Below are 72089 nucleotides of genomic sequence, written 5' to 3' on the forward strand. Positions count from 1 at the left end.
GGAGACCCAGTGAGGCTGCAGGGTACTGCAGGAGGCAGAAACCCAAGATAAGAGGCACTGGGGTCTGGGAGGGACACAGGGCCAGCAGCAAGGTGAGACACCAGACTGCAGAGGGCACTCCGGAGGCTGGAGAGCTAATTCACTGGATGACCAGCAGGAGGCACGGCACTGATGAGTCTTTGCGTCACTACATGAATAAAGTATATACACTGGAAAACATCACCCCAACTATAAATAGAAAATGATGGAGTCTAAATTGTAGCCAATGATTTTAGTTCATTATTCATTTTATCTGTGATGTTATTATTAACCAATAAATTATATCATATATTTTCGGTATATATTAATTAAGGTTAAATTGTGAGATTATAGAAGTATAAGGGTGATCCGTATTTAGAGGAACCAAATACGAGACTTGAGTAAGAGAATCTAGAATGCAGGACCCTGTAGGTTGAGGCCTTCAAGACTTTAGCTTAGCTACTGTAGGCCATGAAAACAAGAAATGAAGGCTTAAGTGACTGGAAAATAACCCGATGCCCTAAAATAATGCGAAAAGAGGAACTAAGTAATACTGTTGCATGAAATTACTCAGACGATTAATATTATGTCATAAATATGCCGTAAAAGTACGCCTGTCTCAGACATGTGTCTTAATCACAGGATACAGGTTGTGAGAATGGTAATGAAAATAAAGAGAACTTACCCAACCTATAGAAAATTGAGATCCGCTAAGTTTCCAAGGGACACAAACTAATAAGAGAAAATGTCCACTTTTATGGACACGCACAGAATGCAGGTATAGACAGACTCACATTATAAAGAGGGGATTCCCAGAGTGGGAAAATTGAGCTCCCTATGGAAGACTCCGGCAGGAATCACCTGCCTACTGACGATCAAGCTCTGAGAGACCCATCAGACCCTAAAACTATTGTTAAGGATGGGAATAGAACTAGAATTGCAACTGGTGCATAGATGTTGTGACAGACCCAGGCCATTGGGGTACAGGAGTCTGGTAGAGGGCAAATATACTGGTCACTGGCTGAGTAGTTTTCTCTTCCCTGAGTGACCAGAGCAGGGGCTGCACTAGAGTAATCAGGAACCTGCTAGAACCAACTAAGGCAGACAGGCTGATTAGAACACCTGCAGCCAATCAAGGCAGGCTAATCAGGGCACCTGGGTTTAAAAAGGAGCTCACTCCAGTCAGGGAGGAGGGAGCCAGAGGAGACGAAGTGCATGTGAGGAGCTGGGAGCAAGAGGCACAAGGAGCTGAAACTGAGAGTGTGTACTGCTGGAGGACTACGGAGTACAAGCGTTATCAGACACCAGGAGGAAGGTCCTGTGGTGAGGATAGAGAAGGTGTTTGGAGGAAGCCATGAGGAAGTAGCCCAGGGGAGTTGTAGCTATCATGCAGCTGTTACAAGAGGCACTATAGACAGCTGCAATCCACAGGGCCCTGGGCTGGAACCCGGAGTAGAGGGCGGGCCCGGGTTCCCCCCAAGCCTCCCAACTCCTGATCAGACACAGGAGGAGCTGACCCAGACAGTGGGGAAGATCACTGAGGTGAGCAAAACCTGCCAATAAGCACAGGACCCAAGAGAGTAGAGGAGGAACTTTGTTACAGTGTATATAGAATTTCTATAGGCTTGGGTAATTGTAACTTTAATAAAACTTATCAAATAGACTAGGCCTTGTACGGATGAATGTATGTGTGGTCACTACCTTTGGTCTTTACGTGCTCCTAGAGACTCTAAATTTGAAGCAAGCAGCAAAGTTGACTTTGACTCTGTTAAGATTGAAACTGTAGCCACCAGAGCCGAAGCCATGGTGGTGTAACACCACATTACAAAATTTACTTTAAATAAAATAAAAGGCTACAAAATCAATTTTTCCTTTTATTTTTTCCATTCACATGCACAATGAATTTTATTATGTACATCAATATCAAGGTAATTTGCAGATGTGTGCCACCAGTAGAAACAAAAGGCATAAATATAATATAGTTTAAAAAGTTACCATTGGACTAATTACTCCAGCCAGGACAGGTTTAAGTATTTTAGAACTCAGTCACTATTCAAAGAGGTCACTGGATTGGGGAGGTTTCCCGGGGGGCATGGTGGGTGTTCGGTAGAGCTGCATCCGGGGAGTGGCCTGAAGTTGCCACAGGTGCTTCGGCAGGCAGTGGCTTGAGGGAGTGGCCCAAGCAGCAGCCAAGAGCTCAGGGGGCAGCCCTGGGACGACTGCTGTTGCTGGGATGGAGGGTTGGCAGGGCTGTGGCAGGCTCCCTGCCTGGTACTTTAGAAGCAGGGACATGTCCTTCCCTGCGAAGAGTGACAAAGGGATCTTATGAAACAGGGTCACTGGACAACACAAATGCAGATGAAATGCAATGTCAATAGATGCAAAGTACAGTCCATGACAAAATATAATCCCAGCTATACATGCGAAATGATAGGGTCTAAATTAGCTGTCACCCATCAAGAAAGAGAGCTTGAAGTCATTGTGGCTAGTTCTCTGAAAACATCTGCACAATGTATTGTGGCAATCAAAAAAGCTAACAGAGTGCTAGTAACCTTTAGGAAAGGGATAGATAATTAGACAAAAAATATAATATTGTGTCTTTATAAATCCATGATACACCCACATATCGAATACTGCATGCAGATTTGGTCATCGTGTAACCCAAGATTTCAGAACGCTCAGCCGGGGTAACTTAACTATTGCACTCCTGGTGGTGTCAGGAATAAATCCATGGGACCCCAGCAATTCTGTCTAATAAAAGATTGAGGCAAGTAAGTGTGCTGTAGACTAACATTTCAGTTTATTAAATATAAGCGGACACAGGCATAATCAGTAGGTTTAGAACTTGTCAGATGTTTACCTAGACTCTGGAATGGTACTGAGTAATTAACAAAGGGTTTGAAGTGGCTAGTTGCTCACCCACTGGGGAGAAAATGTGTCAGGAAAAGAGACTCTCCAGATGGCTTTAGAGGACTGCTCCAAAACACGTTCTATCGCTAATCCTTTTTATAACTAACTTCTACAGAACACATAGGTTACAATGAACCCTACTGGAATATCACTTTTCCTCACTTCCAATAAACTTCTATATCAGAGGCGTCTAGATTCAAGGTTTCCATCCAACTTACCCTCTTTATTCTCAGTTATTTATTTTTTCTCCCATCCTCCCATTATGCGTAGCAGAATCTATCAGTTAGTTTTTGGCCTTCCATCTAAAAGTACGTTTTACAGTTAACGCTTAACTATATAGTGTTCTATTTCATTCATTCATGGTGACTGAATGCACATATGGCTGCAATTTACTTAATTACATTCTGGGGTATAGACACCCCTCAAATCCAGGGCAACAACACCATCTCAAAAATATACATATATTGGATTTGGAAAAGATATAGAGAAGGGCAACTGGGACCATTCGTTTGGAAAAGAGTTGACTGTGGGGGAATAAGAGAGAGAGGTCTATAAAATCACGATGGGTGTGGAAAAGTTTTTTTAATCCTTCACATAACATGTGAACTAGGCGTCAACCAAGTGAAATTAATAGGCACCAGATTTAAAGCAAATGAAATAAATTATCTCTTCACAGTCAACCCGTGGAGCTCTTTTCAAGGGGACATTGTGCAGGCCAAAACTATAACAGGGTTCCGAGAAGAACTAAAAAAGAACTAGATAAATTCATGGAGGACAGATTCATCAATGGCTATGCGACAAAGTTCCTCCTCTACCTTGGTGGGTCCTGCGCTTTTTGGCAGATTTGCTCACCTCAGTGATCTTCCCCACAGTCTGAATCAACTCCTCCTGTGTCTGATCAGGAGTTGGGAGGGTTGGGGGGGAACCCGGGCCCGCCCTCTACTTCGGGTTCCAGCCCAGGGCCCTGTGGTTCGCAGCTGTCTATGGTGCCTCCTGTAACAGCTGCATAACAGCTACAACTCCCTGGGCTGCTTCCCCATGGCCTCCTCCGAAGCACCTTCTTTATCCTCACCACAGGACCTTCCTCCTGGTATCTGATAACGCTTCTACTCCTCAGTCCTCCAGCAGCACAGCCTCTCACTCTCAGCTCCTTGTGCCCCTTGCTCCCAGCTCCTCACATGCACTTCCTCTCCTCTGGTTCCCACCCCAACCTGACTGAAGTGAGCTCCTTTTTTAAACCCAGGTGCCTTGATTATCCTGCCTTGACTGGCTGCAGATGTTCTAATCAGCCTGTCTGCCTTAATTGGTTCTAGCAGGTTCCTGATTACTCTAGTGCAGCCCCTGCTCTGGTCACTCAGGGAATAGAAAACTACTCAGCCAGTCATGCATCTGAGGAAGTGGGTATTCACCCACGAAAGCTCATGCTCCAAAACGTCTGTTAGTCTATAAGGTGCCACAGGATTCTTTCCTGACCTAGGAATGTAGTCTAGTTTTACTGGGACTGTGTGTATTGGGGATGGGAGAGCAGGGGATGATTTTACTCGAGAGTTCCCTGGGCTTGTAACCTGAGTGAGGAAGGAGGTGGTGCCAGGTGACACCTTTCCCTGAGAAACTGGACAAAGGGAGGGGAGGAGCTGTGGGGAAGAGGAAGAGAGACGGCTAGAGGGGTTTTTGCTTTCAGTTTTGGGCTGGGTGGTGAAACGCAGGGAACCCCAAGTCTAGAGTCTAAGCTCCTTCCCCCTAGAGGGACCTGGCTGAGGAGTCCTGGTTGTATCTACAAGCCCTGCTTGGGACTGTGTTCCTGTCATCTAATAAATCTTCTGTTTTACTGGCTGGCTGAGAGTCACAATGAATGGCAGGAAGAGGGGTGCAGGGCCCTGATTTCACCCACTCATAGACTCATAGACTCATAGACTCATAGGTCAGAAGGGACCAATCTGATCATCTAGTCTGACCTCCTGCACAAGGCAGGCCACAGAACCCCACCCATCCAATTTTATACAACCCCTATCCCAGGACTGAGTTATTGAAATCCTCAAAAGTGGTTTGAAGACCTCAAGCTGCAGAGACACCACCAGCAAGTGAGCCGTGCCCCACGCTGCAGGGGAAGGCGAAAAACCTCCAGGGCACCTGCCAATCCGCCCTGGAGGAAAATTCCTTCCCGACCCCAAATATGGCGATCAGCTAAACCCTGAGCATGTGGGCAAGAGTCACCAGCCAGCACCCAAGAAGGAGTTCTCCGCAGCAACTCAGTACCCATCGCATGCAACAGCTCCCCGCAGACCATTGAGCAGACCCGTCTGGTGGTAATTCAAGATCAATTGCCCAAATTAACGATCCTATCATAACATCCCCTCCATATACTTATCAAGCTTTGTCTTAAAGCCAGGAAAGTCTTTTGCCCCTACTACTTCCCTCAGAAGGCTATTCCAGAACTTCACTCCCCTAATGGTCAGAAACCTTCGTCTAATTTCAAGTCTAAACTTCCTAATATCCAGTTTATACCCATTTGTCCTCGTGGCTACATTAGTACTAAACTTAAATAATTTCTCTCCCTCCCTAACGTTAACCCCCTTGATATATTTATATAGGGCGAGCATATCCCCCCTCAGCCTTCTTTTGGCCAGGCTAAACAAGCCAAGCTCTTTGAGTCTCCTTTCATAAGGCAGTTTTTCCATTCCTCGGATCATCCTCGTAGCCCGTCTCTGAACCTGTTCCAGTTTGAATTCATCCTTCTTGAACATGGGACACCAGAACTGCACACAGTACTGCACACTGTGACAAATACACATGAAATTTGTAAAACTAACCAGTGGCTCTTAAGTGACTCGCTATACAATGTCAGAACATGTTAGTAATAGAGCTGAGTGGGTCTAATATTATTTTGTTGCTCTTTCTGTTATACAGGAATTAGATACAGTGCTCCTGTCAGCTAAATGCTAAATTATCTGGCAGAAAATCTTAAAGTTTTCAAGAGCCTAGCTAGCCCCTCTAATCACAGTTAAAGTTGCCCGCCGACCAAAATCTGAAATGCTGCTTCTGCAGCGGGCAGAGGTGGTGAAGAGGATCCAGAGAGTGATGGTTAATGCCTCTTTTACCTGTGAAGGGTTAAGAAGTTCACCTAGCCTAGCTGACACCTGACCAGAGGGACCAATGGGGGAACAAGATGTTTCAAAAGGAAGGAGGGAAGTTTCCTTTGTTTAGTCAGTCTCAGTTTCAGCCAGAGTGAAAAGATCAAGGAACCAGCCTCTTATCAGAGTAGTAAGTTTTAGAAAGGGATAAATAGGTTTACGGTTATTTTCTTTGTAACTTGTCTTGGCATTAGGGGACTAATCAAATGGAATATTCTTGTGTGTACTAAGGCTTTTGCCCAGGGAAACATGCTGTGTTTTAAATCTGTTGTCTGTGAGACCAGTTGGTTTGCTGTCTCCCAGAGGTTTGTTTTCTTTTGCCTTTCTTTTCTTTAATAAAAAGCCTTCTTTTTAAGAACCTGATTGATTTTTCCTTGTTTTAAGATCCAAGGGGATTGGATCTGGACTCACCAGGAATTGGTGGGGGAAAGGAGGGGGGATGATTAAATTCTTCTTGTTTTAAGATCTAAGGGATTTGGATCAGTGTTCACCAGGGACTTGGTGGAGGAGTCTCTCAAGGCTGTCCAGAGAGGGGAAGGTTTTTGGGGGGAAGATAGAGTTTTCCAGGTAACTCAGAAATCTCTATGGTGGCAGCGAGACCAGATCTAAGCTGGTAGTTAAGCTTAGAGGTGTTCATGCAGGTCTCCACATCTGTACCCTAAAGTTCAGAGTGGAGGTGAAACCTATGACAGATGGGGATGGGAGTAAAGGAGAGAACAACAGAAACACAGCCTTGGGGGAAGAGGCAGGCAGAGGGTGGGGCCTCAGAGTTCCAGTTACCAGCAATTAAAAGGTGATATTCCTATGAGTTAATGAGTAGAACACAGACCGATTTCCCAGTTTATCACACTGACACAGCACAGTAAGCCAGGAAAGGATTTAATGTCTCTTTGACTGTCCAGACAGTGATGCAGCAAAGAGGGCCCAGCACCATCTCACCAGTCAGCTCTGCATGGAGCTCGGTATGAGAGCTAGAGCAGCAGGGGAAAATTTTAGGTCCCTTTATGAATAACTAAGCCGGAGAAGCCATTTCCGGATCTGTTTGGTCATTATCCCATAGATGATGGGGTTTAACATGGGAGGCACCAGGAGGTACACATTGGCAATGGCAACATGAAACCATAGGGCCACATCGTGGCCAAAACGGTACATGAGAGAGGAGAAGATAACTGGGATGTAAAAGGTTAAGATGGCACAGAGGTGGGAGACACAGGTCCCAAAAGTCTTGAGCTGGGCGTCCTTTGTGGGAGGGCTGAAGATGGCCCTGAGGATCAGAATATAGGACACGGCAATAAAAAACACATCCAGACTAGGCACAAAGAATGCCACAAAGAGACCATAGTAACTATTAACACGTGTTTCGGTGCAGGCCAGCTTCACCATGGCCATGTGCTCACAGTACGTATGCAGGATGATGTTGGTTCTGCAATATGGCCACCGCCTTGTCAGGAAAGGATAAGGCAGTACCAGAATGGCACCAAGCAGCACCACGGTCAGGCCAATCTTGAACACCATGTGATTTGTCATGGTGGTGGAATGTCTCAGGGGATGGCAGATGGCCACATAGCGATCCAAAGCCATGGCAAAAAATGATCCCTGACTCCATCACAGAGAAGCAGTGAATGAAGTACATCTGGGTGAGGCAGGCAATGAAATTGATCTCCCTGGAATTGAACCAGAAAATGCTTAACATTTTGGGCAGGGTGGACGTGGATAGGACCAGATCGGTGACGGCCAGCATGCAGAGGCAATAGTACATGGGAACATGGAGGCTCGGTTCCGTCTTCATGATGAACAGGATGGTGAAGTTCCCCAAGATGGCTATGGCGTACATGGTGCAGAAGGGGATGGAGATCCAGATATGGGCTTCCTCCAGGCCAGGAATTCCCAGTAGAATGAAGGTGGAGGGGTTGCTGAACCTGGTTGTGTTGGAATCTGACATGAGAGCCCAAAGTCTAGGTTGATGGTCGCAAAACGAATGCCTGGATGGAGAGACAATGTTAATGTGGGCAGTCACCTTTTGTCTTCATTGAGTTGGTCTGGTAATGTGCCAACAGAGAAATGCAAGGAAGCCCTGAAACCACAGCCTTGCAGGTGTTAAACAGCTGAATGCTCGAGTCTGTCTGATAAAGGCTGACAGACACAAACACGGAAAGTCCCGTGACACAAGCACACAGAAACCTGCCAAATCTACCAGACTCAAATACTCAGTACAGCTCCTTGTATGGCAACAAAAAGTCATGACAGAGGTAAATATAAATAGAGGTGAAGAATTTAGCAGGACAATTAAGGACTAGCTACTGGGCCAGGACCAAGACCAGAACTGCCCTCTAGGTGTAGAGGAGGGCTATTGCTGACAGTAAAGGGGAAATGCAAACATGCCTACGGGCTAACTGCTCAGGGTTCGAGAGGAAAGGGACGGCGGGTACGGCTTACAAGCTTTCAGGCACCTCTAATGCAATAAACAGTGACTGTAGACTAAACGGTCCTGTCTCTGGAATGGATCCTTCCCCTTCTATCAAATTCTTCCCCTAACAGTTAATATGAGATGCTGAATTTGCAGCTGGAGGCTGTTCTCATGGGTGATGAGATTGGACCTTTTTACACACTGAGCAATGACTTTTTCATTGTTCAGAGAGATGAGTTATGAACAACTGACCCTGCTAATGCAAATTGCATATTTGATGATGCTTCATGCATCGATAATCCCTTTACGTTCTGGTGTGGAAAAGCTTAACTGGCACCAGCAGGAGACACAGGTGTGATACTGGTTCTCTCTCACTTCTCAGTAGTAGGCAAAGCAAAGACAATGATTGGTTTCCTAAAGAATGGGATGGAGAATAACCTGCTTTGAAACAGGATCAGTTTGGTCACTCGTTCTCTATAAATGATATAGAAGATAGAAAGGAGTTTCTAACACAGGCTATAAGAATGAGGAATAGTGTCATATGCAGAGAGACTGAAACGTCTGGGACTGTTTAGTTAAGAAAAGGAGGAGGAGAACAGCAGAAAAGCATGGAACTGGTTACATTCAGAAGGACAAACAGCGAAGAGTTCTCAAGACCTGCTCTGGAGATGTGCTCTGTATTAGTCACCTGATCTCTATCAAGAATATAGCAAACATAAAGGGGGGTTCCGAGACAGGCAATAGCAATGGGGAAGCTGCCATATGTGGACAGACTGAAAAGTCTGAGACTGTTTAGTTTGGAGAAGTGATCAACAAGGGGGCATATGTTAGAGGAGAGGGAAATAAAAAATGAAACTGATTACATTCAAATGAACAAAGAAAGAAGAGTTCCCAACCAATACTATCTATAGACATTTAGACCTTCAAAATCTCTAGTTCCCCAAAGTTGAGGAAAACTATCAGCAAAACTGATTAGGAGGAAAAATTTAGACAAAAAAATGGAATGAAAACTGAGAGTTCTTTAAGAAGAGATTATTAGATAGCGAAAAAGTCACAATTCCATAGTCAAGAAAGTGGACAACTTTTGCTTAAAAGCTAAAAACTCAGTTCAGTTGCAAAGTGGGTAGAAATTATGAGTGAAGGGACAATATATATAACAAATGGGAGAGAGGGAACATAGATAGCCAGCAATATAATTTGGAAGATATGAAAATTGATATGGGACATTGAAGACATCAGGGAAAAATCCATGGTTGGCAGAACTAAGGATCACATCAAGGAGATTATTAATAATATTAAAACCAAAGATATCCTAGAAAAGTTTTAGAGTAATTCCTGTGTTAAATGTAAACCCTTAAAAAAAAAGGTAAAGATTAAAAAAATATATTTGAAAAGATTAGGAAAAAATGGAAAAGCTGGTATGGGATTAGTTCAAGAAAAATGTTCTTGGAATATAAGTAATGCCAGTCAATAACAAGGTTTATGCAAAACCGGTTTTGTCAGATAAACCTGATTTCATACTTTTTTAGAGTAAATGTTTGGCTGATCAAGGGAACTGTGCAAATGCAATAAACTTCATTTTTTCCGTAAACATTGACAAATAGTCCTGTGGCATCTTATAGACTAACAGATGTGTTGGAGCATGAGCTTTCGTCATGCCAAGCGTCTGACAAAGTGAGTATTCAAGCACAAAAGATTATACTCCAATACGTCTGTTAGTCTATAAGGTACCACAGGACTCTTAGTCCCTTTTTACAGATCCAGACTAACACGGCTACCCCTCTGATACTTTAATTTTTCTAAGGCATTTATTTTATTAAGGGAAAACATTGAGATAAAATAATTAACACTCTATAATATCAGTAGAGCACATTTAAAATGGACTGCAAACTAGCTAACTCGCAGATCTCAGAAAGCAGTTATCATTGGGTCACATTCAGTAAATGGGGCTTTTTCTACTGGGGGTCTGCAGGGATCAGTTCTAGGCCTGATGCTATTCAATATTTTCATCAATGTCCTCAAAGGAAATAGAAAATCAGTGCAGATAAAGTTTCTGGATAACCCTAAGATTGGAGGTGGTGAAAATGAGGACAGGTCAGGCATACCGATTGATCTGGGGAATTGGTGTGGGCGTCCGATTCAAACATAATGTTTTAATACAGTCAAATGCAAACTTATCCTCTCAGAACAAGGCAGGCAGGCTGAACCCAAAGTCTGGGGCACTGTATTATGTAATGCAAGGACCTGAAAAGGATTTAGAAATCATTGTGTAAAAACAATTCCTTGTCCAATGCTGTGGCCGTAAGGACTGATATCATCCTGGGATACATAAAAATGGGAGTGATGAGTTGGAGCAGGAGAATTTACCTCTGCTCATGGGATTGCTGAAACAGAATGCATCCAGTTCTGGGATCCACATTATAAAAGACTGTTGAAAAATTGGAGAGAGTGAAGAAAAAAGCCACAAAACTGATTGAGGCTGGAGAAACATGAAGGATTTCATCTACTTAACATCTCAAAAAAATGACAAAGTGGATACTTTCCTAAGGAGGAAACCATGTGTTGTAATGGGCTCTGTAATCTAGCGGAAAAAGGCAGAGCAATACCCAATGGTTGGAAGCTGAAGACAAATTCCAGCTGGAAAAAATGACCAAATATTTAGCACAGATGGTGATTAACTGTTGGGACACACTGGGAAGGGAAATGATGGATTCTCCAACTCCCCATGTCTGCAGATCCAGTCTTAATGCATCTCTGGAAAATCTGCTTGAAAGCTTGTCTACACTTAGAACAGTAAAGGAGCACTGCCAGAGTACTTCAGTGTAGACACTTACAATGAAGGCAGGGTTTCTTCAATCAGCATAGGTAATCCACCTCCCCAAGAGGTGGTAGCTAGGTGGATGTAGGAATTATTCCATCTAACTCCTCATGCCCACATTGGAATTGTTAACATAGCGACATCTCTCAGTAGGGTGGATTTTTTTGATGTTTCAAGAAAAGCAAATGCAAGGTTAAGATGTATTAGCAGAGGCACAGCATTCAAGTCATGGTAACTGGTAGTATTTCTTTAGTCTGCATTGGTTTGGCTTCAGCTGGAGTGTCCAATTATGGTCATCAATGTGTAGAAAGGATGTAGAGAAACTGGAAAGAATCCAAAGGCGAGTGACAAAGATGATCAAAGGGATGGAATACAAGCCATATGGGCAGCCATCAGTCTTCGATGACTAAGACACAACGAATCCTGCATCTTGGCAGAGGGATAGAGTAGCTGACCCTTGTGGTCCCTTCTAACCCCATGACTCTATGATTCTGTAATGTAAAATCCTAATGTATACCTGGCATTAGTCACACACAAGTCTTTGGCTGAGGTGCCTGGGTGAAATTTAGTGGGCTAGTGTTACAGAGAAGGTCTGATTGGATGATCTAATGATCCCTTCCTACCTATCCCTATACATAAAGAAAGTAGAACAGGCATTTATATTACTCTGTCTCATAACGCATGAACAAGGGAACATCCAGTTGCACTGAAAATCTGAAAATATAACATAATTATAGTTCCATTGGCCTGTGGAACTCCTTGCCAATGATATTATTGGAGTGAAGAGCTTAGCTGCATGGGATTCACAAATGGAATGACCATTTTAGGTGGCGTTGGTGGCACCACCTTTTGTTAAGACTGTCTGACACATTCAATAAGAAGACTTCACTTTCAGCTGCTCATAAGTTTGGCAAATTTTAGGCATTTGGACTGAAATTTCCTAAGCTGGGTGTCTGCTTCCGGCAGAATTGTTTTTTGAAAGTTTTCAGAATAACAGTCCTGCTGACTTCTCACATGACACTAGGAGAACAGATGTCTTGCCCACGTTGAAAAATTCTTATGATAGTTCCAGTGAGGAGCCTTAACACCTCCATGCATATCAGAAGATAAAATTCTGGGAATAGTTCCCCAATTAACAGCCAGAGCCCAGACATGCAAAAGAAGGAGGTGACGCGCTCTATGCATTAACACACAGCTATCTCCTGAGGTCTTTACTCAGTTCTTACTGACCAAAGAACAGTCATAGCCTCAGAATTTGACCTTCTATTATACATCTGCTAACGCCTTTCACTATGAAGGATCCACTGTGCCACTGAGATGCAGCCACCTTGCAGCTTCAGGACACTAGCTGAGATGGGCACGGGTGCACAGAAAAGAGGAACATTTTGCCCAGTGATACTGGAGTAAACTCATCACCTGTGGCAAGGGCCCTGGGATGTTTAATGGTTGTAAAGAGCGGAAAGGACACAGACTTACTCTCTATCCCATCACACACATGTTGCACTCGGTTTTTTGAGCAGGTGAGCTCCCCCGCAAGTCACAGGTACCTATGAATCCTGAGATGGAAGTGTCTTCCCTGGGAATCTCCCTTAGGTAGCTGTATCCCACATCTCTCTCACCCAACATCTATAGTAACATCTGTGATGCAGTAGGGACTGTCTGTGTGGGGAGTGGGAGAGCAGAGGAGGACTTTAGGGGATGGACGATGCCAGGGCCTGTAACCTGAGCTAGGTAAGGGAGGGGAAAGGTCAAACACCTTTGCCCGGGAAGGGGACAAAGGAAGGGAGCGGCAGGAGGGAAGCAGTTTGAGTTTGGGCTTGGGGCTGTGTGGGCGGAATTCAGGGTATCCTAGCTAGGATCCAAGCACCCTGAAAGCCCAGAAGGACTCGGTGGAGGGGTCCTGACTGTGCCTGCAAGCTCTGCTGTAACCTGTGTTCCTGTTGTCCAATAAACCTTCTGTTTTACTGGCTGGCGGAGAGTCACTGTGGGTCCCAGGAAGAGGGGTGCAGGGCCGGACTCCCCCACACTCCGTGACAACTGGTGGCAGCGGCGGGAGATACTGCACCCCGTGGACGGCGCTTCCTGCAGTAAGTGACTGGGGAGCAGTAAAACGAAGGGGTGGTTAACCCCTGGGAGTGTGTACCCAGTGAGAAGGACTTTGCAGTAACAGGGTCCCCTGGGCGATTGCAGCGAGCGCTCCCAGGGGCAGAGGAGTCTGCAGCTCGACCCTGGCAGAGAGGTGGTGACCTCACGAAGGGCTGGTGCACTAGGGGTCTCCCTGGAAATCGTGGGGAGCGGCGAGCACCCCGGCCTGTGAGTGGCCAGCAGGAAGATGTATGCCAAGCGGCGCAAGTGTGACCTGCTGGAGCTGTGCAAGCAGAGGGGGCTGCGCCCAGGGAGACGCACCAAGGACCAGCTGATTGCCCAGCTGGAGCAGGGAGACCGCATGAATGAACGGAGCCCTGTCTCTGAGGGAAGCAGCCGAGAAGATGCAGCGCAGGCACCAGTGTCTCTCCCTGCTGGGAGTGGTCAGCCGGCAGACGAGGGCTTCCCGAGACCCCCCCTTCCTAGGCGTAGAGGAAGGGCGGGGAGGAGCCCAGTGTATACCGAGGGCACCGTGACACCCCCGGCCAGCAGGGGAGCCTCCCGGCGAAGCCCACCCCCCAGCAGGGGATCCTCCCGGCAACGCTCGGCATCCGTGGAGCGGACGCGGCTGGAATATGAAAGGGAGCTGAGACGGGAAGAGCTCGAGTTAGAGAGGCGAGAGCTGGAGGAGAAGGCGAAACAGCATGAACATGAGGAGAACCAGCGCCAGCGTGAGTGGGAGGAGAAGGAGAAACAGCGTAAACATGAGCTGGACCTGGCCCGGCTGAGGAGCAGTGAGGCTCCAGGCTGCGGTGAGTGAGGGGGGACCCAAGCCTACAAAGAGCTTTGATAAGCACTTGCTGCCCCGGCGTAAGGAGGGGGAGGACATAGACACCTTGCTGACGGCCTTTGAGAATGCCTGCGAGCTGCACAGGGTTGACCCTGCAGACAGGATCGCAGTTCTCACCCCCTTACTGGACTCCACAGCCGTGGAGGTGTACAGCCGACTGAAAGGGACGGAGGCAGGGGACTACGAACTGTTCAAACAGGCCCTGCTCCGCGAGTTTGGGCTGACTCCTGAGATGTACCGGAAAAAGTTCCGGAGCCAGCGTAAAACCCGTGAGGTCACATACCTACAACTGGTCAACCGGGCGCAGGGGTATGCCCGCAAGTGGACAGCTGGGGCCCAAACTAAAGAGGACCTGCTTGACCTATTCATACTGGAGCACCTGTACGAGCAGTGCCCGTCTGACCTGAGGCTGTGGTTGATGGACCAGAAGCCGGAGAACCCGCAGCACGCAGGCCAGCTGGCCGACCAATTTGTGGACAGTCGGGCAGGGGATGGCAGGGAGGAGTCTCGAAGGAGCAGGCCTGCCTCAACGCAGAGAGAGAGTCATCATGGGACCTCCCAAAGGGGGCCTATGGAGAACCCCCCCAAAAGGGGAACATCCAGCGGCAGGTCCCTTCAACCCACTCAAGGGGACCCACGAGATATGGGCTGCTATCGCTGTGGCCAACGAGGTCACATACGGGCCCAGTGCCCCAAGCTCAGGGACAGACCAAGCAGACCCAACCCGCAGAGGGTGGACTGGGTAAAAACCCAATCGGAGGAGGGGCTACATTCCCAGGAAAGGGGGGTTGGCAACATACCACCTGTGGATGCTCCCGGTTCCGGGTTTTTGGTTTACCGGGTGGGCGCGGGGCTGCCCCTCCGGAAAGAGTGCATTGTTTCCCTGGAAGTGGATAGGAGCAAGGTCACTGGGTACTGGGACACGGGCGCAGAGGTGACGCTGGCCCGGCCCGAGGTGGTGGCCTCAGATCAGATGGTGCCCGACACCTACCTGACCCTGATGGGCGTGGGCGGGACCTCATTCAAGGTACCCGTGGCAAGGGTACACCTGAAATGGGGGGCCAAGGAGGGCCCCAAGGATGTGGGGGTACACCAATATTTGCCCACTGACGTGTTAATGGGAGGGGACCTTGAGGACTGGCCTAGTAACACCCAGAGTGCCCTGGTCGTGACTCGTAGTCAGAGTCGGCAAATGGCACTGCTCCCCGACAACGGGGAAGGTACTCGACCTGAGGTGCAGGACCCTAACTCAGGGAGCGGGGAACGCCCAGGGGCACGGTGCAGAGAGGCTGCGGCCTCAGACCCAGCCAGCAAGAGAGAGCCGGTCCCCATCCCTGTCCCAGCTGCTGAGTTCCAGGCCGAGTTGCAGAAAGATCCCTCCTTGCGGAAGCACAGGGACCGGGCTGACCTTAGTGCGGTACAGACCATGAGGAGAGGTTGCAAGGAGAGGTTCCTGTGGGAGAAGGGGTTCCTGTACCGAGAATGGGCTCCCCCAGGGGAAGTAGAGTCATGGGGGATCAGGAGGCAGCTGGTGGTTCCCCAGAAGTTCCGTCACAAGCTGCTGTACCTGGCCCATGACATCCCTCTCACAGGGCACCAGGGAATCCGGCGCACCAGGCAGAGGCTGCTACAGAACTTTTACTGGCCTGGGGTCTTTACCCAGGTCCGACAGTACTGCCAATCCTGTGACCCCTGCCAGAGGGTGGGGAAGGCCCGGGACAAGGGGAAAGCGGCTTTGAGGCCTTTACCCATCATAGAAGAACCTTTCCAGAAGGTGGCCATGGACATAGTGGGACCTCTCAGCAAGACGACCCGGTCAGGGAAGAAATACATCCTGGTGGTGGTGGATTTTGCCACTCGCTACCCCGAGGCGGTGGCCTTGTCCTCTATCGAAGCAGACACAGTGGCAGATGCGCTGCTGACAATTTTCAGCCGGGTGGGGTTCCTCAAGGAGGTCTTAACGGACCAGGGGTCCAACTTTATGTCAGCCCTGCTCCGGTCCTTATGGCAGAAATGTGGGGTCCAGCACAACTGGGCCTCAGCATATCACCCCCAGTCCAACGGGCTGGTAGAAAGGTTCAACGGGACGCTGAAGATGATGCTAAAAACATTTATGAACTGCATTCGCAAGATTGGGACAAGTACTTACCTCACCTGCTGTTTGCGTACAGGGAGGTACCCCAGGAATCTACTGGGTTTTCACCTTTCGAACTGTTGTATGGAAGGCGGGTGAGGGGGCCCCTAGACCTGATGAGGGACGAATGGGAGGGGAAGGCTGCTCCCGAGGGAGAGTCAGTGGTGGAGTATGTCCTGACCTTCCGGGAAAGACTGGCCGAGCTCATGGGCCTGGCCAGGGAGAATCTGGCCCGAGCCCAGAGGAGGCAGAAGGTCTGGTATGACCGCACAGCACGAGCCCGTACCTTCGCCACCGGGGATCAGGTGATGGTTCTTATCCCCGTGAGGAGAAACAAGCTCCAGGCCGCCTGGGAAGGGCCCTTCAAGGTTATCAAGCAACTGAATGAGGTAAACTATGTGGTGGAGCTGTCAAACCGGGCACATCACCGTCGGGTGTACCATGTGAACATGATGAAACCATACTATGACAGGGGGAATGTGGTGTTGACCATGTGTGGACATTGGGAGGGGCAGGGAGATGACCCCTTAGTGGATCTATTCCCTGGGACAAAAGCTGGTTCCCCCTGGAGGCGATTCCCCTCTCTGAGCAACTGACCCCGGGCCAGCACGCTGAGATCAGAGGGGTGCTGCATCTGTACCGACAGCTGTTTTCCAACCAGCCTGGACGCACTAATTTGACTGTCCACCGGGTGGAGACCGGGTCACATCCCCCTATAAGATGCTCCCCTTTCCGGGTCACTGGGAAAACTGCCCAGGATCTTGAAAGAGAGGTCAGGGACATGCTGGCTTTGGGGGTGATCCAGCCGTCTTCCAGCCCTTGGGCCTCGCCAGTGGTGCTAGTCCCCAAGAAGGATGGGTCAATCCGGTTCTGTGTGGACTATCGAAAGCTCAATGCCATCACCGTATCTGATGCCTACCCTATGCCCAGGCCTGACGAGCTCCTAGACAAGCTAGGAGGTGCTCGGTACCTCACCACTATGGATCTTACCAAAGGCTACTGGCAAGTGCCGCTGGACGCAGATGCCAGGCTGAAATCGGCCTTTATCACCCCTCTGGGGCTCTGCGAGTTTCTGACCCTGCCCTTCGGCCTCAAGGGAGCACCGGCCACCTTCCAGCGCCTGGTGGATCAGCTACTGAGGGGGATGGAGAGTTTTGCCGTGGCGTATATTGACGACATCTGCGTCTTCAGCCAGACCTGGGAGGACCACATGTCCCAGGTTAAACAAGTCCTAGACCGACTCCGAAAGGCTGGGTTAACAGTAAAGGCTGAGAAGTGCAAGGTGGGGATGGCTGAAGTATCCTACCTGGGCCATCGGGTGGGGAGCGGCTGCCTGAAGCCGGAACCAGCCAAGGTGGAGGTGATCAGAGACTGGCCTGCTCCCCAAACCAAAAAGCAGGTCCAGGCCTTTATTGGGATGGCGGGGTACTATCGAAGGTTTGTGCCCCACTTCAGTGCCATAGCCGGCCCCATCACTGAACTATGCAAAAAGGGGAAGCCAGACAAGGTGATCTGGACTGAGCAGTGCCAGGAGGCTTTCCGGGCGCTGAAGGAGGCTCTGGTTAGTGGCCCAGTTCTGGCAAACCCAGATTTTGACAAGCCCTTTATGGTGTTCACTGACGCCTCAGACACGGGACTGGGGGCGGTGTTAATGCAGGAGGATGAAAAGGGGGAGAGACACCCCATCGTGTACCTGAGTAAGAAGCTGCTACCCCGGGAACAAAGCTACGCGGCCATCGAGAAGGAATGCCTGGCCATGGTGTGGGCCCTTAAGAAACTAGAGCCATATCTCTTTGGGCGACACTTCACCGTGTACACCGACCACTCTCCCCTGACCTGGCTGCACCAGATGAAAGGAGCCAACGCCAAGCTCCTGAGGTGGAGCCTGCTCCTGCAGGACTATGACATGGACGTGGTCCATGTGAAGGGAAGTGCCAACCTGACAGCGGATGCGTTGTCCCGGAGAGGGGGCCCTGAACTTCCCCAGGTCACTGGGCAGAGTGACCCCGCTCAGTTCAGTCTCGAAGGGGGGAGAGATGTGATGCAGTAGGGACTGTCTGTGTGGGGAGTGGGAGAGCAGGGGAGGACTTTAGGGGATGGACGATGCCAGGGCCTGTAACCTGAGCTAGGTAAGGGAGGGGAAAGGTCAAACACCTTTGCCCGGGAAGGGGAACAAAGGAAGGGAGCGGCAGGAGGGAAGCAGTTGGAGTTTGGGCTTGGGGCTGTGTGGGTGGAATTCAGGGTATCCTAGCTAGGATCCAAGCACCCTGAAACCCCAGAAGGACTCGGTGGAGGGGTCCTGACTGTGCCTGCAAGCCCTGCTGTAACCTGTGTTCCTGTTGTCCAATAAACCTTCTGTTTTACTGGCTGGCTGAGAGTCACTGTGGGTCCCAGGAAGAGGGGTGCAGGGCCGGACTCCCCCACACTCCGTGACAACATCCCACACCGAGAGCCAACACAGTGGTGTGCACAATTTATAATATAGCTCTGTGCAGTCCCAGTGGGGTTTGCTCAGCCTCTGGGGAGGAGCAGCATATGAATGCAGGAGACAAGCTTCTGTGCTAATTATCCAGCTTTCGGAGTAAACAGCAACTAAGATACCATCCCCAAGGGAGGTGAGAACTCTTGGGCTCTGTGCTGAGTCAGTGAGGAATTACCTGCTTGTGCATTTGTGCATATTTTAAGATTGTAGTTGATTAGGAAGAAAACTAGGGATAATGTCTAGAGCTCCTTAGGGTCTGATACCCTGAAAATGCTCAGGATGGCTGGGTAGATAGTAGTCAGACAGATCTGGAGAGAGATGGCTGAGAGGAACACAAACACTTTCTGGAGGCACACAGGGTTTTTACTAAGGGATCAGAGATCAGTAATTCTCATCCGTAACTATTATCACCCTGTGCAGGATTTTTAATTGAAGAATCTTCAATTCACCTAGCAAAGTAGAATCACTATGACCATTTCCCCATTATACAGATAGGTAAACTGAGATACAGGGAGATGTGACTTAGTGAAAGTCACACAGAGAATCACAGACAGAATCCACCATCCCTGACTTCTCGGCTGTAACCACAGTCTAACCCTCTCAGGTCTTGCTCTTACACACTCATACGCAGGCAGGTACACACCCAGCTGTAGTTATATGGATGCTGCCACTAGCCACTCATGAACTAATAAACAGAGGCTCCAGCCAGTTCCACCCAGCTCCCCAGCTTAAGACCCCAGAGCTATATCATCTTGCCTTGGTCAAAAGTCTGACTAGTGTAAGATTATTACCCAGTCCGCCTCTCCCTGAATGTGGAGAGGACACTGCACCAGCCCCAGTTCCTAAGCAGGATTCCCTTATAGATGTCACACTCTCTTAGGTAACATATAGAGATAGACCCAGGCCAGTGGGGTACAGCAGAGTAATAGAAGGCAGATATACTGGACACTGGATAAGCAGTTTTCTGTACCCTGACTGACCAGAGCAGGGGCTGCCCCAGGCTTGGGTGGACACATGACTCTAATTAGCCTGCAAAGAGCAAGGTGAGACTGGTAAGCTAATGTGACCACCTGACTCTCATTAAGGTCCCTCTGATACTATAAAAGGGCTCACTCCTGTCAGGCTGAGGAGAGCCAGGGAGCCAGAGGGGAGGAAGTGCGGCTGAAGAGCTGGGTAATGGAGACACCCTCAAGATGCTGCAAAGGGGGCCCGAAGGTAAGGGTAAAGAAGGCATTGAGAGAGACAGAGAGAAGCAGGAGAGCTGTAGGGAAGTGGCCCAGGGAAATGTAGGGTCCCTGGGATGGAACCCGGAGTAGAGGGCGGGCCCCAGCCCACCACTACAGGAACATCTCTTGGGAGGGGATGACAGGCCCCTGTCAGGACAGGAGGCTAAACTGCTCAGGAATAAACCTGTAAGAACAACAGAGACTGTGGGAGCTCTCTCACCAACCTCCTTGCTGGCTTATGATGAAAAGGGCTCAGTAACCTGCTACCCTTGCCTCTAGAGGGAGAAGGGCTATGTGGAGGGTCGCAGTGAGCCACTGAGGCTATCATAATCCACCAGGAAGCGTGGGATCCAATGAGACAAGGTTGGACCTCTGTCACACTATTTAATAAAAACGATTAAGTACAGAAAGATAGATTTTAAGTGATTATTAGTAATAGCAAACAGATCACAGTTGGTTATAGAAATAACAAACAAAACTGCAATCTAAATTCTATATGCTCGATAGTATTTGAATTAAGCAGTGTTGCACCCTGATAATACAAACAGCCCACTAATCTTCCATACACAGGCTAAAAGTCCACCCAGATTGGGAGCAATCCCCAGTTCAGTCCTTGTTCCTAAGGTGTTTCCAGGTGTTGAGTTGTGGGGGGAGGCAAGCCAAGTGATGATGTCACTTCCCCCTTTTATCGCACAGTTAATGAGAGAGAACAGGCACAAGAAGACAAGATAAAGTCCAGTGTCACATGAGCTGGTCACATGCCCTTGCCTGCTTCGATGAGTCATAGTTGGTGCCACTACCCATTTCCTGGCTAGAACATTCACAGGAAAGTCCATGAGGTGGAGTTAAGCTTTTTCTAAGGCCTATTGTGTTTCTTAATGGTCTATTACCTTGAATGATTCATCCAACTGGATGTAAATGACTTTGTATGTGTTACCCAGGAGCAAACACATTTGAAGTACTGGTATAGTCAATATTCATAACTTTAGGTGGAAACATGATACATGCATAGAATGCACACTGATATATTACATGTTATAGTTGATATAAAACACATTATAAACATATCATGAAAAATATCCTAGAATACTCAAGGAGCTGACTGAGGAGATATCTGAGCCATTAGCTATTATTTTTGAAAAGTCATGGAAGACAGAAGAGATTCCAGAAGACTGGAAAAGATAATGTCAATCCATAAAAAGGGCAATAAGGAAAACCTGAGGAATTATAGACCAGTCATCTTAACTAATATCTAGAAGCTAATAAGATAATAAGTAACAGTTAGCAACAAATTATGTCAACCCAGACAGATACCTTTCTTTGACAGGGTAACTAGCCTTGTGGATGGGTGGGAAGCAGCAGATGTATATCCTGACTTCAGTAAAGCTTTTGATTCTGTCTTGTAACAAGGGGTGCTCTTGGGGGACACTATTGAGAGTATCAATTCAGGACAAATTGCTTAGAGCAGGGCAGTCACAGCCCCAGGATGTGGGTCCTTCAGTATTAAGGCACCAAACCAGCCAAACAGAGAGGACTTCAGTTTTACCCCACTGGATAACCAGAAGTCACACAAGCAATTCCCTTAGACACTCTAGTTTCCCCTTATCACCACCAGTGCCACTTGTTATGGGGACTAATGGTTATGAAAACCAATTCTCATAAACAAGCTGATGGAGCTACTGTAAGGTGGATGCATAACTGATTGGAAAATTGTTCCCAAAGAGTATTCGTGCTGGAAGGGCATAATGAGTGGGGTCCCTCAGGGATCAGTTCTGGGTCCAGTTCTGTTCAATATCTTAATCAATCATTTAGATTGTGACATAGAGGGTACATCCATAAAGTTTGAGGATGACAAGAAGTTGCAAGTGCTTTGGAGGATAAGATTATAATTCAAAATGATCTGGACAAAATGGAGAAAGGGTCTGAAGTAAATGGGATGAAATTCAGTAAGGACAAATTCAAAGTGCTCCACTTAGGAAGGAACAATGAGTTTCACACACACAAAATGGGAAATGACTGCCTAGGAAGGAGCACTGCGGGAAGGGATCTAGGGGTCATAGTGGACCATAAGGTAAATATGTGTCAACAGTGTAACTCTGTTGCAAAAAATGCAAACATCATTCTGGGATGTATTAGTAGCAGTGTTGCATAGAAGACATGAGAAGTAATTATTCCACTCTATTCCACACTGATTAGGCCTCAACTGAAGTTTTGCATCCAGTTCCACGAGCCACATTTCAGGAAGGATGTGGACAAACTGGAGAAAGTCCAGAGAAGAACAACAAAAATGACCAAAGGTCTAGAAATCATGAGTTATGAGGGAAGATTGAAAGAACTGGGTTTGTGTAGTCTGGAAAAGAGAAGACTTAGAGAGGGCATGATGACAGTTGTCCTCGTAAATTGTAGCCATCAAATGCCTAATGCACCAGTGAGGGCCCTCACCTGGTACGGCTATATCAGTAATACAAGTTATTACTTCATATTTCTAACTTCAGATCTAAGAATGATACATGCATACAAATAGCAAAACCAAATTCAATACACAGCAACTGTTTCAATTATATATTACAAGAGGTATTTCACATAAAGCATATTCATAAGCATTCTTTCATAAAGCATATGGAGAGTAATATCATGGCACAGTTTAGTTGCTAAGTTAACTGGTAAATAACTGCATATCATCAATAAAACACCTGTTGAGGATACTTTTGATCACTATAAATTCAAAGAAATAGTTTTCAAACAATTTCAGATTACCCTGAAATTTAAAACATGAAAGAGTGAATTCCAGGAGGAAGATGGGTGGGATCCGGCCCACATCTAAAGGCCTTTCCCCAAGCCTTGCAGGAGGAGTAACTGGATTAGGGATCCAACTAAATATGGGGAATAACTAAAGAATAACAGGGTCAGAAGTGGAGGTCAAAGGTTATTTGGATAAGGGGAAAGCAGTGGACGTGTTATTCCTTGATTTTAGCAAAGATTTTGATGCGGTCTCCCACAGTGTTCTTGCCTGCAAGTTAAAGAAGTATGGGCTGGATGAATGGACTATAAGGTCAATAGAAAGTGGGCTAGATTGTTGGGCTCAGTGGATAGTGATAAATGGTTGAAAGTCTAGTTGGCAGCCAGTATCAAGCGGAGTGCCCCAAGGGTCAGTCCTGGGGCCAGTTTTGTTCAATATTTTCATTAATGGTCTGGAGGATGGCATGGATTGCACGCTCAGCAAGTTTGCAGATGACACTAAAGTGGGAGGAGTGGTAGATACACTGGAGGGTAGGGATAGGATACAGAGGAACCTAGACAAATCGGAGGATTGGGCCAGAAGAAATGTGATGAGATTCAACAAGGGTGAGTGCAGAGTCAATCAGGACAAGTGAAGAATCCCATGCACTGCTAAAGACTAGAGACCGAATGACGAGGCGGCAGCTTTGCAGAAAAAGGATCTAGGGGTTACAGTGGATGAGAATCTGGATATGAGTCAATAGTGTGCCCTTGTTGCCATGAAGGCTAATGGTATTTTGGGCTGTATAAGCAGGGGCATTGCCAGTAGTTAGAAGGACATGATCATTCACCTTTATTTGACATTGGTGAGGCCTCATCTGGAGTAGTGTGTCCAGTTTTGGGCCCCACACTAACAAAAGGATGTGGAAAAATTGGAAGAGAAGAATGGAAATAGGCCCCACAGTTGCAGAGCACCTCCCTATCCAACATCCTATTCCTTGTATTGTATAGATCTACTTTGGCCAGGGCAGGGAGAAGGTTGATGAAGAGATCTCATGAATGCATGAGGCTATGGACAAGTGTTCATATACAGAGACTTGCTAGGATTATTGGACCTAGAATCTCAACATGCTCATAGTTCAATGAAGGAGCTGCCAACAGATATTCCGCCGAGACATGATACCACAGTGGAATATTGTCTGGCCCATGAGTGTTCCTCACCCTCTACCAGTAGTATAAGGTCCCATCACTTGATATCAGGATGGGACATGAGGGTGAGGAAGAGAAACATGTAGAGCATGAGCAAGTAGAGTTTGTTCCCTTGGTTCAATGTGAAAGTGAACTGGCTGCAGGTCAGGCAGGCAGCTTGAGTTGTAGAATCAGAATATTAGGGTTGGAAAAGATCTCATTAGGTCATCTAGTACAATCTCCTGCTCAAAGCAAGACCAACACCAACTAAATCAGGTTTTGGAAGGGAATGGGCTGTGGGGGGTTTGTGGGCCAGGAGCCCAATAACAAAGTCTGGAGAGCCAGGGTGAGGGGAAGATGTGGAGCACTCTCTTACAGGACCCCACTCAAGGAAAACCAGAGAATTGGGCAGTTACGTTGCCCTGACCTCCTGGAGTACACAGACCGAGCTCTGAAGGGTGGAGAGCCCGGTGTGCAAACCGAGCGCTTGCGAATCCACCCAGTCCCCTGTAGCCAATGATTTTAGTTTAGTATTCCTTTATTGTGTGAGGCTATGATCAATCAATATGTTATATTCTGTATGCTAATTATATGTTAATCAGGTTTGATTTATTGGATTATAAAAGTATAAGACTGATTAATATTTAAAGGAATTAGGTGTTAGACACAAATCAGAGAAGCTGAAAAGTAAGAAGCCTGTAGATTGAGGCCTGCAAGTATTTAGCTTAGCCGCTGGGAGAAGGAAGATCTCAACCCTCCAGGAAAGGGGTGGTGAAAGTTTCAGTGCTGGGAGTGGGAGAAAGCCCAGTCTGGGGAGGTTGATTTTTCGCATGGGCATAACCCTGCCCTGGAGTTGGGAAGCAGCTCCACTGAGGGTAGCCAACATGCAAAGTCCCCTTACATCCTTACCTCAGCAGATCCTGGCACACCAAGACCCCAAAGATGACCTTAAACAGAGATCCCCACTGAACGGGACAATGGGGGGAAAGGAAAACCAGTAACTAAACACACAGGAAGGTTCAGGGAAGAGCTGAAAGACACTTTGGGTATTGAACAAACCAAACTGTTCAAGCATAGAAGTGGTATAATAAAAATACTTAGAAACACCCACCTGTGAGAAAAGATTTTGTGTTATTGTTCAATCTCATGATGCAAAGTTTGTTGCTAGTGGTAAACCTTTTCAGAAAGAGTTTGGTACTGATGGTAAATCCTAAGCAAAGGGGTAACATGCATGAGTTTGGGAGAAAGCTTTTGGACAAGCTGGGAATAGTAAACAAGAAGCCCTGTGGGGCTACTGCTTCCAAGCTCACAGGCTCAAAGCTTGTCATAGCAAGGAAACCATAATACACCTGGTCAGCTGCGCGGAGGGGGAAACTGAGGCACAGCACCTCATGGTATTGATGACTATCTGTATTGAGTCATCAGCAGCTGGGAAAGCACAATGGTTAACAGCTCTACACAGATACAAAGGGATGTTTTCTATTGACACGGAGAAGATGCTTGCTGACTTTTTAGGTCACTAGACTGATCTACAAAGTGTTAAAAGGTACCCAGAGACTTACAAGAACACCTGTGAGTAACACTACAATGTTTGGGACACTTTTGAGTTGTTCAGACAAAATCTGAAAACTGCTCGGGCACACTGCCTCTGTGTTAGTCAGTGACCAATAATCTGGCAGTAAACTAAGGTGTGAGGTTTGAAATTCTATGCCCCAAAGCTACACCCTGGCATCACTATATTTACCATGGTGATATCATTATGATGTATTTTATTCCAAGTGTGTCATGTAAGGTACAAATGGAAAAGCTGTGATTTCTGAATATGATTAGCCAGTTTATGTGCATGTATCACTGCTATACCTAAAGTTATGAAAACATGTACAGGCGTGTGATCAACTCATTGGACTCTGGACTCCAGCTTGTGTCTTTACTTTTCCAGTAACTGTGCTGGGGGGGTTTGTTCGGAAACAATGAAGTTCCCACCACATGGCAGAAGCTATAATAGGGGAAACTGACATCAACACTTGGCCTCACTCCCCCTCACAACCCAACTCCTGGAAACACCTTAGGAAGAAGGACTGAACTGGGGCTTTGGTCCCAGGCTGAAGGGGTTACTAACCTGTGTATGGATGAGACATAGCTTGATTCACATCCTCTCTATTTTATAGAACTTAGTTTGTAGTTTTCTTTATTTCTTTGGTAACCAGTTTTGATTTATTAATATAATCCCTTAAAATCTGCTCAGGAATAGGGGCTGGTGCACTGTCGTCTCCACACTGAGGGAGCGGCAGACTGGGTAATAAAGAACATCAGAACCGCTGTACCGGGTCAGACCAAAAGGTCCATCTAGCTCAGTATCTGTCTACCGACAGTGGCCAATGCCAGGTGCCCCAGAGGGAGTGAAGCTAACAGGCAATGATCAAGTGATTTCTCTCCTGCCATCCATCTCCATCCTCTGATGAACAGAGGCTAGGGACACCATTCTTTACCCATCCTGGCTAATAGCCATTTCTGGACTTAGCCACTATGAATTTATCCAGTTGCCTTTTAAATATTGTTATAGTCCCTGTGACATTATTGATATAAACTGGGACCATATAGAACATGGGTTGCAACCATGGTCCTGTAGTGGCACCAAATCGTATGTAAAGGGGGTCATATAAGGTGTCTAAGACCAAGTTATGAGTTACTGGTTATGATTATGCTGTCTGTATGTCTGTATCATTTTGTAGTTGAAGTTATAAGTATTGGCTGTATACTGTCTGTATTTCAAATTGGTGCTGCAGTTCTGGGAAACACCCTAGAAAAGTTGGTGTTAGCTCTGCTTAGCCTGCATGATGGCCCATTAAGGACCATCAGCTACACAATTGACCCACTGAGAGGAGGCAGATACGCCTTGTAACTCAGCAGAGTGTGCAGGGACTTGCCCATGTAACTCCAGACTCCATTTTGCTGTTGTTTTCCACAGTAAGAACAAAGAGATTCTTATACCTGGAAAAGCCTATATAAGGCTGATGCCTCATCTCTATCTTGTCTTCAATCCTGCTTCCTACCTCTGGGAGGGACTTTGCTACAAACTGAAGCTCTACATAAAGGACTGAATGACCCATCCCAGCAGGGGATGTTCTCCTGAGACTTGATTTGAACCTGCAGTTTACTCCATCACTGCTACAAGCCTGAACTAAGAACTTTGCCATCACTGTATGGAATTGATTCCATTTAACCAATTCTAGCTCTCATCTCTATCTTTTTCCCTTTATGAATAAACCTTTAGATTTTAGATTCTAAAGGATTGGCAACAGCATGATTTGTGGTTCTGGCGGGACCCAAATGAGAGTGCCAATTCGGGATCAATTGCTGAAACAGGGCAGTTACAACCCTAGGCTGGGGTTCTTCCACCTCTAAGGCAAACCAAACCAGTCAGACAAAAAGGACTTTGCCAATCCTTTAGAATCTAAAATCTAAAGGTTTATTCATGTTCACCAAATACCTCAGAGATACTGAAGTTTATTGCACCTGTGTACTTTCATTAAACAAACGAACATGCTCCCATTAAAGGATGAAATCAGGTTGATTTGACAAGACCAGTTTTCCATGAAGCACATTGTTACTAATTCCGTACAAGTTTTCCACTCTTTTTTTTCTTCTTCAAATTTCCCTTTTATCTTTTAATAGTTTAGATTTAACACATAAATGTCCTGTATCCTCTCCCCGCCCCCAACACCCCCATTGTGTTCTTCTGGTTTAGAAGGAGATATGTGGTTCATTGGTCACTTGGTAATTGTGGTGTTCATAATGCTAAGGTTCTACTGGAAATGCTGTTTAACACCCTTCTTGACTGCTAATGGACTGGAAAGTATTTCATCCTCTGTGATATGAGTACCTCATGCTGCTTTTTCCCAAATGCAAAACAAAATTATTTCTTCAAGACATTTCTCTTTTCTGCAACATTAATAAGTTTCCTTTTCCTTTTTGTGATCCTTAGCTCTGCCAAGCATTGATTTTTCCCTAATGCCTTTAGTGTCCCTTATGAATTTTAAAAACTTTCAATGTGTATTGTCTGCTCTCTGTTTTCCCTTTTTTTTCATGTGTTATATATTGCTTCTCCCCTCTCCTATTATTGCTGCCTTCCCTTCGCCTTTGAACTGTGTGGTTAGCCAAAGATGTACACTTTCTTGACTAAGGAATTGTGGATTTTTAGCTATCCAATAAACTCTTCTTCAAGAATTCCCAATTGTCATTCCCAATTTGCTGTATAAATTTTTACTCCCAATTAGTTTTCCTGATAATTTGTTTCAGCTTTAGGGAAATAGCCCTCTTGAAGCACTACATGTCTATAGATGTTACGGGTTGGGAACAGTTCTCTTTTTATTCCATGCATTCTTTATTTTCCTCCCTTTTTCATATTCCCCCTGATTTGTCTCTTCTCTAAATTAAACAGTCCAAGACTTTTCAGTCTGTCTGCATATGGCAGCTTCCCCCATCCTCAGAGCCTGTCTTGGAAACCCACTTTCTGTCTGCTGTATCCTTGATAGAGACTGGGTGACCAAACTGAGTGCATCTCCAAAGCAGGTTATTGTCCATCCTTTCCAAACATTTGTCATTGTTTTGGCCACAGCTGAGAAAAAGCAGGTGTTTCTCTTGAACTCCTATCAATAACACCCAGATCCTTTCCCTGAAGTATGTTCTAGCTGGCATGTTTCCCCCAGGCACATGCCTTGGCAAAGATTGTTTTTTTTTTCCACTCTCAGATTTTGAGCACACCACTGAATGGAGAATTCCCTACAGCATGGACTCTGTAGCCTGGCTTTCATTACATTACGGAACAATCATAGAATATCAGGGTTGGAAGGGACATCAAGAGGTATCTAGTCCAACCCCCTGCTCAAAGCAAGACCAAGACCCAGACAGATTTTTAGCCCACTGCCCTAAATAGCCCACTCAAGGACTGAACTCATCACCCTGGCTTTAGTAGGCAAATGCTCAAACCACTGAGCTATCCTTCCTCCTTTGTTTATAGCACCTAGGATTCCCAGGTGGTCACCCATCCAAGTACTAGCCAGGCCCGGGATGGTTTACCTTCTGAAATCAGACCGGATCAGGGGTATTCAGTCCGGTTTGGCCATAGGTCACTGCTGCCTAGGTTGCCACCCACTTCTAATTCCCCTACCAATTTTTCCCTGTCTGTAAGCAGCAAGTGAAGTGGAGCACACCCCCTAGTCAGTTCCTCCAGCACTTGGACCATGACGTTGTCCCCAACACTCTCCAAATACTCTCCATGATTGTCTGTGCACTGCTGCATTGCTCTCCCAACAGATATCAGAGTGATTGAAGTCTCCCGTGAGAACCAGGGCCTGTGATCTGGAGATTTCAGTTAGTGGTCTGAAGAAAGCCTTATCTACTTCATCCTTCTGATCTGGTGGTCCATAGTACATGCCCACCACAACATCACCCTTGTTGCTCTCACCTCTAAATTTAACACAAAGACTCACAGCAGGATTTTCTCCAGTTTCATACTGGAGCTCCAAGTAAGCATACCACTATCTTACATACAATGCAATTCCTCCACCTTTCCTCCTCCACTTGTCCTTCCTGAACAGTTATACCTACCCATGACAGTACTCCAGTCATATGAACTGCCCCACGTAACTTCTGTTATTCCAATTACATCATAGTTCCTTGACTGTGCCAGGACTTCCAACTCTTCCTGCTTTTTTCCCAGGCTTCTTGCATTCGAGTACGTGCACCTAAAGTAACTAGCTGATTCCCCTACTTTCTCAGCATGAATAGGAGGCTTCCTGTCTTGTACACTCCTCCTTGTATTTCCTCTCTGTATCCCACTTCCTCACTTACTTCTGGGCTTAGGTCACCGTCCCCTGGCAAAATCCTCTCTCCGACATCACCTGGGAAACCATGCACTCATATCTATAGTTCGATATATAGGCCCCTACGTGGGCCTTTTCCCAGCACAGGGAGGATGGACGAGAACACAATTTGTGCCTCAAACTCCTTTTTCCTTCTTCCCAGAGCCATGCAGTCTGCAGTGACCCACTAAAGGACGTTCTTGGCAGTATCATTGGTGCCCACGTGGAGAAGTAGAAAGGGGTAGCAGTCCAAGGTCTTGATCAGTCTCGGCAGATACTCCACCGCATCCTGGATTCTAGCTCTAGGCAAGCAGCATACTTAGCGAATCTCCCTGTCTGGTCAGCAGCTGGATGACTCCGTCCCCCTTAGGATGGAGTCCACGACCACCATCACCTCTTTCCTCTCTTTGGGAATCCTGGTCATGGAACTCCCATCCCTAGGAAAATGTAGCCCATGCCTTTCAGCCAATGGGGTCTCCTTCGGATCCCTTCCCTCACAGGGCTCTTCCAAGTCCTTCCCCAGAGTAGTATCTGTGCAGAGAGCCTGAAAACAGTTTGCATCTCTATCTGCATTGTGGGTACATAGGTTTTCCTCTTTCTTCTTCTGGAAATCACATGCTGCCAATATTCTTCCCCATTCAGCACTGTACTCTCTGATTCTTCTGCATGTTTTTCTTCCAGAATGAAACACTGACTTCTATTCAGAAAATCTTCATGTTCTCTGATGCAATGCAGGTTTCACTAGTCCTTTAACCTTCTCTTCCTATATGGAGACCAGCTTGCACTTCATACAGACGAAGCAAGTATCCACACTTCTATTTACTGCTGCTGTCTATTAAGGTTTCCCCCACCACAATGTGTGGGAATTATTGATGTATGGAGCACCATAAAGTAGAAAGTTACTATTAGTACGGTAAGTTCATAGTTTATTTCACAGAATAACAAAAATATCATTTTTATTTGTGTGAAGAGCAACCAATCTGCTTCACTCATGAGAACAGCTCCCCACGGTGCATGTAGCGTGCAATATAATATTGTCTCTCCATCCAGGCATTTCTACTGCAAATGCCACCCTAGACCCTGGGCGCATAAAAGAAGTGAGGGAAACATACGGTACATCCAGGAGACACCGTTCCGCCTCAGAGTTGGACACGTTCTCCCCTACTCCATGTCAGATTCCAACACAACTGACTTCACCAACTCCTCTAATTTCATCCTGCTGGGCATTCCTGGCCTGGAGACAGCCCATATCTGGATCTCCATCCCCTTCTGCTCCATGTATATGATAGCCATCTTGGGGAACTTCACCATCTTGTTCATTATTAAGAGAGAGCCAAGCCTCCATGCGTCCATGTACTATTTCCTCTGCATGCTGGCTGTCACCGACCTGGTCCTGTCCACATCCATCCTGCCTAAAACACTGAGCATCTTCTGGTTCAATTCCAGGGAGATCGATTTCGGTGCCTGTCTCACCCAGTTGTACTTCCTTCACTGCTTCTTAGTAACAGAGTCTGGGATCTTCATGGCCATGGCTTTTGATCGCTATATGGCCATCTGTGATCCCCTGAGACATTCAATCATCCTGACAAACTCCATGGTGGCCAAGATCGGCCTAGCCGGGGTGCTGCGTAGCAGCATTCTCATGCTCCCCTATATTCTAGTTGCAAGGCAGTGGCCATATTGCAGAACCAACATCATACCCCACTTTTACTGCCAACACATGGCCGTGGTGAAGCTGGCCTGTGCCGAAATCCATGTCAGTAATTACTACAGCCTCTCTGTGGTATTCTGTGTATTTGGTCTGGATCCATTTGTTATTGCTATGTCCTATACCCAGATCTTAAGGGCCATCTTCAGCCTGCCCACAAAGGACACTCGGCTCAAAACTTTTGGGACTTGTGGTTCCCACCTCTGTGCCATCTTAGCCTTCTACATCTCATGTCTCTTCTCCGCCCTCACGCACCAGTTTGGTAAGAATATGGCCTCTCATTTCCACGTTCTCATTGCCAGTATTTACCTTCTGATGCCCCCCATGCTAAACCCCATTATCTATGGGGTGAGGACCAAACAGATTCGGGACTGGCTGCTGCGGCTGTTTAGTCATAAAGGGACTAATATCTAATATCTAAAGGTTTAATCATAAAAAGAAAGAAATATAGATTAGAATTAAAACAGGTTAAATGGTAACAAATACACACAACAATTGTGAAGTTCTTAGTTCAGGCTTGTTTCAGGCTTGATGGGATTACTGCTGATTTAAACCAATCAAGTCTCTGGAGTACAAACATCCCAGCTTGGATGGGTTGTTCAGTCCTTTGTTTAGAGCATCACTTTGTAGTAAAGTTCCTCCAGAGGTCAGAAGCGGGAGAGAAGACAAAATTGAGGTGTTTTAAGAGCCTTTTATATCCTCTGTCAGATGGAAGGACACCTTTATTCTTACTGTGGAAAATCACAACAGCAGTATGGCGTTTGGAGTCACATGGGAAGGCCACATGTCCATGTACGACTCAGCTTGCAGGCAGAGCAGCCATTGCTCACATGCTACCTTGAATGTTCCCAGGAAGTCTCCTCAGATGTGGATGGGAGTCTCCCAAGGACCAATGTCAGTTAAGTGTTTCTTGACTGAGCACTTATCCAGAATAGTCCTTTCTCGAGAAGCTGACCAAATGCTTCACTCATGTTACTCAGAATGAAACACATTGGGATACAAGTACATAGCCAATATTCATAACTTCAAATACAAACAGGGTACACAGTTACAGACAGTACAATCCTAACCAGCAAATTACAACCTTTCCACAGATACCTCATTTGTACAAGCTTTGGGTAACTATAGGACCCTGGTTGCAACAATGGTCTATAGAGTCACAGTTCCTGTCAATGATGTCACACAGGGGCTGTTTCTCCTGTGTGCACGAAGGCCCAGCACAACAGGCCCTGAACTGCAGCGGAGCCTCTGGAGGCTTCCACAACACAAATAATTATCATAAATAATAAACACAATAATCCACATAGGTAGGGGCCTAGGTCCCACCACCCGTCATTGCCTTTAGCTACAGATTAGGTCAATCCATGTTTGCCAGCTACAGAGCGTTAGTCACTTGAATACAGGAGGAAATGTCCCCCTGTTCAACTCAGAGAGGAGAATGTGTTCAGTCTCATAACAGTGCTTAAAACCCAGGTGCTCCCCACAAGCATCTTTCTCCAGATCTATCTGTCTATTATCTATGCCTCCATCCTGGGTATTGACAGGGTATCAGACTCTATGGAGATCGAGGACTAAGCCCTAGTTTTTCTTTCTAATCAACCATAATTTTTACATATATACAAATACACAGAGCAGCCTATTGCTCTCTGACTCAGCACAGAGCCCAAGAGTTCTCATCTCCCTTTGGGAAGGTCCCTTTATTACTATTTACTCCTAAAGCTGGATAAATAGCACAAAAGCAGAGACCGGCTGGTCTCCAGGTTGTTTGCATCCAGATGCTGCATCTCCCCTAGTGGCTGAGTGAATCCCACTGGGATTGCACCAGGCTATTATAAATGGGGCACACGACCCTGTCGGCTCTCGATGTAGGACTCTGCTGCAGATGCTGGATTCAGAGAGCTGTAGGTCATGGCTGCCTGAGGGGGATTTCCAAGGAGGACACTTACATCTCAGAATTCACAGGTACCATCTCTTGCTGAGGAGCTCACCTCCTTGACAAACTTAGTGCAACGTGGGCATGATGGGATAGACAGTAAGTCTGTGGTACTTTCTGCACTGCACAGCCATTAAACATCCCAGGGCCCTTGCCACAGTGGATGAGTTTGCTCCAGTATTTTCTGTGCACACCTGTCCACCCCAGCTGATGGCTTCCAGCCCAAGGTAAATGCATGTTTTCCAGTGGCCCAGTGGATCCTCCAGGAGAAAGGTATTAGTAGATGTATAATACAAAGGCTGAATTCTGGGGCCCTGGCTCATAGTTTGCTCAGGCTCCACTGAGGCAAAACTCCCCTAGGAATAAGAAGTGAGTAAAGACTTTAAGAGCCAGCTGTGTGTTAATGTACGGAGACTGTTGTCATAACATATTCCCAGTTTTGGACCTTAGCGTCCAAAATATGGGTGTTAGCATGAAAACCTCCAAGCTTAGTTACCAGCTTGGACCTGGTAAAGCTGCCACCACCCAAAAAATTAGAGTGTTTTGGGGCACTCTGGTCCCCCCAGAAACCTTCCCTGGGGACCCCAAGACCCAAATTCCTTGAGTCTCACAACAAAGGGGAATAAACCATTTCCCTTCCCCCCTCCAGGTGTTCCCTCGCTGGGTTCCTGGAGAGATACACAGAAGCAAGCTCCGTGAATCTAAACAGAGGGATTCCACCCTCCCTATTTCCAGTCCTGGAAACAGAAGTACTTCCCTCTTCACCCAGAGGGAATGCAAAGTCAGGCTAGTAAATCTAACACACACAGATTTCCCCCTGACTTCTTCCTCCCACCAATTCCCTGGTGAGCTGCAGACTCAATTCCCTGGAGTTCCCCACTAAAGAAAAACTCCAACAGGTCTAAGAAAGAAAGCTTTATGTAAAAAGAAAGAAAAATACATAAAAATGGTCTCTCTGTATTAAGGTGACAAATACAGGGTCAATTGCTTAAAAGAAATATGAATAAACAGCCTTATTCAAAAGAATACAATTTAACACATTCCAGCAACTACACACATGTAAATACAAAAAAAACCAAACCTATCTTTGTACTTACAACTTGGAAACAGAAGATTAGAAAGCAGGAGACAGAAAAATCCTCTCATAGCCGAGACAGGCACAAGACAAGACACAAAGAACTCAGACACAAACTTCCCTCCACCTAGATTTGAAAAAGTCTTGTTTCCTGATTGGTCCTCTGGTCAGGTGTTTTAGGTTACTCCTTTCCAGGTGAAAGAGACATTAACCCTTAACTATCTGTTTATGACAACTGTCACCTCCTCCTCTTGCATTTCAGGGCTATGGCTGATAATGTCCAATAATGTCTGTGGCAAGGAGTCACACAGGCCAATTGTGGATTATGTAAACAATTACCTTTTATCAGTGTCACTTGTTCAGACTTTAAATAGAAATGCCTGGTCTGCTTTCTTTATCAATAGATTCATAGGTGAGAAGGGACCATTAGATCATCCAGTCTGACCTCCTATATAATACAGGCCATTGAATTTCACCCAGTTACCCCTATATTAAGCCTCTTGACTTGTTTGTCACTAAGGCCTGGTCCACAGTAGGATTTTACAATGTAGAATCATAGAGCCCCAGGGTCAGAAGGGACCAAATGATTAGCTAGTCTAACTCTGTGCCAAGAAACAGGATGTGTTAGGTCTAAACCTTCCCCAGACAGATGACTGTCCTGCCTCATTCTGGAAACTTCCAGCAAAGGCGCTTCCACAACCTTCTGAGTTCTTCTGTTCCATTGTCCTACAGTTCATACAGTTGGGAAGTTTTTCCTGAGATTTCATCTAAATCTACTCTGCTGTAATTTAAACCCATTGCCTCTCGTCCTGCCCCTTCTGGCAAGAGAGAACAACTCTATACCAAAGTCTTTGAAGTCTTTGAGGACCATTATCATGACTCTCAATCTCCACTTTTCCAAACTAAATGTGTCTTTCAGCTTTCGCCTATGGGTTGTATACCATCCCTTGGAACAACTTTGTCACTTGCCGCTGGATTCAGTTTCCCTACATCTTTTCTATACATTGACCTAGCTATTAGTACACTGAAGCACTATAGCAGTGTTGCTGTGGCTTGTTATGTGTTGAGAAGCCCTCAAGAAGATCTTCCAGGAAAGCATCCTGTCCTGATCTGTAGACATGTGGAATTGGAGAGTCCACCAATTCTCTTGGTAGTTTGTTCCAATGCTTAATCATCCTGAATGCTAAATATTGGTCCTTATTTCCAGCTGAAATATGTCTGGTGTTTAGCTTCTACCCACGAGGCCTTGTTCTGCCTTTCTCCTCCTGATTTAAGAGCCCATTGTTACTATTTAAGACAAATACATGCATTTCTTTCAGTCTCTCTCTCACTGTCCAGCATTTTCTCCAGCCTCCAAAAATTTTTGTGGCTCTTTCCTACACCCTCTCCAATTTTTCTGCATCCCTTTTGAAATCTAGCCCCCAGGGCTACCCATCATTGGTTTCACCAATGCCAGGTGCAGAGGTAAAATCTTGCCCCGGCTCCAACTCACCACTCACCTCTTTTTGCATCCAAGGACTGCATGAGCCCTTTTGGCCACAGCATTGCACTAGGAGCTCACAATGAGCTAGTCATCCACAGTGACCCCTAAATCCTTTTCAGGACCTCTGAATTCCATAATACAGTGGTCTAGTCTATGGGTCAGGCCTGCATTCCCTCTTCTGAGATGGTAAGTTTGCATCTCTGATTGTATTAAAACATTTTGTTTGCATGGGCCCTACTCACCAAACACACCAGATCAATCAGTGTGCCTGCCCTCACCTCCTCATTGTAACCACTCTGCCCATCTTTGGGTTGGCCACCAATTTTATCTGCAGTAATTTTCTATTTGCTCCCATATCATTAATGAAAATATTGAATAGCCTCAGGACTAGAACTGATCCCTGCAGAGCCCCAGCAAAAACAACCCCATTGACTGACAATGGCCCATTGACAACTGCTTTCTGAGATCTGTCTGCTAGCCAGTTTTTAGTCAATTTTATGTCCACTCCACTGATATTGTACAGTCTTCATTTTTTTTATCTGAATATTTTCCCTTACTAATTGGAATGCCTCAGAGAAATCTCAGTCTATTGCATCTGCGCAGTTCTATTGATCAACCAAATGTGTACTGTTATTTAAGGAAGAAATAAGGTTTATTTTACAAGACCTGTTGTTGACTGGCATTAATTAAATCCCTAAAGGGTTTTTAAACTAATCCCATACCAGCTTTTCCATTGTTTCTTATCCTTCTTAAGTCTTTTTTTAACTTTCTCTTAATTTTTCATACTTTACGTTTAACATAGAATTTTTCTGTATTTGCCTTTTTTTACAATTGTGACTGAGAGGTTTTGCTGATCGGTCAGTTTGTAACTCTGGTGTTTGCAGCTCTAAGGTTCTATTGGAAATGCTGTTTAACACCCTTCTTGACTGCTCTTGGGCAGGAAAGTGTTTCATCCTCTCGTGATATGAGCACCTCATTCTGCTTCTTTTCAAATGCAGAACAAAATTATGCCATGAACACTTCTACCTTTTCTGAAAGATGAACAAGTTTCCTTTCTCTCTCTAGTAATTGTCCTAAACCTTTTCCAGGATTTCTTTTGTTCTTTAATAACCTCCTTTTGATGATCCTTAGCATGGATTTTCCCCTGATGTTTTTAACATCACATATCAATTTGTATTTGCTGTCTATTTTACCTTTTCACAATTTGTTTGATATTGTTTTCTCCATAATTGCTACCTTGGCTTTGTCATTGAACCAGGTTTTTGGCCAAAGTTGTCCACTTTCTTGATTGTGGAATCTTGGATTTTTAACTATCTAATAAACTCTTTTTAAAGAACTCTTAGTTTTCATTCCCATGTTTGTCTCTCAAGTCTTTTCTCCCAATCAGCTTTGCTGATAATTTATCTCAGCTTTGGGGAATTAGTTGAAGCACTAAGTGTCTATAGACGTTACTGGTTGAGACCTGTTCTCTGTTTGTCCATCTGAATATAATCAGTTCCATTCTTTATTTTTCTCTCCTCTCTCATATGCCCCCTTCTTTGTCTCTACTCCAAACTAAACAGGCTCAGACTTTCAGTCTGTCCTCATATGGAAGCCGCCTTCATTTTCACAGCCTGTCTCAGAAATCCCCTTTTTATCTGCTACATCCTTTATGGAAACGGAGTGATAAAAACTGTGTGCGTGTCCAGAGCAGGTTATTCCCCATCCCTTTCATTAGGGAGCTGAACATTGTCTTTGTTTTAGCCACTAATGTGAACGAGCAGGTGTCAAGGCTGATTCCCCACACTGGCACCTTGAGAGCGGAAGGTGGGAGTCTGCAAAAGACCTTAAAAATACCTGGATACTCCAGGCTTGTATTAAACTCCCAAGGTTACAGATCCCCCTTGGCCTTGGTAGTAGTGCTGCCACCAACCAAGTGAAAAAAAATGCCTCTTAAAATCCAGGAAAACTCACTTGGGAACATTTCCCTGAAGTCCTTTGGCTTTTCCAGCCCTCTCTCAGGGAAGCGAAGAAAGTAAACAAACAAAAGAAAACACAGCTGTTGTACCAGCTGATCTTGGAACCCTTGTTCCACGGAACTATTTCAGTAGCGTGTGCACAGACCTCTTGCTTTTAAAACTCAAAAATCAAATCATGTTCCTAAAAGATGATTATATTAAAAAAATAAAGAAAACACATCTGGAAAATCAGGATGTTGCTCGATATGAAAACAGCAACTGAAATCATTAACATCCAAGAATGCCTTCCTTTGAGTCCAGTTTAAAGGTTACAAAGCAAACAAAAGCCACTGTGTTTAGCACAGAAGACTCTGCAAGCCCAAAATAAAGCGATAATCCTGATCACGCCTAACTAAACATTTCCTGTTCTACTTGCTTTTCTGTAGTTCCAAATGAGTAATTTTTAGGTTTAAATGCTGATGATTTTTCATATCCAGCCCAATCTTTACAGCACGCCTGCTGCTCTCTGTTTCTCCAGCCGAGAGAAAACAACAACTCGGACAAAGACGGGAAGTTGTTTCTCAATTTTAAAAGTTTCTAGTCTTCCCATTGGCTCATTTGGCCAGGTGCCAACTCACTTCCTCTCATCTAAGCATTTCAGTGAGACGTCTTAATGCTGTACATGTAAGGCAAGTAGAGAACAGCTACTAAGAAAGATTTTTATAGATAACTGACTGGCTGGGTGTTCATAAAAGGGGTTCTACCCTCATCATTTACCACAGCAGGTGTTTCCACTGAGTTGCTATCAATGATGCCCAGTTCTTTTCCCTGGGGTGCATCTAGCTGGGATGTTCCCCCCAGAGCATGAATTGGCAAAAGTTTGTGGATTTTTTTCCCCACTCTCAGGCTACGTCTACACTTCAGGATAAATTCGAATTAGCTTAAACCGATTTTATAAAACAGATATTTTAAAGTCCATTGTGCGCGTCCACACTAGGCACATTAATTCGGTGGTGTGCGTCCATGGTCCGAGGCTAGTGTCAGCTTCTGGAGCAGTGCACTGTGGGTAGCTACTGTAAAATAATGAGGCCAATAACGTCGATTTGCGTCCACACTAACCCTAATCTGATATAGTAATATCGATTTTAGCGTTACTCCTCTCATTTTGTAGGAGTACAGAAATTGATTTAAAGAGCCCTTTAAATTGATATAAAGAGCAGTGTAGTGTGGACGGGTGCAGCGTTAAATCGATTTAATGCTGTTAAAATCGGTTTAACAGCGTAATGTAGACCAGGCCTCAGGTTTTGAGCAATAAGGTGAATGGGGAACTCTCTACAGCATAGACTTCCTAGCCTGGGTTTCATTGCATTAAGGAACAATGATGGATAGCCAGTACCATGTTTCTGCTTTTGCCTATTAAGCTTTACCACACCACGACATGTAGGAATTGTTGACACATGGCATAAAATATGGAATTGGCATTATTAGGGTCAGTTGTTCATAATTCATTTCTGTGAATAAAGAAAATGTCTTTTTTTCAGTGTGTGAAGAATCATAGAATCATAGTATGTCTGGGTTGGAAGGGACCTCAGGAGGTCATCTAGTCCAGCCCCCTGCTCAAAGCAGGACCAATCCTCAACTAAATCATCCCAGCCAGGATTTTGTCAAGCCTGACCTTAAAAACCTCTAAGGAAGATGTCAGGGTTCCTTCCCCACTCTGAACTTTAGGGTACAGTTGTGGGGACCCATGTGAAAGCCCCCTAAGCTTCTACTAGTTTAGGTTAAAACATGGTACACTGCCACCACCAAGTGATTTAACAAGAAACAGAGAAAGGACCACTTGGAGTTCCTCTTCCCCAAAATATTCCCCCAAGCCCTTACCTCCCTCTTTCCTGGGGAGGATTGAGAATAATATCCTAACCAATTGGTTACAAAGTGATCAAAGACCCAAACCCCTGGGTCTTTGGACAATGGAAAAATCAGTCTGGTTTTTTATTAAAATCAGGATGGAAAATAACTTTACAGGGTAATCAGAGTCAAAGAGCACAAAGGAACCTCTTCTAGCCTTAGTTTCAAAGTTACAACAAAACAAGGATAAACCTCCCTCTGGGATAGTGTGATAAACTCAGGAGAGACAGCTGCAAGGGACGGGTAGGAATCAGTCCCAGAGGGTTAAAAGGACCTTCTTATCAACTGGGAGGCAACTACAGGTCAATCAGGTTCAACTGAGAAAGGGTTACCAAGGTAACAATTAGAATCAGCCGAGGGGGAGCTACCTGAGGCTAATTAGGATCAGCTGATTCCAACTTAGGCCTGCCTGAGACCTTTTTAAGCCCTTCCCTGGGAGGAGGGAGGGGAGCAGAGAGAGGAACCCTGCTGCCAGGAGTGTAGGAACAACAAGACAGCGAGCCTCACCAGGAGGGGAGGAAGTACTCTCTCTCACAAAGGAGTAATCTAAACAGGACGGGTGGAGATATGAGGAGCAGACTTCCCCTGTGTCCCAAAGGGGACCGCATTATCCAAGCCTGTCTCACCAGGGTTAAAAGCAGCAGATGCCGAGGAGACTGAGAAGGTGCCTTGCCACTCATGGTGTCAGAGGTGGGATGTGAGTGAGACTTCGTGGCAAACTGTCTCAGGGCAGGATAAAACGCCCCCCCCCCCAAAAAAAAACACCAAACAAAGAAACAAACAAACAAAGAAAGAAACAAACAAACAAAAGAAAACAAAATGGAGGCTGTAGTGAAGGCACTGGTGCAGGCCACTGCGGCCCAACAAGAAGCTACCATTGTACATATAGCTGCCCAGCAGGAGGCAGTGCAAATACAGCAGGAGACAAATCCACTACTGATGAGCCTGGTGGCTCAGGATCGAGCCACCCTGCATGAGGTTGTGAACCAGCTAAAGTCCCTGACCACTCTAGCACACAGCCCCCACGGGACTTGGCCCCTGCAGGCGAGCCACTACCTACAGAAGATGACAGTGGATGATGACGTGGAGGCATACCTCCTTGAGTTTGAGAGAACGGCCCTGCCGGAGGCCTGGCCCCAAGACCAATGGGCCAGTATCCTGGCTCCTTTTCTGTGTGGGGAGGCACAGAAAGCATATTTTGATATGACAACAGAAGCAGCTTCAGATTACTGCATAAGGGCACAGCGGTTCCATGAGTGGAAATACTGAGTCAACAAAGCCCCGAGGTCCCAGTTGTTTGACCTGATCCATCTAGCCAGGAAGTGTCTGCACCCTGAGACCCACCAGCCGGAGGAAGTTGTGGAAACCATAGTTGTGGACAGGTACATGAGAGGGCTACCGCAGGACATAAGAGGATGAGTCAGTCAAAATGATCCCTCCTCCTATGATGAGCTAGTTGCCCTTGTAGAGAGACACCTAGCAGCGCAGGAACTTCCTTTGACCACTGGGGAAGGGAGGTGCCAGAATAGGAGGCAAGTCTACGTACCACGGGCCCGAGTTGCTGTAGCTCCGGGCCTAACTATGGAGGGCACGAAGGAGGCCGAAAAGTGGCCAGAGTACTAGGAGGGACCTGGGGATATGGGGGGAGAAAGACTAGGGGGGTAAGGCCTCACAGCCCGAAAACTAGAGGGCTGCCCAGAGCAGGGTACCGATGTTATGCGTGTGGACAGATAGGGCATATAGCTGCCCAATGCCCAAACCTAGAGGACCCCATGCAATGCGACCTGGGAAATCTAGAAGAGCCATGTGACTTGATAAATCTACTGGGGGTAGCGATGGTCCCTCATAGATATACTAGGCAAGTTAAAATGAATGGTATAAAGACCACCGCGTTAGTAGACTCCGGAAGTGCAGTCACCCAGGTCTCGGGAAAGCTGGTCTGGTAAGATCAGCTATCCTGGGACAAATGCACAGGAATATCCTGCGTCCATGGGGATGTCAATTACTACCCGACCATCCCATTAAAAATAGAAGTCCTGGGAAGCCCCACTAAGGTGACGGTGGGAGTGGTCCCGAAACTCCCCTACCCAGTCCTCATAGGATGAGACTTCCCTGATTTGGCAGTCTACATCCTGGAGGGGAGTTAGAAGAAGATAACAACCCAGAGAGCAATGGGATGACCTCGATAGTTAGCAGCCTTCCTGCCTTCCATAAATTTGCCCAGGATTTATTCTCGCCCCCTCAGAAGACCAAGAAAATTCGGCCAGAAAGGAGGGCAGATAAGAGGAGGGGAACGAGAATCTTGACCCAGAAAAAGAAGCCTATACTCATAGGGGAAAGAGTTGGCCTGACTGACAAGGGAACTAGGCAGGAGGTCGGTGAGCCAGAAGCTGGACCCAGTTCCCCAGGGACCTCCCTTGAGGGGGTGGGGGAAGTAGAACCCCCTGAGTTTGGGCAAATTGGACCTTCACTAGAGAATTTTGGACAGGATCAGGCCAATGATCCAATATATAATAATATTCACAAAGAAGTAGTTGAGGTGAATGGGATCCCTGTGGAAGGAAGAGTCAAAGGCCTAGGGCCATATTATATGATCAAGAAGGATCTGCTATACAGAGTAGTCCGTATTCAAGAGCGAGTCATGGAACCGCTCCTAGTACCACAGAAAAGTCAGAGGGGAGTGATGGAGCTAGCCCACAGCCATCTGTTTGGGGGATATCTAGGGGTAGATAAAACCCTGGATCGAATTCTGCAGAGGTTTTTTTGGCCTGTAATATATGCAGTGGTCCGATGATATTGTGCCTCCTGACCGGAATGCCAATTACATGGGCCCCGACCCCGCTTAAGGGCACCTTTGGTACCTCTGCCGATTATTGAAGTCCTCTTTGAGCGAATAGCTATGGAACTAGTAGGTCCACTAGAAAAATCAGCCCGAGGCCATCAGCACATACTGGTGGTGCTAGATTATGCCACCCGGTACCCCGAGGCCATTCCCCTACGGAAAACTACGTCCAAGACCATAGCTAAAGAATTCATCCAAATTTTTGCTAGAGTGGGAATACCCAAAGAGATCCTGACGGATCAAGGAACCCCCTTTATGTCTAAATTAATGAAGGACCTATGTGTAATGCTCCACATACGGACCCTAAGGACATCAGTCTATCACCGCAGACCGATGGCTTCGTCGAGCGTTTTAATAGAACATTGAAGAACAAGATACAAAAGGTGGTGAGCCGGGATGGGAAGAACTGGGACACCCTGCTACCATACCTAATGTTTGCGATAAGGGAGATACCTCAGACTTCAACTGGGTTCTCCCCATTCGAATTGTTATATGGTCGCCACCCCCGCGGCATACTGGACATTGTCAAAAAAGTTGGGAAGAACAGCAGAACCCAGGGAAAAACCTCATCGAGCATGTGTTGCAGATGAAAGACAGGATAGCCCAAGTCACTCCCATAGTGCGGGAACACATGGAGAGGGCACAAGGGGCCCAATAAACATGCTACAATCGCCAAGTGATGATCTGAAAATTCCAGGTGGGAGATCGGGTAATGATGCTCGTACCCACAGAGGAGAGCAAGCTTCTGGCCAGATGGCACGGCTCATATGAGATAATAGAAGCCATTGGAGAGGTCGATTACAAGGTCCAACAGTCTGGAAGCTGGAAGCTGGAACAAATCTATCATATAAACCTGTTGAAAGCTTGGCAAGACAGAGAAGCTCATGTGGTCACTCTAGGGTCACCTCCTCCCGAGAGCAACCCACCTGGCCAAGTGGGAATATCCCCAGAGTTAACCCCTGACCAACGAACTGAGGTGATCAACATGATCAAACGCAACCAGGATGTGTTCTCAGAAAAGCCAGGCAGGACTACTGAGGTTCACCATCACATCCTCACAGAGCCTGGAGTGAAGGTGAATGTCAAGCCATACCGGATCCTGGAAGAGAAAAGAGAAGAGATCAAGACAGAAGTCAGGAAAATGTTGAAGTTAGGGGTCATTGAAGAATCTCTTAGCCAATGGTCAAGCCCAGCGGCCCTAGTACCTAAACCGGATGGCAGTATGAGGTTTTGCAATGACTTCCAGAAACTGAATGAGGTGTTTCAATTTGATGCGTACCCTATACCCCGGATAGATGAGTTAATTGACCGACTGGGGAAAGCACGATTTTTGTCCACCTTTGACCTGACTAAGAGTTATTGGCAAATTCCCTTGGCCAAGATCTATAAAGAGAAAATGACCTTTTCAACACCAGAGGGACTGTATCAATACACTGTCCTCCCTTTTGGTTTACATGGGGCTCCTGCAACTTTCCAGCGGCTTATGGACAAACTGTTGCGTCCACATGGCAAGTATGCAGCCGCCTATCTTGATGACGTTATTATACATAGTCCAGATTGGGAGACGCACTTGAGGAAGGTGGAAGCAGTCCTGGACACCTTGAGGAAGGTGGAGCTGACCGCAAATCCCTCCAAATGCGCAATTGGGCTAGCAGAAGCCAAATACCTTGGGTATATAATGAGGAGAGGCATGGTGAAGCCCCAACTCAACAAGTTAGAGGCAATACAGAATTGGCCCCGACCAGTCCGGAAGAAACAGGTCAAAGCATTCCTGGGGCTGGTTGGGTAATACAGGCGGTTCATGTCCCACTTCGCCACCAAGGCATGCCCGCTAACAGACTTAACGAAAGCCCGTGATCCGGACATAGTAAGATGGTCTAGCGCAGCTGAGGAGGCTTTTGCAGATCTGCAGAACATCCTCTGCACCGATCCAGTGCTAGTATCTCCAGACTGGGAGAAAGAGTTTATCCTGCAAAAGGATGCCTCTGAGGTTGGGTTGGGAGCGGTTCTTTCACAAATGGTTGGAGCAGAAAAACACCCAGTCCTGTTCCTCAGTAGGAAACTCCTGCTGAGGGAACGTAAATATGCCATAGTAGAGAAGGAATGCCTGGCCGTAATGTGGGCCATAGAAAGCCTTCGCTACTACCTACTCGGACGGAGGTTTACCCTTGTCACGGACCATGCCCCTCTGAAGTGGATACACCAAAACAAAGAGAAAAATGCGAGAGTGACAAGCTGGTTCCTGTTGCTACAAGCCTTCCACTTCAGAGTATAACATAGGTCTGGAATCAAGCATGGCAACGCGGATGGCCTTTCAAGGATACACTGTTTGCCAACCCATGTAGCCCAACCCTGTAGTGTTGGGCGGGGAGGGGGATATGTGATAAACTCAGGACAGACAGCTGCAAGGGACGGGTAGGAATCAGTCCCAGAGGGTGAAAAGGCCCTTCTCTTTATCAACTGGGAGGCAACTACAGGTCAATCAGGTTCAACTGAGAAAGGGTTACTGTTACCGAAATATCGGGTCTGCCTAGCTGAGAGCCAATTAACAGCCTGACAGGGATAAGGAAAAATGCTTTATTCTGCAGAAAAAGGAGACCCTGTACCTTGGTACAAAAGACTCTGTCTTACACAAATTTCACAAACCTTTTATACACATTCAGATAAAGACCCTTGCGTGTTAATACTTGATTGGTAAGTGTAAAATCTCATGTTCCCCTTATCTAAGTAGAACTAACTGGTTTGGAGCAGGATCTTCCTGCCTTGAGGCAGAGACAAAGAGATAGTGCAAAAATGCAAGCTACTGTGTCCATGAGCAGTACTTACTCCCCCCCCCACCTACTGGCCTCTTGTAATCTATTAAGGGGGGGTTTTGTTACTTGTCCAGCCAATCTTGTGGTGCTTTCTTTTAACTATTTAAAAGCCCTGGCTATAGTTTGCAGTATTACCCATTTCAAGACTACAGTCTCTGCCCTAGTCTTACATATTTCATTACATGTTCCTTCCCCATTAGATTTTTTAAAAATTCATATCAATCTCTTTTGCTAGCAACCCAGCAGGTCCTTACTTCATAAAGCTTTGTGGAGAGTTTCAGGGAGGGGCTGAGAGAGCTCCCCAGCTTTTGATTTTCTGTCATGTTCAACTGATATTCCTACAGAGGACAGCTTGGTCACTTACCAAATCATGTCAGGGTCACCAGTGTGCTTAGGCACCCCTTGAGCAAACCGCCGAATGTCCACAAGATCCATTAAGGGACGAAGGCACCCAGCCTGGTGTATTGTCCATGAATCATGGTATTAGTATCCCGCAGACTCCCGTGGACTATTAATACATTCACACCCGTAACAATGGACCAGCTCAGGGAACAGGAGGATTTTCCAATTCTCTCCCCCTGAGACAAAGATACTCCCACTGAGATGCTACTTCATATCCTGATACAAATAAATTATGAACTGTCATCCTGACCTTATCTTTTAGGAGGGCTCAATATGCTCCTGTTATTCTTTGAGAATCTTTGTATACCATCCTTGATATCAAGATGTTCTGGTATCCCCTGATGTTGGCATGAGTTTGCGTGAGCACTCTCTGACCAGAACTTCTTATGAATGGGCGTTTCTGCAATATCAATCCTGTTCTTGCCAGATTCTGTGAGTAGATCCTGCCTCATGCCAGAACTCTGATACAAGGGTTTACATCTCAGACTCTCAGATTCTCTTTCCATTACAGGTACCCAAGTAGCCATAGAGGGAGACCCCACTGTGGAAGGATACAGAGGACCCCCCAAGGGGTCCCCTGATGAACCAACTTTCCCAGCACCTATCACCAGAGCTCCTGTAGGAGTGTCCAGCAATGACCGCCCTCACACATTTTTACTATAACCACAAGGATGACTTCACCTTCAGCTGGGCTTATGAACAAGTAGCCCGGGTTGACAGAGCCATGAATGATCCCTTGAGAGCTGAACCGTGGCCACAATTTGAGCTAGCAATCGATCACCTCTACCATATCGATCAGGACCCCCAAACTCAGGAAGTCAGAACCCAGTTAGTCACCTCCCTCTGCCATAGAAAGGCCATTGTGTGTGGTTTGCCCACAATAATCCCACAGCTGGCCGTTTGGGGCAATAGAAGATACTGGCCCGAATCCTAGCTAACTTCTTCTGGCGGAAGGTCTATCATGAGGCGAGAGATTATTGTAGTTCCTGCCTCAGTGCCAGATTTATGGGGGTGTCAAAAGTTTCCATGGTCCCCTTGTGTAGTGTGGGTCCCCTTTGAGAGGGTCATACTAGACCTGGTGGTATCCTTCCCGAAGAGAAACACTGGGTTTTGTTACAGCCTTGTCCTGAGGGACTATGCTACCCACTTACTCAAGGCCAACCCACTATGCAGTGGAGCTGTCAGAGAGATATATCTGAGTTGGGCTGCCCCAGAAGATTCTCACTGATCAGGGGATCAACTTTACTTCCTGGTTGCTCTGCCAGGCATGCACAATACTGGGCAGTAAGAAACTACAGACCTCAGTGTACTACCCCCAGACAGATGGCCTTCCTGAATGTCTCAACAGGACTTGAAAAGTTTCCCTCACAAGAATCGTGCCAGTGGGACCAATGGATCCCATCAATATTGCTTGCTAATAGGGATGCGCCCCAGTCTTCCCCTTTGAGCTTCTGTGTAACCGACAGATGGATCGAATGAGAGAGGCCTGGTGACACACCCCATCGAGAACCCAGGGACTCTTGCAACATATCCTGCAATTTCAGGTGTCCTTACAAAAGAAAATCTGCAGATGGCTCAAGGATCCCAGGAGAGAAACTACAATCAGGGGGTCTGGGCCCCCAATTTGAGCCTAGGGACAGGGTGTTCCTGCTTTACCCTAAGAGGAGCATAGTGCAAGAATGTGACATGCTAACAGGACAGATGGGAGAGCTTTTATTAGTAGGAGGGTGCAAAAGCCTTGTGCCTTTTGCTAAAGTGCATACAGATACCAAGGGTTTGGAAGCTGTGTTATCAATGGAGGTAGCAGATGATAACCGCATTGATATGAAAATTAGCAATGAAATCTCCCCTGAAGCTCAGACTATTAAAGTGTCCACCTGCAGCAAGGAGGAGTGTTCTGCTGGAAGTTCAGAGCGAAGGAGGAAAGTCCCAGAACTGCTGAGAGAGTCTCCTTTATTCCTCTGCAGCAGGGGGAAGCTGCATGCTTGCAGAGGTAGGGGTAGTTGAGACAAGCTCCTGCCCCGGAGCAGAAGGCAAAGGTTCCTCACATGGGGAGGAGAGTCTATTGCCTGTCTGGGAGAGAAATGTCCACGTTGCAGCTAATTCAGGGGCAAACATAATGCTAGGGGGAATAGGAAGATGTGTCCCAGAGGGTAGCCCAGAGAAGGATGATGGACTCGTAGAAAGCACTGAGGAGGTGGAAGAGGGTAACTTTGACACTGTAGCAGGAGGCAACACCACCTCAGGAAGGGAGGGGGTGTAGAGCCTCTCAGTGACACAACTGTCCAGTCTGTTGGCTGTGAGCCCTTCACAGCTGAGCAGAGGATAGATCCCACCCTAGAGAGCACAGGGGTTTGTGTCCTGGGGAAGAAGAGAAGGAAACTGGGGGAAAGGAATAGTGGCAGAAGAGGAATGTCTCCTGACTGGTCACTTGAGAGAGGATACCCAGAACAGAATGGCTGGTTTATCATCTCTGCACCCAGGTACCGAACCTGAGGCTTTGAGAGGAAACTGTGTAATGGACCTCCAGGAGGGCAGCAGTCACACAGCTGACCTCTCAGGGATGCTGGTAGAGGTGACAGAGAAAACTCTAATTCAGGTCCACATTTGTCAGAACGTCATTCCCAATGAGTTTTTGAAAATGAACTCTGTCTCTTTAAGACAGGATGTGGATCCTACTGAAGAAATGGTTGTCTGTGAAAATGCCAATGACCCACCTGACGGAGGGGAGGAGGTCATTACCTGGGCTGGTAGGCAGAGCGTTGCAGAGAGCTCAACAGTAACCATATTGCAGTTTGCACCCCAGGAAAGTCTGTCACACACACCTAATGGGTGAATCCATTTCCCTCTTCTGAAGCCGTCATTTAGTGACAGAGAAAAATCAGGACTTGTGGGATCAGTTTGTCATTCTCTCACTGACCTTCACCAAGTCAAGCCACGCTTTGTCTCAGTTTACCTACCTGTGTATTGAGGATATGATCATAGTCACTTTCCGTTGCTAGGTGTTTTGAAGCCCCTTCAGTGAAGGGTTCTGCACAGTGATGATAGTTACTGATGAGAATTATTGATTTCTGATCCCTTAGTGACAGCCCTGTGTGTCTCCAGAAACTGTTCATGTCTCCCCTCAGTCATCTTTCTCCAGATCTACCTGTCTACTATCCAACCAGGCACCCTGGCCATTTACAGGGTATAGACATCTACACATTGTCCTGAGCTTTCTTCCTAGTCAGCTATGATTTTAAAATATAAACACATACACTGTGCAGCCAATTGCTCTCTGACTCAGCACAGAGCCTGAATGTTCTCATCTCCCTTTGGGAAGGTCCATTAATTACTGTTTACTCCTAAATCTGGATAAAGAGCACAGAAGCACATAGATGGAAACAGAGACATATGCTAGAGTGTCTCCAGTCTCCAGCATGTTTACATCCAGATGTGACTTGTCCCACAGAGGCCAAGTGAAGTCCACAGAGATTGCAGAGAGCTATATAATAAGCAGTTCATACACAGCGTTGGCTCTTGGTGTGGGAAGCTGCTGCATATGCTGGCGTGAGAGAGGTGTTGGACACGGCTACATGAGAGGGATTCCCATGTAAGACATTTCTGCCTCAGGATTCACAGGTACCCATCTCTTGCTGAGGAGCTCACCTACTCAGTAAACCTAGTGCAACATTGGTGAATGGGATAGAGAGAGTAACTCTATTGTGCTTTTCACACTGCACAGCCATTAAATATCCCAGGACCCTTGCCACAGGGGGTGTGTTTAATCCACTATGATGGGTCAAAATGTCACTCTTTTTTCTGTACCCCCACCTGCCCCAGCTGATTGTCCCCAGACCCGAGGTGGTTGCATTTCGGTGGCGCAGGGAATCCTTCAGGATGAAAGGTGTTAGGAGATGTACAATACAAGCTCAAATTCTTAGGCTGTGGCCCATAATTTGCTCAGGCCCTGCTAAGGCAAAAATTCCCCTTGGAGTAAGAGCTGATTAAAGATCTCAGGAGCCAGCTGTGTGTTAATGCGGAGACACTGTCACCTCCTCTGGCATTTCAGGGCTTTGGTTGTTAACGTAAGAACATAAGAATGGCCATAATGGGTCAGATCACAGGTCCATCTAGCCCATATCCTGTCCTCGGACAGTGGCCTGTGCCAGGAGCCACAGAGGGAACGAACAGAACAGGAAATCATCAAGTGATACATCCCTTGTCATCCATTTCCAGCTTCTGGTAAACAGAGACTAGGTGCACCATCCCTGCTCCTCCTGGCTAATAGGCATTGATGGACCTATCCCCCGTGAACTTATTGAGTTCTTTTTTGAACCCTGTTATAGTCTTGGCCTTCACAACATCCTAAGGCAGGGAGTTCCACAGGCTGACTATGCACTGAGTGAAGAAATACTTCCTTTGGTTTCTTTGTTTGAAATCTGCTGCCTATTATTTCCATTGGGTGACCCCTAGTTCTTGTGTTATGAGAAGTACTAAACAACACTTCCTTATCTACTTTCTCTACACCAGTCATGATTTTATAGACCTCAGTCATATCTTCCCTTAATCGTCTCTTTTCCAAGCTGAAAAGTCTCAGTCTTATTAATCTCTCCCCATATAGAAACCGTTCCATACCCCTAATAATTTTCTTGCCCCTTTCTGAACCTTTTCCAATTCGAATATATCTTGATATGGGGCATACACATCTGCACGCAGTATTCAAGCTGTGGGCATACCATGGATTTATATAGAGGCAATGAGATATTTTCTGTCCTATTCTCTACCCCTTTCTTAATGATTCCCAGCATTCTGTTCACTTCTTCACCTGCTGCTCCATATTGAGTGGATGTTTTCAGAGAACTGTCCACAATGACTCTGAGATCTCTTTCTTCAGTGGTAACAGCTAATTTAGACCCCATCATTTTATACAAACAGTCGGAGTTCTGCTTTCCAATGTGCATTATGTTGCATTTATCAACATTTAATTTCATCTGCCATTTGGTTGCCCCGTCACTCAGTTTTGAGAGACTGGCTCCAAGTCCATTCCACTAGCCCCATTCCCCTCCCAACAGAAACCAGGCATCCTCGCTCCCAGTCTCTCCTCGCTCCAAGCGGCCGGAATCCACTCTGGAGGATTTACAGATTCTCTACATCCTTTCTATACAGCAGTGTCCAAAGCTGGATACAGTACTGCAGCTGTGTCCTAAGCAGAGCTGAATAGAGCGGTCCGATCACTGACTGAGACTTGCACGTTATGCCTCCACTAATACAGCCTAACATTGCATTTGTCTTTTCTGAAACAGCAAGAAAACCCCACTCTCCTGAGAGACGTAGCTATAGCAACCTAACCCCCATGTGGACAGCATAGGGTTGATGGACAAATCATTCCATTAACCTTGTTATCACATCCCAGGGAGGCGGATTACACCCTGCCATCGGTGTAAGCAGTGTCTACAACTGAAGCGCTATGGCAGCACCACTGCAGCAATTCAAGTGTAGACAACAGACTATTTAGGATAAATAGAGGAAGCTCCTTAAGTCTCTCAGTAGCCAACATTTTCTGCAGCTTCCAATTATTTATGTGGCTCTTTCCTGCACCTTCTCCAATTTTTCAACATTGTTTTATAAATGTGAATCCCCGGTCTGGACAGTCAGTTTTCACTAATGCCATGGACAGAGGTAAAATCCTTCCACTGCTCCAACTCACCAACACCTGTTTACACATCCAGGGATCGCATCAGCCCTTTTGGCCACAGCCTGAAACTGGGAGCTCCACAGTGACTGTTAAATCATTTTCCGAACCTCCATTCACTCACAAATTGGCCATTGACATCTACTTTCTTAGATCTGTCAGCCAGTTTATAGTCCATTTAACTTGTGCTCCACTGGTACTGTAGAGTGTTCATTACTTTCCCCTACAAAATCAAATGCCTCAGAGATATCAAAGTCTATGGCATCTGCACGGTTCCCTTGATAAGCCAAACGCCCTCTCATTAAGGGATAAATTCAGATTTATTTGACAAGACCAATTATCCATACATCATGTTATTGACGGGCATTAATTATATTCCAAACTTTTTTGAACTAATCAAATATCAGCTTTTTCATTATTTCTTATCTTGTCAAAGCTTTTTTTCTCAACATTACCTTTCTTTTTTATAATTTACTTTTAACAGACACCGGTCCTGCGTTTGATTCTTTCTTTCTTTCTTTCTTTCTGCTGCCTGAATGTGGATTTCTGGCTCACAAGGAGCTGTGTGATTGATTGGTCAGTTCATAACTCTGTTGTTCAACAGTCGATGCTAATGGACTGGAAAGTATTTCATCTCCTAATGTGAGCTTCTTTCCAAATGCAGAACAAAACTGTCTCTTGAACACATCTACCTTTTCTCCAATATAGACAAGTTTCTTTTCTCCCTGTAGGAATCATCCTAAAGGTTTTCAAGGGCTTCTTTCATACATCATATACTTAATAACCTCCTTTTTCTGATCCTTAGCTCCACCAATCATCGATATTTCCATGGTATTTTAATATCCCTCATTAATTTTCATAACTTCCAATTTGTGTTGTTTCCTATCTATTTTCCCTTTCCCCCTTTTGTTATATATTACTCCCCCTGCCTAATTTCTGCCTTCTATTTAATAAACTCTTCATAAAGAACTCCCAATTTTCATTCACATTGTCCTGTCTAAATTTTTCCTCCAAATCAATTCTGCTGATAATTTGCCTCAGTTATCTGGAATTAGCCCCTTGAAGCACAAAGTGTTTATAGATATTACCAGCAGGGAACTTTCTCTCTTTGTCCATTTCAGTGTAATCATTTCAATTCTTGATTATCCTCTCCTCTATCATATCTCCCTTCTTTGACTCTTTCCTGAACAGTTCTTGACCTTTCAGTCTGTCCACAAAGGTCAGGCTACGCCATTCCGATAGCCTGTCTCAGAACCCCCTTTTATATCAGCTGCATCCTTTATGGACACTGGGTGACCAAAACGCAACGTGTGTGCAGAGTAGGTTATTGTCTATCCCATTCCTTATGTATCCCAAGATTGTCTTTGTTTTAGCCACTGTTGCAAAGGAGCATGTGTTTCCATGGAACTGCTCGAAATGACACTGTGATCTTTTCCCTGAGGTCTATTTTTGTTGGGGTGTTTTCCCCAGCACATGTCTTGCCAAAGGTTTGCATTTTGACTACACTCTGATTCTGAGCTACTGGGTGAATGTGGAACTCCCTACAGCATGCCTTTCTAGCCTGGCTTTCATTGCAGTAAGGAACAATAATGCTGTCATAAACAGACAGTCCAGAGTTAATTCTTCTTTTACCTGTAAATGGTTAAGAAGTTCACTTAGCCTAGCTGACACCTGGCCAGAGGAACCAATGGGGGGACAAGATGTTTTCAAAGAGGGAGGAGGGAAATCAGTCTTTGTCTGTTCAGAAAAGTTTGTGCCGGAATAGAGGATCCAGGAATCAGCCATCAAACATTTCTTAAAAGTCGTACTTGTTTAAAAAAGGACTGTATTAAATAATGTTTATTTTCTTTCGTGACTTCATTTTGCATAGAGGAGGAATCAAATTGGGCTTCTTTGTTAACTAAGGTTTTGCCCAGAGGGACATCCTCTGTGTTTTGAATCTGTTGTCTGTGAGAGTATCTTGCATGCTAATCTCACAGAGGTTTTTCTTTCACCCTTCTTCTTTAACTAAAAATCTTCTTTTAAGAACCTGAATTAGTTTACCTTGTTTTAAGATCCAAGGGTTTTTTGGATCTGGGCTCACCAGAAATTGGTGGGAGGTGAATCAGTCTCAGTCCTGCCACGAAAATGGGATAAGGACTGGGGAAATATTTCACGGGGAAGACAGAGTTTCCAAATGATTCTCCCATAAATGTTTGTTTAAACTATTTGATGGTGGCAGCTGCTAGATCTAAACTGTTAAGTAAGCCTAGGGGTTATCTCATGCAGGTCCCCACATCTGTACCCTAAAGTTCAGAGTGGGGGGTGACACCTTGGTAAATGTATAACCAGTATCCTCACTCATTTTATTCCTGCGGATACCTATTAATGTTTCCCACATCACAACACATTATTGACACATGGAGCAGCATAAAATATGGAATTGGCATTAGAAGGGTCATTTGTTCATAATTCATTTTTCTGAATAATTAAAATGTCATTTTTCTGTGTGTGAAGAGTGACCAATCAGCTTCACCCACAAGAATGGCCTCCATTAGTACATGTAGTGTCTCATATTAATATTGTCTCTCCACCCAGGCATTTGTATTGTGACCATCACCCTGCAGCCTGGGCACATACAGGAAGTCAAGAGAACATACGGTACATGCAGGAGAGACCGTTCTGCCTCAGAGTTGGACACCTTCTCCCCTACTCCATGTCAGATTCCAACACAACCGATTTCACCAACCCCTCCACTTTCATCCTGCTGGGCATTCCTGGCCTGGAGGCGGCCCATGTCTGGATCTCCATCCCCTTCTGCACCATGTACGTCATAGCCATCTTGGGGAACTTCACCATCCTGTTCATTGTGAAAATGGAGACAAGCCTCCATGGCCCCATGTACTATTTCCTCTGCTTGCTGGCTGTCACCGACCTGATCATGTCTACGTCCATCCTGCCCAAAATGCTGAGCATCTTCTGGTTCAGTACTAGGGAGATCAGTTTCAGTGCCTGCCTCACCCAGCTGTATGTCTTTCACTCCTTCTCAGTGATAGAGTCAGGAATCTTTGTGGCCATGGCTTTTGATCGCTATGTGGCCATTTGTGATCCCCTGAGACATGCAACCACACTAACAAACCCTGTGGTGGCTAAGATCAGCCTGGCCGTGGTGCTGCGTGGCAGCATGCTCGTATTACCTTACCCCTTCCTGTTGAGGCAGTGGCCATATTGCAGAACCAACATCATCCCTCAGCCATACTGTGGCCACATGGCTGTATTGAAGCTGGCCTGTGCCGACATCCGCATCAGCAGTTACTATGGCCTCTTTGTACTATTCTGTGTGATGGGTCTAGATGTCACTTTTATTATTTTGTCCTATACTCAGATCCTCAGGGCCATCTTCTCCCTCCCCACAAAGGATGCCCATCTCAAGACTTTGGGGACCTGCAGCTCCCACCTATGTTCCTTCTTAGTCTTTTACATCCCAGATCTATTCTTCTCTCTCTCTTACCGATTTCACCAGAATGTGCCCCTTCACTTCCACGTTCTCATTGTCAATGTGTACTACTTGATGCCCTCCATGCTGAACCCCATCATCTACGGGGTGAGGACCAAACAGATCCGGGGCAGGGTGCTCCGGCTCTTTACTCATAAAGGGACTTAAAATTTTATCCTGACTCTCTGACTGAGTCTGTGCAGAGATGACTGGTGACAGGTGCTGTGCCCTCTTCCCTGAATCACTTACTGGGCAATCAGAGAGACATTAAACCCTTTCCTGACCTTACTGTGTATTGTCAGCTTTGTAATCAGTCTGGGTACAGTTCATTAACACATAGGGTTTCCACCTTTCAATATTTGGTAACTGAACTCTTGAGTCTCCTGCACCCTCTCTTACTATTCCCTCAAGGCTCTGCCCCTTGCCCCACCTATTCCCCCAAAGTTCTGCTCACTTAAGAACATAAGAACAGCTACACGGGGTCAGACCAAAGGTCCATCCAGCCCAGTATCCGGTCTTCCAACAGTAGCCAATGCCAGGTGCCCCAGAGGGAGTGAACCTAACAAGTAATGATCAAGTGATCTCTCTCCTGCCATCCATCTCCATCATCTGAGAAACAGAGGCTAGGGACACCTTTCCTTACGCATCCTGGCTAATAGACATTAATGGACTTAACCATCAGGAATATATCCAGTTCTCTTTTAAATTCTGTTCTAGTTCTAGCCTTCACAGCATCCTCAGGCAAGGAGTTCCACAGGTTGACTGTGCGCTGTGTGAAATACTTCCTTTTGTTTGTTTTAAACCTGCTGCCCATTAATTTCATTTGGTGACCCCTAGTTCGTATATTATGGGAACAAGTAAATAACTTTTTCTTATTCAGTTTCTCCATACCTCTCATGATTTTATATACCTCTTTTCTTTAATCCTCTGAACATTTTCTAATGCCAGTATATCTTTTTTGAGATGAGAAGACCACAGTATTCATAATTTGAGCGTACCATGGATTTATATAAGGGCAATAAGATATTCTCCGTCTTATTCTCTATCCCTTTTTTAATATTTGGGGTTATTTTTTCCAACGTGCATTACTTTACACATCGGAAAAAACTTTTCTGTTTCCTTTCCTCGCCTACCAATTCCTGAGGGCAGAGACCTTTGTCTGCCTTATTTCTTTAGCTTTCAGCTCCTCTTTGTCCCTCCCTTCTGGGTGCCTGTATCATACAGGATTCCTGTAATGGGTGTGGGCCGGGAGCTCTTTGTTATCCAAACTTTGGTGCACTAATGAGTCTTTAAAATGTATTGTTCTTAATAATCAATGCAGTGCAGACTGCCTGAGTCCATATCAGGTGATAGCTAAAGTTTGCCACTTTTGCCCTCTTTTTCGTTCGTTAAGGATAGAGAAGTGTTGCAGCCGAATAAGCAATGTAGTTGTCTAAACAATATCTTCTGTGTGAAGTAATGGTATCTCTCCTCTCCCTTCTTTTCCCCAGCTACTTAAATGTGTTCAGGGTCACGTTCCTTCCTCCCTCCCTCCCCCCCATAAATTGCTAATTAAGGAAAGTTGTGCTTACAATTGTTGTAAAGAAACATGTGTTTGACGATATAAACAGTAAACATGGGCAGGTATAATTATATGCGTGATATGGCTATTGCTATTCATTATATGGGGGCTGATATCACTGAAGAAGGGTTTGAGGCTGTTTTGCAAATGTGTGTATTTACATAATATCTTAGATAAGAGAATGTCAGGTGATTAACCTGGGGCTTACTCAACAGTTGGGTCGAGGGGAACAAGTACTGCAATAAATGGGTCCGTTTTCTCAATTCGCCTCTGGGTCCTCCTGTTCCTTCTTTCCATCTCTAACGTGATCATTGTACGTGAAGTTATAAAGATTTGCTATGTATGTGAAAAGTGCAAACTCAGCCATTTAGGGATTAATAACAAGAATTTTTGTTTTAAGCTGGGGACTCATCAGCTGGAATGAACAGAGAAGGAAAAGGAACTCTGAGTATTGGCTGATAACAGGATGACTATGAGCTGCCAATGTGATGTGGCCATAAAAAAAACTAATGCGGTCTTCAGATGCATCAGGGCGAGGTATTTCCAGTAAAACTTGGCTTGTTTAGCCTAACCAAAAGAAGGCTGAAGGCAGATATGATTGCTCTTCATAAATACATCGGTACCAATGTGGACACAAGAACAAATGGATATAAACTGACCATTTGGAAGTTTAGACTTGAAATTAGATGAAGGTTTCTAACCATTAGAGGAGTGAAGCTCTGGAACAGCCTTCCAAGGGGAGTAGTGGGGGCAAAAGACATATCTGGCTTCAAGCCAAACTTGATGAGTTTATGGAAGGCATGGTATGATGGGATAGCCTAATTTTTGGCAATTAATTGATCTTTGACTATTAGCGGTAAATATGCCCAATGGCTTGTGACGGGATGTTAGATGGGGTGGGATCTGACTTACTACAGATAATTCTTTCCTGGGTGTTTTCTGGTGAGTCTTGCCCACATGCTCAGGGTTTAGCTGATCATCATATTTAGGGTCAGGAAGGAATTTTCCTCCAGGGCAGACTAGGGGTTTCTCACCTTCCCCTGCAGTGTAGGACATGGGTCACTTGCTGGAAGATTCTCTGCACCTTTAAGTCTTTAAACCATGATTTGAGGACTTCAATGGCTCAGATATAGATTAGGGATTTCTTACAGGAGTGGGTGGGTGAGATTCTGTAGCCTGCACTGTGCAGGAGGTCAGACTAGACGATCATAATGGTTCCTTCTGACCTTAAAGTCTATGATTCTATGTGTTACTGAAAGATGGTGTGAAGCTGAAAGCACACACAGCTCGCTTTTGGGGCACAACAACAAGGAGGCTACACAGTGATAGTGACCCTTCAGAAAAGACAGTGGACTCAGTGTTTCATCCAGAATTTGAGGTATGGCTGCTATGACTCAGTGGGGCATGTACGATCATGTGACCTGACCACAGGAAATGAACTCCATTTTGGTATCTGTATTTTTCCACAAACTGGGCGGGGAACTTAGCTTGGAACAAAGGGTACCCACCATGTGACAGACTATAAAAATGGGGAGTGCCATCATCACTTGTCTTCACTCCCCTCACAAGAGAAAACCTGGCCAGACAGGAGAAACAAGGATTAAACTGGGGGAAGTGGTGGTCCCAGGCTAAAGGGATTTCTGGGCTGTTAATGGGAGCTTGGTGTACAGTTTCTATCATCGCTGAGGGTGAGATATTGCTAATTCAAATTTTCTCTCTCCAGTATATGAGGCTCTGATAGCTTTTTTGGTTATTTGCTAAGTACTATGCTTTGATCTGTTTGCTGTCACTTATAATAACTTAAAATCAATCTTTCTGTCATTAATAAACTTGTTTTATCATTTACCCTAACCTGACTTTTGAGTGAAGTGTCTGGGGAAATCTCAGCTTGAGAAACAAAGGCTATTGCATATCTTCCCCACATCGAGGGGAGAGGGAAATTAACTATATTAATGACCTTGAACGGTACTGATCTCCGTGAAGTGTGAGATAGTATAATTCTGGGTTTCTACTGCAGCAGGGGTGCAAGGCTGGGGAGCTGGGAAATTGTCTGGTGCTCCACTGTAAATAGATAAGTGGCTTAGGTAAAGCGTTCAGGTGACTTGCTTGGGTGTGTGATGCCACCTCTGTGGGGCTGGGTGACAGCAGTCCCTAGGGAAGCTGGCTGTGTAACATCAGGAGAGCAGCATGAGAAAAATCAACCCAGCTGAAGTGTTAGGAGACACATCAGTTCCAATGTCTCCCAGACTTAACCCTGCTTGACACCCTGTTACAACCATTTCTATCTAGTAAACGCCTATACCATGCTCAGGATTTCCTTTCTTTCTAATATACTTAAAAATCTTCTTTTCCTTAACCTGCTAGCCATGGATTTGTCTCTGGTGTCTTTTGCTGCCCATATTCATTTTCCATACTTCATAACTTCTCATTTCTATCTATTGTTATCCTCTTCCCCTGCTTAAGGGGCACTGATGGATCATCTCCTCCTGTCAATGGATGGATGACTCTAAATTGGTCTGAATCCTTCTTGACAGAATGTACCCAAGTAGCAGTGGAGTCCCACAGGATCAATTCTCTCTCTGGGGCTTTTCAACATCTCCATGCAGCTTCTATGGGAATTGGTCATACAACATGGACTCTAACAACAGCAATATTCAGGTAACACTGAGCTCCTCTGATCCTTCATGTACGACAACACTGCTATCACTAAAACCATTCGGTTCTTGGACAAAATAGCTGTCGGAAACTAAAGCCAAGCAAGACAGAGGTGAGGATAAGTCCGTCAATGGCTGTTAGTCAGGATGAGCAGGGATGATGTCCATAGCCTCTCTCTTTCAGAAGCTGGCAGTGGACAAGTGGGGATGGATCACTTGATGATTCCTTGTTCTGTCCATTCCCTCTGGCGCACCTGGCACTGGCCACTGTTGGCAGATAGGATACTTGGCTGGATGCACCTTTGGGCTGACCCAGTGTGACTGTTCTTACATTCTTATGTTCACTGAGGTATGGAATGGCATGTTGGTGTTGTATTGTGTTTAACTGGCTATGGGTCTCTCTTGTGATATCTAAAGTAGAGGAATTGTTGTGGCAAGCTGTAACCGGAGTTCCATGGGGGGCCACACTGAAATTGTTCAGTTAGGGGAAACTGCAAAAATAAGACTGACAATCCCCCAAATGGACAGTTCTTCCTTTACCAAGCCAGTAACAAAACAGCTTTCACAACGTTTTACTGGTTACACAGAAACCAAAACACAGTTCCCTCAAAGCCCCCCAGCCTTGGGCTTCCACCCAGACAGTAAGTCAAGTATGATGATGATCATATAAAATCCTGTTCATCATCTAAAACATCACATATAAAAGTTCTGGCTGTCCCAAAGGATCAGACACATCACCTCCCTGTTCAGTGAATATTTCAGATCTTACCCAAATACACCCTTCAAGCCAATTCTTATTAACTAAACTAAGATTTATTTATACACTGGTTTGAGTATTTACATGTACATTGGCCAAACCGGACAGTCTCTATGCAAAAGAATAAATGGACACAAATCTGACATCAGGAATCATAACATTCAAAAACCAGTGGGAGAACACCTCAACCTCTCTAACCACTCAGTGACAGACTTGAAGGTGGCAATTTTGAAACAAAAAAACTTCAAAAACAGATTCCAAAGAGAAGCTGCTGAACTCAGTTCACTTAGGTTAAGATACAATTAATTTAGATTTAAACAGATACTGGGAATGGTGGGTCATTACACTAATTGGATCTATTTCCCTATGTTAAGTTCTCCTCACACTTTCTATGGATCATCTCAATTATCACTCCAAAGGTTTTTTTTCTCCTACTGAAGATAGCTCATCTCAATTGATTGGACTCTTCCAGTTGGTATGCGTACTTCCAACTTTTCATGTTCTCTGTATGTATAAATATCTCCTGTCTGTTTGTTTCATTCTATTCATCTGAACAAGTGAGCTACAGCCCACGAAAGCTTATGTTGAAATACATGTGTTAGTCTTCAAGGTGCAACAAGTACTCTTGTGCTTTTTATCCTATTTACCGCAGATCATTTTTCCAGTTTGTCCAGATCATTTTGAATTTTCATCCTATCCTCCAAAGCATTTCCAACCCCTCCCCAGTTTGGTATCATCCGCAAACTTTATAAGTGTACTGTCTATGTCATTATCTATATTGTTGATGAAGTCATTGAAGAGAACCAGACCCAGAACTGATCCCTCTGGAACCCCTCTCTTTATGTCTTACCAGCCTAGAATCTTCTAGTTCAATCCCTTGCTTAAAGCAGGACCAACTCCAACTAAATCATCCCAGCCAGGTGTTTGTGAAGCCTGACCTGAAAAAAACTTATAAGGAAGGAGATTCCACCACCTCCCTAGGTAACCCATTCCAGTGCTTCTCCACCTTCCTAGTAACAACATAAGAACATAAGAAGAGCTGTACCGGGTCAGACCAAAGGTCCATCTAGCCCAGTATTTGTCTACTGACAGTGGCCAATGCCAGGTGCCCCAGAGGGAGTGAAGCTAACAGGCAATGATCAAGTGTTCTCTCTCCTGCCATTCATCTCCATCCTCTGATGAACAGAGGTTAGGGACACCATTCTTTACCCATCCTGGCTAATAGCCATTTATGGACTTAGCCACCATGAATTTATCCAGTTCCCTTTTAAACATTGTTATAGTCCCAGCCTACACAACCTCCTCAGGTAAGGAGTTCCACAAATTGACTGTGCGCTGCGTGAAGAACTTCCTTTTATTTGTTTTTAAACCTGCTACCTATTAATTTCATTTGGTGACCCCTAGTTCTTGTATTATGGGAATAAGTAAATAACTTTTCCTTATCCACTTTCTCCACATCACTCAGGATTTTATAGACCTCTATCACATCCCCCCTTAGTTTCCTCTTTTCCAAGCTGAAGAGGCCTAGCCTCTTTAATCTTTCCTCGTATGGGACCCTCTCCAAACCCCTTGTCATGGTATAATTCCCCACTCTGAACCTTAGCGTCCAAAAGATGGGGTACCAGCATGAATTCCTCTAAGCTTAATTACCAGCTTAGTACTTGTAGCGCTGCCACCAACCAGGAATTCCAGTACCTGGCACACTCTGGTTCCCCCAAAACCTTGCCCAGGGACTCCCAAGACCCAGACCCTCTGGATCTTAACACACGGAAAGTAAACCCTTTCCCCCACCGTTACCTCTCCCAGACTTCCCCTCCCTGGGTTACCCTGGAAGATTACTGTGATTCAGACTCCTTGAAGCTTAAAACAGAGAGGAAAATTCACCTTCCCCCCTCCTTCTCTCTCCCCCTCCCAGATTCTCCCTGAGAGAGAAAGTAATCCTAACACAGAGAGAAAATTAACCTTTCTCTCCCCCTTCCCTCCTTTCTCCCCACCAATTCCCTGGTGAATCCAGACCCAGTCTCCTGGGGTCTCACCAGAATAAAAAAAAATCAGGTTCTTAAACAAGAAAAGCTTTTAATTAAAGAAAGAAAAAACAGCAAAAATTATCTTTGTAAACTTGATATGGAATATGTTACAGGGTCTTTCAGCTATAGACACTGGGAATACCCCCCCAGTCTAAGTATACAAGTACAAATTAAAATCCTTCCAGCCAAATACAAAATTGAACTCCTTCCAGCCAAATACACATTTGCAAATAAAGAAAACAAACATAAGCCTAACTCGCCTTATCTACCTAGTTCTCACTATTCTGGACATATATGAGACTGTATCAAAGAGATTGGAGAGAAACCTGGTTGCACGTCTGGTCCCTCTGAGCCCCCAGAGTGAACAACAACCAAACACTAACAGCACACACAAAAACTTCCCTCCCTCAAGATTTGAAAGTATCCTGTCCCCTGATTGGTCCTCTGGTCAGGTGACAGCCTGGCTCACTGAACTTGTTAACCCTTTACAGGCAAAAGAGGGATGAAGTACTTCTGTACTATTAACTCTTACTTATCTGTTTATGACACCTCTAATCATTTTAGATGCCCTTTTCTGAACCTTTTCTTGTTCTAGAATATCTTTTTTGAGGTAAGGAGACACATCTGTGCACAGTATTCAAGATGTGGGCGTACCATGGATTTATATAAGGGCAATAAAATATTCTCTGTCTTATTCTGTATCCCCTTTTTAATGATTGCTAACATCCCGCGGTCACGGTGCAGACCCGGAAGTATAAAAACTCACCTGCAGAGTTCAGTTGAGAGTCAGCCGCCGGAGAGACCAGACGTCTGTGGCCAAGCTCCCTCGTGGGAGACAGCAGCAGGCCACAGCCAGCCTGAGGTCGCACTGGGCCAGCCTAGCCTACCCCAAGGAGGACTGGCTGAGCCTGCCCCTTTCCAGCTACCCCAAGGAGGAGCCGAGCTTACCTCTCGCTCATTACCCCAAGGAGGACTGGCCAGGCCTGCCCCTTTCCAGCTACCCCGAGGAGGAGGTGAGCCTGCCCCTTGCCAACTACCCCAAGGAAGAGCCAAGCCTACCTCTCGCTCGTTACTCTGAGGGGAATTAGCCAATCCTGCCCCTTTCCAGCTACCCCAAGGAAGAGCTGAGCCTGCCCCTACCCAGCCACCCCAAGGAGTAGCCGAGCCTGCCCCTACCCAGCTACCCCGAGGAGGAGGTGAGCTTGCCCCATGCCAACTACCCCAAGGAGCAGCTGAACCTACCCTTCACTACCTACCCGGAGGAACCGATGGTGTTCGAGACAGCCGAGGACTCTAGTAGGACACAGGTACCCTATGAGGGGGAGTGTGGAAGTATCCCGGGGGCAGCCGACCCCAATCTGGCTGCAGCACAGCCAGAGCCTATATGAGTGTGTTGTGGCCAGGATCCCAACTGACAGCAGCGAGTTTCTACAGCTGCTAGGGCCCCGGGCTGGAATGCAGTGGAGTGGGAGGGACTGCACCCCACCTGCCACCCACTCCTTGGGTGGCAGACTCTCCCTTCTCCCTGGCCTGGAGAGGCTAGGACCTCCTGCGATTGAATTACTGACTCAGTCCCTGCTTAAAGGCCTGAGCCCCTGCCTGTCTGGTTGCTGCCCCGCCCTGACCTAGGGGCCTGGGCGGCCACTTGACTGTTGACACAGCCCCTGCTAAAGGGCTGGATCCCCTAACAGTGTGTTTGCTGTCCCATACTACTGTACTGTAATTGCCCTTTTCTGAACCTTTTCTAGTGCTAGAATATCTTTTTTGAGGCAGACCCCAGACTGACGGCGAACTAGAGCAAGGCGGTGGAATACCCCACAGCCCCGCCAAGGGACGAACCTCAGGCGAGCCTTCTTACACCCCCTCAAACTGAATTTGAGACTACTGGTCCTTGTTCTGTCATCTTCCACCACTGAGAACAGTCTAGATCCATCCTCTTTGGAACCCCATCTGAGGAATTGGTATGAGCATCCAATCCAACATCTAGGGTGCTGTATTATGAAATGCAAGGACCCTGAATAGGATTTAGAAATCATTTTGTAAAACCAACTTGTGAACTCCTAGTGTGATGCTGTCGCTGAAAGGACTGATGTCATCCTTTGATGCATAAAAATAGGAGCGGTGAGTTGGAGCTGGGGAAGGATATTACCTCTGCACATGGGATTGGTGAAACCGACTGCGTCCAGGTCTGGGGTCCACATTTCAAAAAGGCTGTTGAAAAATTTGAGAGGGTGCAGAAAAGTGCCACAAAAATGATTGGAAGCTGGAGAAACTTGAAGAGTTTCATCTATTTATCTTTTCAGAAAGATGATGAAGTGGAGACTTTCCTATGGAGGAAACCATGTGTTGTAACGGGCTCTGTAATCTAGCAGAGAAAGGCAGAGCAAGCCCCAATGGCTGGTAGCTGAAGCCAGACAAATTCCAGCCGGAAAAAATGGCCAAATATTTAGCATGGATGTGATTAACTGTTGGGACACACTGGGAAGAGAAATGGTGGATTCTCCAGCTCCCCATGTCGGCAGATCCAGACTTAATGCTTCTCTGGAAAATCTACGATGCAAAAGGGCACGAAACAATTGTTTGCCGTTGCTCTGACGGAAGGAGGGGCGACTGACGACATGGCTTACAGGGAATTAAAATCAACAACAGGGGAAGCTTTGCATTAAGGAGAAACACAAACCACTGTCACAGAGAATGGCCCCCTCAAGGACTGAACTCAAAACCCTGGGTTTAGCAGGCCGTTGATTTAACAAAACAAATCAGGTCAATTTCTTGTTTTGATCCATCCATCTTTTACATCATAGGCTGGTAGCAGACAGTGCAGTACGACTGTAAGCCATCATCATCTCCTGGTCGCTCACCAGAAGACCGTGCCGTACAACTGCTAGCCATCATCATCTCCTGGGTGCTCGCCAGAAGATGGTGCAGTATGACTGCTAGCCATCATCATGTCCTGGCTGATCACCAGAAGATGGTGCAGTATGACTGCTAGCCATTGTCATGTCCTGGGTGCTTGCCAGAAGATGGTACAGTACGACTGCTAGCCATCATCATGTCCAGGGTGCTCGCCAGAAGACGGTGCAGTACGACTGCTAGCCATCATCATGTCCTGGGTGCTCGCCAGAAGATGGGAATGACCTGGCTGAATCACTCCCATGTCTGCCTAGGCACCCTGACCGACCTCACTGAGGTCGACTAAAAGAGCACCCAGGAATACGACGACGATGGCTACCAATCGTAATGCACTGTCTGCTGCCAAAAGGCAATGAGCTTCTGCTTTGTAGCAATGCAGTCCCATGTCTGTCAGCACCCATGAGACGTACAGTGACAATGAGCTGAGCGCGCTCCATGCTTGCCGTGCTATGGTGTCTGTTCAGGTAACCCAGGAAAAAAGGTGTGACACCATCGTCTGCCGTTGCTTTCACAGAGGGAGGGAGGGAGAGGGGGACCTGACGATAGGCACCCAGAACCACTCGTGACACTGTTTTTGCCCCATCAGGCATTGGGATCTCAACCCAGAATTCCAATGGGCAGCAGAGACTGCAGGAACTGTGGGATAGCTACCCACAGTTACACACAACTGCCCGCAGTGCAACGCTACAGAAATTGACGCTCGCCTCGGTACTGTGGACACAGTCCAGCAACTTAATCCACTCAGAGCAGGTCTCAGCAAACTTTCGGAAGAGGTGTGCCCAGTCTTCAGTTATTCACTCTGATTGAAGGTTTCGCGTGCCGGTAATACATTTTAACATTTTTAGAGGTCTCTTACTATGTCTATACTATATAACTAAACTATTGTTGTATGTAAAGTAAATAAGGTTTTTTAAATGTTTAAAAAGCTTCATTTAAAATTAAATTAAAATGCAGAGCCCCCTGGACCGGTGGCCAGGACCCAGGCAATGTGAGTGCCACTGAAAATCAGCTCGTGTGCTGCTTTCGGCACCCATGCCATAGGTTGCTTACACCTGACTTAGAGCATTTTGTGTGGGGAACGCACAATCGACTGTATAAAAATGATTTCTAAAAACACGACTTCTATAAATTTGACCTAATTTTCTAGTGTAGGCATACCCTAAGTTAAGGATCATTAGGTGAGACAGAAAGCATTGCTAGGCACTTAAAAGATCGGAAGCAAAGGGTAGGAATAAATGGTGAGAATGGAGACAGGTAAATAGCGGTGTCCCCCATGGGTCTGTCCTGGGACCAGTCCTGTTCAACACATTCATAAATGACTGGGAAAAGGGGTAAACATTGATGTGGCAAAATTTGCATATGATACAAAACTACTCGAAATAGTTAAGTCCTAGGCACACTCTGAAGAGCTGCAAAAGGACCTCTCAAAACTGTGACTGGGCAACAGCATGGAAAATGAAAAGCAATGTTGATAATGCAAAGTAATGCACACTGGAAAACATAATCCCAACTATACATATAAAATCATGGAATGTAAATTAGCTGTTATCACTCAAGAAAGAGATATTGGAGTCATTGTAGATAGTTCTCTGAAAACATCCACTCGATGTGCAGCGGCAGTCAAAAAAAGCAAACAGAATTTTTGGAATCATTAAGGAAGGGGTAGATAATAAGACAGAAAATATCATAATGCCTCTCTTGAATACTGTGTGCAGATCTGGCCACCCCACATCAAAAAAGATATATTGAAATTGGAAAAGATTTAGAAAAGGGCAACAAAGATGATTAGGAGTATGGAATGGCTTCTGTTTGAGGAGAAATTAATAAGCCTGGGGCATTTCAGCTTGGAAAAGAGATAACTAAGGGGGGATATGATTGAGGTCTATAACATCATGATTGGTGTGGAGAGATTAAATAAGGAAGTGCTATTTACTCCTTCTTATAATACAAGAACTATGGGCCACCAAATGACATTAATAGGCAGCTGGTTTAAAACAAACAAAAGGAAGTGTTTATTCACACAAGGTACCGTCAATCTTTGGAACTCTTTGCCAGAGGATGTTGTGAAGTCCAAGACTATAACAGGGTTCAAAACAAGAACTATATAAATTCATGGGGCAGATAGGTCCATCAATGGTTTTTAATCAGGATGGGCAGGGACATCATCCGTAGCCTCTGTTTGCCAGAAGCTGAGGATGAGCGACAGGGAATGGATTATTTAATTATTTCCTGTTCTATTCATTCTGTCTAGGGCACCTGGCATTGGCCATTATTAGAAACAGGATAGTGGCTAGATGGACCTTTGGTCTGACCCAGTATGGCGTTCATATGTTCTTATTTTCAGTAAGTGATTCAGGAAAGAGGGCTCTGCACTCCAGAACACCAGGAGAAAACTTTAAGTCACTTTATGAGCAAAGATCCAGAGCAGCCTGTTCTGTATCTGTTTGGTCCTCACCCCATATATGATGGGGTTCAGCATGGGGGGCACCAGGAGGTACATATTGGCAATGAGAACATGGAAATGTGGGGCCACATTGTGGCCAAATCTGTGTGTCAGGATGGAGAAGAGACTGGGGATGTAAAAGGCTAAGATGACACAGAGGTGGGAGACGCAGGTCCCAAAAGTCTTGAGTCGGGCATCCTTTGTGGGGAGGCCTATGATAACCCTGAGAATTTGAGTATAGGACACAGCAATAAAAAACACATCCAGACCTGTGGTGAAGAATGCCAAAGACAGACCATAGTAATTACTGGCACTAATGTCAGCACAGGCCAACTTGACCACAGCTATGTGATCGCAGTAGGTATGGGGGATGATGTTGGTTCTGTAATAGGGGCACCGCCACACCAGGAAGGGATTGGGTAGTACGAGTATGCTGCTGCGTAGTACCACAGTGAGACTGATTTTGGCCACCGTGGGGTTTGTCAGGGTGGTAGAATGTCTCAAGGGATCACAGATGGCTACATACCTATCCAAAGCCATGGCCACAAAGATCCCAGATTCCATTGCTGAGAAGCAGTGAATGAAGTACATCTGCATGAGACAGGCACTGAAATTGATCTCCCTGGAATTGAACCACAAGATGCTCAGTGTTTTGGGCACAGTGGTCGTGGACAGGACCAGGTCAGTGACGGTCAGCATGCAGAGGAAATAGTACATGGGCCCATGGAGGCTCGGCTCTATCTTCACAATGAACAGGATGGTGAAGTTCCCCAAGATGGCTATGGCGTACATGGTGAAGAAGGGGATGGAGATCCAGACATGGGCCACCTCCAGGCCAGGAATTCCCAGTAGGATGAAGGTGGAGGGGTTGGTGAAGTCGGTTGTGTTGGAATCTGACATGGAGTAGGGGAGAAGGTGTCCAACTCTGAGGCAGAACAGTGTCTATTGCATGTACTGTATGTTCCCCTGATTTCCTGTATGTGCCCAGGCTCTAGGGTGATGGTCGCAGTACAAATGCCTGAATGGAGAGACAATGTTAATATGAGACACTGCATGTGCTACTGGAAACTGTTCTTATGGGACAAACAGATAGGTCACTCTTCACACACTAAAAATGACATTTTTGTTATTCAGAGAAATTAATTATGAAATAATGACCATACTTATGCAAATTCCATATTTTATTGTGCTCCATGTGTGGGAAACGATAATAGGCACCAACAGGAAACACTAGGGTGGATATGCCTTATAATAGGAGAGAGAATAAACTGCTTTGGATATGTGTTCAGTTATGGTGACCTACTCTCTATAGAGGATCATATAATATCAGGCTTGGAAAGGGCCTCAGGAGATCATCTAGTCCAACCTCCTGCTCAAAGCAGGGAACATTCCCAGATTTTTTTTTTCATTAAACCCCAAGTTCCCTAAATGGCCCTCTTAAGGATTGAATTCACAAGCCTGGGATTAGCAAGCTAATCCTCAAACCACTGAGCTATCCCTCCGTACTAGCAGATAGAAAGGGGATTTCCAAGAAACTCTATGAGACTAGGGGAGGCTGCCATATGTAGAAAGACTGGAAAGACTTGGACTGTTTCATTTAGAGAAGAGATACATAAGGGGGCATATGATAGATGAGAGGAAAATAAAGAATGGAACAGTTTACATTCAAATGGACAGAGAGAGAACAGTTCCCAACCAGTAATATCTACAGATACTTAGTGCTTCCAAAGGCTAATTCCTCAAAGCTGAGGAAATCATCAGTAAAACTGATGGTGCAGAATTTTTCAGAGAGAAAATGGGAATGAAACTTGGGAGTTCTTTAAGATGAGTATGTTAAATAGCTATAAAAAGCAACAAAGAGTCCCGTGGCATCTTATAGATTAACAGATGTATTGGAGCATAAGATTTCAGGGGTGAATACCCACTTCGTCAGATGCAAGTCATGGAAATTTCCAGGGGCAGGTATGTATATGCAAGCAAGAATCAGTCTAGAGATAACAAAGTTAGTTCACTCAGGGAGGATGAGGCCAGTTTGGCTGATGTACATAGCAGAGGGGCATTTCTGGCACATGATGATGTATATAACATTGGTGGACGTGCAGGCGAATGAACAGGTGATGTTGTAGCTGATCTGGTTAGATCCTGTCATGGTGTCGCTGGTGTAGATATGTGCATGCAACAAACTTCGATGCCAACTCTGCGCACGTATCTACAGCAGCAACACCATGACAGGACCTAACCAGATCAGCCACAACATCACCCGTCCATTCGCATGCACGTCCACCAATGTAATATACACCATCATGTGCCAGAAATGCCCCTCTGCCATCTACTTTGGCCAAACTGGCCTCATCCTCCCTGAATGAACTAACCTTGTTATCTTTAGACTGATTCTTGCCTGCACATTTATACCTGGTTGTGGAAATTTCCACTACATACATCTGACAAAGAGGGTATTCGCCCCCGAAAGCTCACGCTCCAATATGTCTGTTAGCCTGTAAGGTGCCACAGGACTCTTTGTCGCTTTTTATAGATCTAGACTAACACGGCTACCCCTCTGATACTTGATTAAACAGCTAAAAAGCCATGATACCACAGTCATGAATATAGACAAATTTGGCTAAAAACGCACTCCAGTGGCAAAGTGAAGGCAGCTATTGTGGGGCAGAGAAAAGCAATATATAAAATATATAAAAATGGGGGGAAATCGAGAATATAGATAGCAAGAACGAGAAATTGAAAGTTATGATTGATAAAGGGCATTAAAGACATCAGGGAAAAATCCGTGCTTGGATGTTATTAAGTATTTTAACAACAAAAGAAATCCTATAAAAGGTTTAGGCAAAATTCTAGAGGGAGAAAGGAAACTTGTTAATGTTGCAGAAAAGGTAGATATATTTCATATATATTTTTGTTCTGCACTTGGAAAGAAGCAATATGATGTACTCGTACCACATGAGGTGATGACACACTTTAATGTTCTCCATCAGCAATCAAGGAGAACATTAAAGAGCATCTACATAGAACCTTAGAATTACAAACACCAGAGTTACGAACTGACCAATCAACAACATGTCTCCTTTGGAACCAGAAGTGCAAAATCAGGCAGCAGCTGAGCCAAAACAAAAAAAAATGCAAATACAGAACAGCACTGTGTTAAATGTTAACTATTAAAAAGATAAAGGGAAAGTTTTAAACAATTGAAATTTAATGAAAAAATGGAAAAGTTGACATGGGATTACTTCAGAAAAAGTCTAGTGATATAATTAATGCTTATCAATAACATGGTTAATGGAGAAGGTGTCTTGTCATATAAACCTGATCTCATTCTTTAATTAGAGTACATATTTGGTAGATCAAGAGAACTGTGCAGATGTGATAGACTTTGATTTCTCTCAGACATTTGACTAAGTAAGGGAAAACACTCAGATAAAAAATGAATTCTCTACTATCTCAGTAGCACATAACATTAAATGAAATAAAATCTGGCCACCTGAGAGACCTCAGAAAGTAGTTGACAATGGGATGTTGTCAGCAAATGCAGCTGTTTCCAATGGGGTTCTGCAGGGATCACTTGTTGGCTCAATGTTATTCAATATTTTCACCAATGATCTGGAAACAAATATAAAATAACCGCAGATAAAATTTGTGCATAATCCAAATATCGGCAGAGCGGTTACAATGAAGTGGCCAGGGCAGCACACCAATTGATCTAGAGTGTTTGGTGAGCTGGGCCATGCAAACAAAATATTTTAATACAGTTAGATGCAAAGTGATCCTCTTGGAACAGGGAATGCAGGCCAGACCTATAGATGGGGGCACAGTATTATGGAAGGCAGGGACTGTGAAAACGATTTAGGGTTCACTGTGGATAACCTAATCATTGTGAGCTCCCAGTGCAATGCTGTGGCCAAAAGCACTGACGTGATCCTTGGATGTATAAACAGGGAGTTGGTGAGTTGGAGCAGGGAAAGATTTTACCTCTGCGCATGGCATTTGTGAAACTGACTGTGTCCAGTCCCGGGGTCCACATTTCAAAAAGGATGTTGAAAAATTGAAGCTAGTGGAGCAAAAAGCCATATAAATGATTCAGGGCTGAAGAAAATGATAGAGTGTGAGAGAGACTTAAAGAACTTTATTTATTTATCTTAAATAATAATATTGGGGTCTTTAATCTAGCAGAGAAAGGCAAAGCAAGATCCAAGGGCTGAAAGATGAAGCTAGACAATTCCAGCTGAAAATAAGGACCAAATAGTTTACACTGAGGGTATAAAGAGAAACTGAAAAGAATCCATAGGTGAGAGACAAAGATGATCTGAGGAACAGAACAGAAGCTATAAGAGAAAAGACTGAAGGAACTGGGTATTTTTACTTTGGAATATAGAAGATTGAGGGGAGGACATGCCAACAGTCTTCAGCTACTTGGGAAGGAAGCCATTCGACAAAGGCTGAAGGAAAAGAGGAGATTAAGTGGAGGCATGGTAGTGGTCTTCAAATACATGAAAAGCTGCCATAAAAACGCTGGAGAAAAGTTGTTGTCTCTTGCCACAGAGGGCAGGACAAAAAGCTCTGAGTTCAAGCTACAGCACAGCAGATTTAGACTAAATCTCAGGAAAAACTTCCTAACTGCAAGAAGGGGAGGACAATGGGACA

The 72089-nt window shown here is 45.6% G+C and overlaps 3 protein-coding genes and 2 pseudogenes across 3 annotated transcripts; 2 read left to right on the forward strand and 3 right to left on the reverse strand.

The window, feature by feature from the left end:
- Nucleotides 1–7061: 7061 nt before the first annotated feature.
- Nucleotides 7062–8001, reverse strand: LOC127044780 (olfactory receptor 52K1-like; annotated as a pseudogene).
- A 20977-nt stretch (nucleotides 8002–28978) lies between these two features.
- On the reverse strand, nucleotides 28979–29097 carry LOC127043393 (uncharacterized; annotated as a pseudogene).
- Nucleotides 29098–30999: 1902 nt separating this feature from the next.
- On the forward strand, nucleotides 31000–31953 carry LOC127044785 (olfactory receptor 52M1-like). The gene has a single exon (XM_050939943.1). It carries the CDS (start codon nucleotides 31000–31002, stop codon nucleotides 31951–31953), a length of 954 nt encoding a protein of 317 aa, XP_050795900.1.
- A 22244-nt stretch (nucleotides 31954–54197) lies between these two features.
- Nucleotides 54198–55668, forward strand: LOC127045505 (olfactory receptor 52M1-like). Its single transcript, XM_050941641.1, has 2 exons — nucleotides 54198–55574; nucleotides 55611–55668. Exon 1 carries the CDS (start codon nucleotides 54251–54253, stop codon nucleotides 55247–55249), a length of 999 nt encoding a protein of 332 aa, XP_050797598.1. The 5' UTR covers nucleotides 54198–54250; the 3' UTR covers nucleotides 55250–55574; nucleotides 55611–55668.
- Nucleotides 55669–67388: 11720 nt separating this feature from the next.
- LOC127051462 (olfactory receptor 52M1-like) lies at nucleotides 67389–68336 on the reverse strand. The gene has a single exon (XM_050953815.1). The coding sequence runs from the start codon at nucleotides 68334–68336 to the stop codon at nucleotides 67389–67391; it is 948 nt and encodes a 315-aa protein (XP_050809772.1).
- Between the last annotated feature and the right edge of the window lie 3753 nt (nucleotides 68337–72089).

Source organism: Gopherus flavomarginatus, chromosome 1, assembly GCF_025201925.1.
Source record: "Gopherus flavomarginatus isolate rGopFla2 chromosome 1, rGopFla2.mat.asm, whole genome shotgun sequence".
Taxonomy (NCBI): Eukaryota; Metazoa; Chordata; order Testudines; family Testudinidae; genus Gopherus; species Gopherus flavomarginatus.

Coding starts and splice junctions, on each gene's coding strand:
- LOC127044785 (XM_050939943.1), top strand. CDS start 31,000: ATGTCAGATTCCAACACAACTGACTTCACCAACTCCTCTAATTTCATC.
- LOC127045505 (XM_050941641.1), top strand. CDS start 54,251: ATGCAGGAGAGACCGTTCTGCCTCAGAGTTGGACACCTTCTCCCCTAC.
- LOC127051462 (XM_050953815.1), bottom strand. CDS start 68,336: ATGTCAGATTCCAACACAACCGACTTCACCAACCCCTCCACCTTCATC.